Source organism: Haplochromis burtoni, unplaced genomic scaffold (assembly GCF_018398535.1).
Source record: "Haplochromis burtoni strain Fernald_Lab_line unplaced genomic scaffold, NCSU_Asbu1 Contig_129, whole genome shotgun sequence".
Classification (NCBI taxonomy): domain Eukaryota; kingdom Metazoa; phylum Chordata; class Actinopteri; order Cichliformes; family Cichlidae; genus Haplochromis; species Haplochromis burtoni.
The window spans coordinates 1,301,327-1,373,415 of record NW_024582490.1 but is presented as its reverse complement, the minus strand read 5'-3'; the positions used below and the strand labels follow the sequence as shown (position 1 = coordinate 1,373,415).

General features: G+C 39.6%; 2 protein-coding genes across 4 annotated transcripts; one reads left to right on the top strand and one right to left on the bottom strand.

Annotated features, from left to right (window-relative positions):
- The first annotated feature begins 17,201 nt into the window (after positions 1-17,201).
- On the top strand, positions 17,202-60,539 carry coro2ba (coronin, actin binding protein, 2Ba). Of its 2 annotated transcripts, none has more exons than XM_005930434.3 (12): positions 17,202-17,519; positions 46,849-47,049; positions 52,275-52,391; positions 53,131-53,280; positions 53,404-53,568; positions 53,732-53,848; positions 53,949-54,053; positions 54,372-54,468; positions 54,841-54,953; positions 55,349-55,439; positions 57,567-57,706; positions 58,315-60,539. In XM_005930434.3, exons 1-12 carry the CDS (start codon positions 17,505-17,507, stop codon positions 58,447-58,449), a joined length of 1,446 nt encoding a protein of 481 aa, XP_005930496.1. In that variant the 5' UTR covers positions 17,202-17,504; the 3' UTR covers positions 58,450-60,539. The 2 variants fall into 2 exon arrangements, with proteins under 2 accessions (XP_005930496.1, XP_005930497.1); XM_005930435.3 differs by lacking the exon at positions 17,202-17,519 and adding an exon at positions 43,673-44,258.
- On the bottom strand, positions 60,340-65,669 carry anp32a (acidic (leucine-rich) nuclear phosphoprotein 32 family, member A). Of its 2 annotated transcripts, none has more exons than XM_005930437.3 (7): positions 65,477-65,669; positions 63,406-63,555; positions 63,198-63,320; positions 62,898-63,096; positions 62,698-62,813; positions 62,478-62,532; positions 60,340-61,639 (listed from the first exon to the last, which is right to left on the bottom strand). In XM_005930437.3, exons 1-7 carry the CDS (start codon positions 65,528-65,530, stop codon positions 61,575-61,577), a joined length of 762 nt encoding a protein of 253 aa, XP_005930499.1. In that variant the 5' UTR covers positions 65,531-65,669; the 3' UTR covers positions 60,340-61,574. The 2 variants fall into 2 exon arrangements, with proteins under 2 accessions (XP_005930499.1, XP_005930498.1); XM_005930436.3 differs by having other exon boundaries at positions 60,340-61,642; positions 65,477-65,668.
- Positions 65,670-72,089: the final 6,420 nt, after the last annotated feature.

Genomic DNA, 72,089 nt, shown 5'->3' with positions numbered 1-72,089 from the left:
GAGCACACGCTCCTGTTTCATTGTGTTAGGATTTACGTTCATTGTGACACAGATGGAAAAATCGAACCAGGCTTTTTTTTTCTCCTCTTGGATCTCGATGGAAAACCAGACTGTCTACAATTTTCTGCTTGTAATTATTAGGTTTCACGAAGCTTATGTGCAATTATCTGTTGCAGGTCTACCACTCAAACACCAAGTTAAGCCCTTCTCACAGAAATTTTCAATGCAATCCTTATGACAACACATTAACGGTTAATGCAACACATCTTGTGGCATAGCGTTTCCAAAGGGGAAAGTCTATGTGTGATGTTATTTTCTGTTGTTTTACACCCTGGCAGCTACTGTTCCAATGAGAGACTGAACCTTCTGTTTATTATTTGACCACACTTAGCAGTTTCTTTGCTCATGAGAAGACAGATTCTGTTTCCCAAACTATGTTTGTATTTTTTAAAGAAGAGTTGAATTTGATATTGCTTAAGGTGTCTGCCGTAAAAAGGCTGTAATTCAGTTAAACGTTGTGCTATACATTGTGTTTATAAAAAATCTGCAGACATTTTTGACGTGCAATTTTATTGCTTACCCAGAGATTTTTTTAAAAAGAAAGAAAACATTATCTTATATTAAATTGTGCCTGATTCAGGTAGAAACATAAGCTAAAGTCTCTGAGATACAAGAATCTAAATGGCTCAAACAATATCCACGTCATATATTCATGAGTAGTTAGTTTTAGTTTAGTGGCTTAAACATCTCATATATGTTCATGTTTTGCAGTTCTCTATACACAGACTCAGTGGGCACTTAATTAGGTATACCTTATAAGTACCAGGTTGGGCCACCTTTTGCCTTCAGAATGCCTTAATTGTTGACGAGTGACTGAGACTGATGTATTTACATCCTGAAACGCAATACTAAGTGGCTAAATACACAGTGTTGTAGATTCATGTTTTTCTTAGTTTTGTTTTGTGTATTGTGTCAACAGTATGAGCACAATGCTGCCATTTTGGTTTGGCAGCTATAAGCATTTAATTTGAAACAGAGATCAAAACTAAACGGTGGGTTCTTAATCTGGTTTTCATGCTTCTTGAACCAATCCCAGGGGTTCTCTCCACTCTATGAAAATATTCCTAATGTTTGAATAAGTGGGATACTGATATATAAAACTATAACTCACTAGACATTTCATTAGGTACAATCTACTAGTATTGTGTTGGGTGACTGCGGCTCAGGGGGTTGGGACATGCATCTGTAACCGGAAGGTTGCCGGTTCGATCCCTGGGCTCTCTGTCCTGGTCGTTGTGTCCTTGGGCAAGACACTTTACCCTACCGCCTACTGGTGAGGGGCTGATGGCGCGATATGGCAGCCTCGCTTCTGTTAGTCTGCCCCAGGGCAGCTGTGGCTACAACCGTAGCTTGCCTCCACCAGTGAGTGAATGAATAGTGGCATTGTAAAGCGCTTTGGGTGCCTTGAAAAGCGCTATATAAATCCAATCCATTATTATTACTTCTTGGCACAAATCTGAAAACACTGGTCAGAGATTCTGGTACATGTTGACATGATAGCATCACACAATTGCGGCAGGTCTGGTTTGAGCTCTGGTGGAGGCCATTTGAGTACAGTCAAGTCATTATCACAAGCAGCAAACCAGTTTGGGATGATTTGAGCTTTGTGACACTGGAAGCAGCCATCAGAAGGTGCGTACACTCTCATATTGTTTACACCAAATCTTGACCCTACAGTCAACGTGTCAAAGCAGAAACAGGCAACGTTTTTTCAATCATCTACTGTCTGATTTCGGTGTGCCCATGCAAATTCTAGCCTTTTCTTAGCTGACAAGGGTGGTTTTCTGCTGATATAAGCCAATTGCTTAAAGGTTTGACAAATTGTGTGTTCACAGATGCTCTTCTGCATACTTTGCTTATAACCACTGGTTATTTAAGTTAGTTTTGCCTTCCTGTCAGCACAAAGGACTCTGCCTATACTGAAATATAAAGGTAATAATCAAAAGTGGTAATCAACTGCCAATTATATCTTGGACCCAAAAGGATTAAGTTAATTTAAAAAGATTTACTTTTAGTTATAATGCTAGTTAGTATCTGGACTACTGTATATCAAATGTATTATGCTCAGTACACACAAATACATCCCAGCCTTGCCTATTATAACCGACATGTTACATTAAATATAGAGTATCCTGAGACGGGAGCTCTGGAACATCAACCTAGAAGAGCTAAGTACAAAAATACAATCTAAGCACAGATATTCTAACTGCAAATGAGATGTTTACCTGGAAATACCAACTCAGACTTTTACATTTTTTGAACAAACCCTGATTTACTGTAAAGGGACAACATGATTCCTGGAGCAGGGTCCAGAGCCGCACAGAGTTCATGCGTGCTGAGTGTTGTTGCTCTGCCAGGCGCAGGTAATTATGCTCCCCGTGGATGTTTGAACTCCCTGTACAGCCATGCATTTTATGACCATTCTGTACCTCAAGACTTCAGGTTACAAACATGTCTGCAGTTTTATAAACTGTTCCTGCTGCTTTTGTATTGATGGCCACATGCCTTTGGATGTCTCTAGAACAATGCTTTGATCAGCCTCTCGGCCCGTCTGATCAGAGAAATCCAACCAGAAACACACGTATTTAGAAAATTAGTTTGTTTCTGGTATTCAACACAGAAAAATATGGAGGCCTTTCATTTAATTAGTGTGGTTATATTATTTCTCACAGCTTCAAACATTTGTTCCTAACACCAGCTGTTAATACACAGATGTGACTATGTACATGCGCTATTAGCAGCCACATGATGAAACAGAATGATCTCATGCTTTGGTCCGAAGGCTTTTATTTATTTATTTATTTATTTATTTATTTTTAGCAATGATTAGTTTCACAGCTCTTCATAACTGTTCCCATTGTTTTTCTACTATGATGAGCTTCAGCTTAATATCTGACTTCTGTTTCTTGTGCTTCTCAAGTGTTTATGGAGTTTTGATCCCCAAGCAAAACATGACTTAGTATTTGGTGGAAAAACCCTTTCACAATGATAGATGTCTTTTGTAATTGGTCACCAGATTTGCCCACATCTCAGGAGGGATTTTGGCCCACCGGTCTTTACAGGACAGGGGTCAGGAGAGCTTTGGTTTCATCTGACCACAGCACATTCTCCCAAGTCTTCCCTGAATCATTTAAATGTTAAGTGGAAACTTAGAACAGGCCTGTACACGTGCCTTCTTGAGCAGAGGAACCTTGTGGGTGGTGCAGGCTTTCAATTCATTAAAGCATACTGGTGTTCTTGGTGACTGTGGTCCCAACTGTCTTCAGATAATTAACAAGCTCCTCCCATGTAGCTTTGGACTGACCCACCACCTTTCTTATGATGATCCCTCACCCCATGAGCTCATTTAATATTTCATCCACTTCTGAACAATCGCACCAACAGTTGCCACGTCCTCACCAAGTTTCTTGCTTCTTCTCTTTCATTTTGCCATGAAGGTGGAAATGTTGGAATGGAAGAAATTCTGTGGACAGCTGTGTTTTATCCACATAATGAGTTGAGATCATGACATCTATAACTGACTGTTTGCCACATGGGTGCACAGCCAGTCTGCGGAAGCCAGAATACTGGCTGGTTTGTAGGCGATCAAATACTTATTTTATTCAGTTACAGGCAAATCAATTTATGACTTTTATTAAATGTGTTTTTCTAGATATTTCACTGATGTCTCGCACCATTAAAGTGAAACTACCTGTTTGCTGTTACTGTTAGGATGCCTGGGTCGTTGACCCAAGGTTTTTGAGTTTATTATTTATTATTTCCAGTCTTTGGTTTTTTTTTAGTTCTGTCTTATGGTTTATGTCTCTGTCTTCTCTAGTTGCTCTGTCTCCCCTGTCAGCTGTATCCCCTTGTCTAGTTCGCGTCTCTGTGTATCCTTAGTTGCTATATCCCCGTGGCCAGTCAGTGTCTGTGTCTGCCCTGGTCCCACGTCTCTGTTCCCTCTGTTGTAGTGCCTGCATGTGAGTCTGTCTTTTGGTCAGTCTGTGTTATGGGTTTCCTGTTTTACTTTGAAAGTCCATGTCTGATGTTAATGTGTCTGGTTTTGCTTCCCCTTGTCTCGTTAGGCCTGATTTGCCCCAGCTGTGTTTCCCTCCTGTTACCCATTTCCTGATTGCTCCCTCTGTGTATTTGAGCCCTGTGTTTCTTTGTGTCTGTGTTGTGATCTACCATTTACCTAGCTGTGTGTTCTGTCAGTCCTCCGGTTTAAGTTTATTTTGATTTTTTCCAGTTATATTTTGAGTTTTACATTAAAGCTGTTTTGAGTTACGACTGTCTCCGGAGTCTGCACCTTGGGTCCTATTCCTGTCTGCACACAGCCACTCATAACAGGTACCAGCTTGCGTTGTAAATGAGCAAACTTACAAATTCAGCAGGGGGATCAAATAATTATTTCACATCACTGTATCACCGTGTCTTCCTATCTGTGCTGCCTTTCTCTCTTCAGGTTTAGTGTGAGAGTTCGATATCTGCATGTAGCACTAGTCTTTTGGATATTTCATGTTTTGCTACCTTATGATCTTCAGCCCTTTATCCTTTGTGATTTTTGGACTTTGGGTTTTCTTCGGATTTGGAATTCACCTTTAAAGCTCGTCTTTTGCTTCATAATTTGTATCTCTTGTATGCTGTGTTGTCCTCTACAACAGTGGTCCCCAACCTTTTTTGCTCCACGGACTGGTTTATGTCCAACAATATTTTCACGGACCAGCCTTTAATGTGTTGCAGATAAATACAGCAAAATAAAACCAGTATCAGTACCAAGAAAAAGAAGATTTATTCATAACACACGGGAAAAGACCCAGGGAAACCAAGTTAACGATAAAAACGCTAAAAAAAAAAACCCACGCTAAAAACCCTGAAAGCCATGAATTTCACACCGAAGCCTCAACTCCTGCGGCCCGGTACCAAACGACTCACGGACCGGTACCAGTCCGTGGCCCGGGGGTTGGGGACCGCTGCTCTACAACAGTCTTCACGGCCACCACACTGTGACATAGAGATCCCAGGATTCTTTCCCAGCCTAACTGCTATAGAATATTTTGCTTTTATGTTTCATAGAATAGATGTGTGTCAGCGAAGTTATTAAAGTAATTAAATGATTTTGGTGACACTACACTGCCTGAATTATATTAAGTTTTTCATCTTTTTCCAAATTTTGATGAACATGTTTGTAACTCACTATGATCTAAAACATTGATTTGTCATTCATTGTCTTCTTTGCTTTAAGAGAGGTCTATATTTCCTCTAAAGATAAAGCAGTTTGGAGGTAGGCTGTCCAACATACTCTAAAAATCATTTACACCAACTTCCCATTTGTCATTTCAGAGCAAGCAAAGAATATTTCAGGTATCTGAATGGTTCAAATTTGAAATGACCTGAAAAAACAAAACTGCACATCAGAGGCGGAGCCAGACATTTGAAACACCCGGGGCTTAGCCCAAAACGGTAGTATGCATGTGGGATTTTTTTTTTTCCCCTTGGGGGGTGGGGTAAGAAATGACTGAAAGATTGATAGGCTCTGTTTTGAGTTTTGTTCAAAAAGGAATGACTTCATATAGGGAAAAATATATATCACATGTGCAGGACACCTTAAACTAGTTTTTTAATTAAGCAGCAAGGCAGAACAAAGTCGGGGCTGTATCAAGACACAGGGACTAAACCCCAATTCAACCAGACCCAAAACTGATCTGGAATTAAAACAGGACTACAACAGTAACCAAGACAGAACCAGAATCAGAACTAGATGATAGTAGCACTAAAAATCATCATAGACCTGCACTACACTTATTTTTTAATTCTACCAAAGTACAATATTTAGATTGAGAAAAGTTTATATAATTATTTAGCCTTGTTGTGCAAACAAGCCTGCATAACTTAATAAATATAGAATTTGAAAAATAACAAACCTAAAAAGAAACACTAGGTAGAGATACATGAGTACCTATGATACGGTGATACTTTTGGTAAACAACCATTTGACTAACATGTGTGTCTCACCTGCTCTTGTTCATCTCTGTTCTGTCCTCATTCTCTCTCATCTCCCTCTCTGTTCCTCTCTCTCTCTTTGTGCTGACAATCATCAAATATACAGATATTTACAAACTCTTCAGATAAAAACACAAACACTTTTTTAATTGTAACATCAAATCAGACTAAATGTTTATTTTTTTTAGATTGATAAATATAAAAAACATATTTGTTAACTTTAAGAGTAAAGAGAGAAACTGTCTGTATTTCTTAATTGCAAATGGCACCAAATTGTATTCAAACTTGAGCCACACTTATGGAGCTCCACAGTTCTTTTCCTGGTGTTTTGGTTGACATCTCTTGATGTTCCCATGTCACAGAAACAGGCTCTGTGTTTTGCCTTATATGCATCCACAGCTGTGCCACCAGTTTACTCACATGGACTCTACTAACCTATCAGAAGCTTCTTCAGCTCAGAATGGAATCGTCTGGAGTTTCTTATTAATTAACAATAAACTTAGTGTACATGTACTCCTAAATTTGATGAAAGTGATAAAAAACAGACAGCTCTGTCTCTCTTTATTCTGACATTTAACTAATTCAAAAGATATTTCAATATTTATCTAAAACAAAAGTTTACTCTAAATTGATGTTGTACAGTAAAAATGTTTTATGTTTTCTCCCTAAAGTGTAAATATCTGGTTACAAATGTGAATATCCTGCTGTGTACTGAAATCCCTCTTGTTTTGCATAGAAATATACTGAACAACATACAAAGCATAATATATAAAATAACATTTACCTGAGTTTTTTCTTTGAAAGAACCCTCTAATGTCCATTCTTATATTTCAGTACATAACTGAAACCGATTTAGTCGGGGAGGGTAAGAACTGAAAATATGAAATAAACACACGTAAGCTAAGACTCTCTAAAAAAAATAGCATTTGTTCGGCTTTTCATTTCGCCATTTGTTGATTCACTTGAAGAGCAAGTAACGTAATATTGGTCAAGTGATCAGTTTGATATCAATCTTTCGTGATGCACCGTCATATTTACATTATTTGTACGGTACGAATGATTTGCTTTGGTACCTGGTCAAACTTAAGCTCTCCTTAGTATGGCTGGCTCCGTTTCTCCAACAGCGCACTCACAGGCAGCAGCTGCCCCGCCCCCTCGCTCAGTCGCTTAGTGCCTGAGCTCGGATCATACCAATATCAGGGGGGATTCACGCACAGTCGTAAATTCCCACAGTGTGCACTATGTGCTTCGAATATTGTGTGTACTTTTTGTTTTATACAGTTGTCAGCCAGGCATCTAACTATGAAAAAATTACACTCCAAAATACCCCGGGCTTCTGACAAAACAACCCGGGCTTAAGCCCAGTAAGCCACCCCCACGCTCCGCCCCTGCTGCACATAAAAATGCATTCAACTATTCAGTAAGGTTTTGACATGTTTCTAATATGATCCAATACCTCGCTTGTATGTAAATTGCATCTAATTTGCTTTTTGTCATATTGAATCAAGGCAAATGCCCACACTGACCAGCACTGTCATTTGTTCCATGCGGTTGAAATATGCTACCAGTTCCAGGCGGCTGGCACTAATCAGACTTTGCATGCGTTCCAACTTTGATTACCAGCTCAATCAAACACAATCAAGAGGAGGGTTGGGATGTAATTTATGCCTTGCAGATAGGTTTGAACTCTGCAAGAAATAAACAATGCAACAGCAGACAAGAAAAAAAGTTTACAAAACAGTAGTAAATGCCCAGGTTTTAGAGATCACAAAAAGATCCATCCCCTGGTGCTTCAAGAACCACCCAGTAGGTCTGAGTCTGGCAGATTTTTTGAGATTTTTGTAAGTCACCCCTGTTTTTGACCTTCAAGCATGAGTCAATATTCAGTTTTCACTTTTGGCAACACACCAGATGAAATACAGGCTTCTGTAGAAGGTTCAATAGCATTCCAGTGCTTTTATAATAAGCTGTAGTGCTAAGACTGAAATCTTTAGGCTGGCCAACAAGCTGTGTAAGCAATGGTGAGAGCTGCGCTAATTGAAGAAAGAGCACCAGGCTTAGTACTGGACTTATAGGCCTGTCTGTCTGTCTTTGCTGCTGCTTCGTCTGCGGCATGAAGGCCACACAAGGCCATATCTACACACTATAACCATTATTTTGTATCCTTACACGGATGGAGCACAGAAAAAAAGGCAGATTTAAATGGGAATGTGGTCATTTTTGATAGATGTTTTCTCTCATAAACGATGGTAATGTGTTTTTTCCACCACACAAAAGGCTAATTTACACCACTGCTGACTTATTGATTTGTGGTTATTATTAAAAATACGTTTTTGTCTAAAAATACATTTTTTAAATTATTGTTTTTACAAGATGTGTCCAATACTGTATTATCTGTGGTGTGTATATATATGTATATATATCACTATCACTGAAAAGCAACTTTATGGCACTGCAAAGATACAAAGAAAAAGCTCAGAAAAAGTGTGAGTGTGGTTCCTCCATTGTAGACCCAAATGGAAACCAAATGAGCATAAAGCACATTTCAAATTCATCGGTGGGGCCGGAGCAGACCAGAGGAATATTTAAATATATGATGTCTGCCAAACTGACTCACTTCACTCAGTTCATTGAGTGATCTGTGGGGACTTGTAAATTTTGAAAGTGTTTATCCCTACTTATTGAATTTTATGAGAACAAAATATATAGCCTTTGTCCATTGTAAGAATAAAATTAGTGAACTAGAGTAACAATTCCTACTTTTATTTGCCTTATTAATGTCAATTAGTGAAAGAAAATTTATTTCAGAACCAGATAAAGTGGGGGAAAGGTATTTCTTCTGCCTGCTGTATTTGTATTTGATAATATGTTGTGTGGTGTTTCCAGTCTTTTTCTCTGTATTTTATGTCTACTGGATTTGAAAGGTCTGCTTAAGTGCTACCACATGTTAAGACTTTATACTGCTGTCACTAACTTAATGTGAGTGTGTTGTTTTCCAGACTCTGTGTGTGGTGAATGTGTATGTGAGAGGAGACAGATGCAAAATGACACAGACAGAAAAATAGGGGCTAGATGTATACAGTATATGCATTTGGTTACTCGGATCGGGTCTTTTTCCATGTGGGAACAATCTAAACTGTAAATCACAACTATATCACACTTGAAAACATCCCAATTGATTCATCATTTAACCTTCATAGACCCATCTCTAAATCAGCAATGGGGTTAACTTATTTAGGAAGGCAGGGAGAGAGGTTAGGCATTTTTTTTCAATGTAATATTATAGTTCAGAAGCATCTTTTTTTTTTTGACAGTGGAATTAATCAGGATCTGGGAAGGACTAGGCGAATAGGGGCTTTTTTTCCACCAGACGACTCTGTAAATCTGCCCCAATGACCGGCAGGTGAAAAAATAGTGCAAATGAGAGGCTCAGCGGAGTGAGATGTAGCAGGAGAGGAGACCTGGATGAATTAAAAACTGGTGGAAAGTAATTTCAAGAGCAGGAGAGAATGGAGTGATTCATGTGTTGAGTGAATAAACGGTGGAAATGTCTAATCGTGGCTGAGTTATGCATCAGCTGCTCATATCGGCACACGGTGGTGAGAAAACTGGACTGTGTGCGTGTATCATATTTCTCTCTAATATTGTAGGGTCTTTACCTTACACTAGAAAGTGCTTTAAGGCAGCTGCTGTTAATTGGCGCTACATAAAATGAACTGAATCTAACTCATGCTTGCTTCAGTCTTCACAGGTTTTTATTTTCATGCCTGCTTCCTTATCCCTATTTTTCTTCTTTACATTTCTTCACTCATCCCACTTCATCCACACACAGACCCCTACAGTAATCGTTATGCTAACTAAAGCTTAGTTTTGTCCTCATTCCTCCCATGACGTGGAACTATTTCCCAATCGGTTATCATGAGGGGCCTTCAGTTTCTTAATTGCAACTTGAGGAGATAAGGAATAAGGTCAGAAGAGGCTTTTGGAGAAGCTAGAAAATAAAGGCTTCATCTTTAAGATTTCCTACACTGAAATCTAGAGCTGCAGCATGTCTGTGAGGTATGCTTATTGTCACATTTACAGTTGTGGTCAGAGGTTTGCATGCACTGATCATGGGAATGGATGCCATAGTAATTTGGGGCTTTTAATGATTTCTTTGAACTTTTCTTTTTCCAGAGTGGAATGATTGTTCAGCATAGACCTTTAATGACTTTAAAAAAGCAATAATTAAATCTACAAGTTTGAATTTATTTTGCATTTTTTTCTAATTCACACAGAGTCAGAAGTATACGTACACTCCACTAATATTCGGTAAAATGTCGCTTAGCAGACTGCACCTTGACCAGACACTTACAGTAGCCATCAGCAAGCTTCGGGCATAATTCTAGCTGAATATTTGACCACTGTTCTTGGTAGAGTTGGCATTTAAGTTCATTTTAATTGGTTGGTTTCCTGCCAAGGACCTGGCTTTCAAACATAACCTACAAATTTTCAATAGGGTTGAAGTCAAAGTTTTGGGAACACCATTCCAGAAGGTTAATGTTTTGATGCGTCTCTGGATCATTGTACTGTTTGAACGCCCAAGTTATCAAGCTGTTGATTAGATGTGAAGTTGAAGAATTTGGAGCTAGTTCCTCTTCATTACTCCATCTAGTTTGTGCAGTGTACCAGTACCACTGGCAGCTAACCAGCCCCAGCGCATGGCACTAGCACCACTATGCTTGACAGCTGGTTCAGTGTTCTTAGGTTTGAAAGCCTTACCTTTACTCCGCCAAACATATCTCTTGTCATTATAGCCACAAAGTTCAATAATTCTCGCGTCTTATCATAAAACTTGGCATTTAGCGCAGGTCGCTGTAAATTTCAATTGAGCGACAAGGTGTTGGTTTTGGAGCATGGGCTTTGTTCTTGATCGGCACCCTTTCAGGCCAAAGCGATGTAAGACTTGCTTCACTGAGGACAGCAACCCTGGGGTTTCAGGAGTTCCCTTGTTGGTTACAGTGGTTGTTCCTGAACATCCTAACCAATTTCCTTTCATCTGAGGGTGACAGGTTGGATCTTCTACAGTACATCCCTGTACAACAGCACATCCCCAGCAGGTCCCTGAGGTCATGTGATCAGGGCTTGCTGGTCGTCCAACATACGAAGCTGAAAACAAAAGGCCCCCAGACTCTGGAACTCCCTTCCTTTGAGCCGGAGATCTGTGGACTCAGTAGTTTCATTTAAAAAACGGCTAAAAACTCATCTCTTTAAACTTGCTTTTGGTTGATTTCTGTTTTTATGTTTCAGCTTTTCTGTGAAGCACTTTGTGATTTTTATCTTGAAAGGTGCTATACAAATAAAATTTTACTTACTTACTTACTTACTTACTTACTTACTTACTTACTTACTTCCTTCCTTCCTTCCTTCCTTCCTTCCTTCCTTCCTTCCTTCCTTCCTTCTAGATCTTGGTGAAGTGGTGGCACATTTGAATAACTTCTACTTACATACAGTTTTTTGAACTGATGATCTTGGAATCTTGAGTTGTTTAGAAATGGCTCCAAAGACTTTCACAGTTTGTGTAAATCTACAATTCTCCTTAGATCTTCCTGAGTTCCTTGGACTTCTGATTATCAATCAGTCCAATGTCAAAGAAATCCTTTGTATGTTTGTAAAGACAAATAGATGTAATAAACCATTTTCACTGACAAGAAGTTAATAGACCAAAGTCTATTAAGCGTATGTATTTTGACCCTGTGTGGATTAGAGAAAAATAAGAATTGTGCCATTTTTTTCTTGGTTTTGTTTTTTTAATTTTACAATTGGCATGCACATATTCTTTGACAGCTGTGTAAAGTCTTGTTGTTAGTTTAATATAAGTAACAAAAGCCAAAACAAATGTACTAATCTATACATGAATTAGAAGTTTTTAAAGTAATATAAAGAGATGATTTTAAGTATTACTTCTCTATAAGAGTCTTTAAGACAGCAGAATGGTGCAATATATATAACTTCTGATGAAATTAGTTACCAACACGCAACAGTCTGAGAGTTGAAAGAGCTGTGCATCTATCATACACTAGCTGATGTTGCTTACAACTGAAATTACGGAAACAAGGATTTCTCATCTTGCAGCATCAGCTCTCTCTCTCTCTCTTTCTTTCTCCCTTTCAAGGAAGCAGTGTAAAGATGCAAGTGGCAGAAACAGGGAAACACTTCTTTTCCAGATCCTCACAATCCTACTCGCCTTCTTCTTCTTCTGCACTTTCCTCAGATGGAGGAAGTGGTTTGTGAGCAGACTGTGGCTGACTGGAACACTGTGCTGTGCACTGGGGAAGCCGAAATCTGAGCTTCTGTGGATTAAATGTTCCACTAGAGCAACAATTTCTGTGAGGGGGGAATCATGGAGCGGGCTAGGAACCGAAGAGGGGGCTCACTCATGGTACAAACGAAGACAGAAAATGCAATGTAATGCAATGAAGGGAATTTCTCACAATTTGAAATTAAAAGTTGGCCACATTGTCAGTTCATTCATTTTCAGTGCTAGCCATATTATCTACGTTTGGGTAAAAACCTAGCCACTTACCTTTTTTGTATATCACTCTCTTTCTCTGCATCATTCTTATCTCTCTCTCACCCTCTGCTGTCAGCTGGCCAGCAAAGCATCTACGACAGATCAAGTGCAAGAGAAATCAGGTGACAGTAAATTAATTACGTTCCATCTCAGATAAACTGTGACAGTGAAGGTGATTTAGTAGGTGCAGGTAAAACGTTGCTGATCTCTACACACATTATAGCAATTATGATATATGTCCCTTTCAGTGTGACCTGCGTTACCATAGGGATGAGGAAACTTTGCTGTAAGTGTGCGAATGTGGAGTGTATTTGTTTCATTTTTGTGATGGTTGAGGCTAGTGTCAGTCTGGCCATGATAGGAGAGAGCTGAAAATTCATACCACAAGCCACTGAAGATGTTCCAAACCAGCATTGTGTGACTATAATACATGTCAGCTCCCATAATAGCAATGTTATCAGTGAACGGTCTGGGGTTCATCTGAGTTTCTTCCATCATAATTCTAAAACTCCATAACACTATAACTCTCTATTATTGAATCCTGTTCAGGGGTTATTTTCTGAATGGAGCTAGAAAGCATATTATTGTCAGTTACAAAATATGATATCTCTGTTTGCTGCAATAAATGTAATGGCATGACAGCAGAAGGGAACAGGAGAAGACTGCAGATTGCAAGCCTTTCTTTTGTTACTAAAGCGGGCTATTGCACACAGTAGGACAATGTTTCTGGTTTTTACAGGCTACGTGTTTGTTTGTGCAGTTTTGTGTAGATTTGATGTTTTGTGACCCTGTCATCACATGTAAATCTAAGTTGTCTTTTGTTTTTCTTTACAAATTGTGTAAAACGTTTTGCTCTTGTAATCAGCTTCTGAACAGTCTTCAGTAAGACAGTTATTTTTTTCAGAAATAGTCAAAATAGTTTTCTGGTATAATGCAGCAGGAATTTATTCGTCAATGAGAAACATTTGAAGACAACACTTCTCACATGAACTGTCATTCTGATGGTATATTAATAAAAAGCTTGATTTTACATCATGTCGGAGGCACAGTTTACCTGTTAACCTGCAGTGTGTGGATGCTCATTTGAACTGTTCTGGGAAATGCTTCTTCAGTGCTTCTCAAATACTTTGAGAAATATACCAGAACAAGAGAAACTATTGGCTGCTAATGGTACAAGTTAGTTTGTGAGATGGGAGAAACTGTATCAGCTGCACATCAAGCATGAAATAGTTTTTCACTGCAATTTTAGTCTGCTTGCATTGGCAAGATTAGTCGTCCCATTAACTGTTAATACAGCGTGGTTTCTGAACAGTGAGTCAGCTGAGACCTTATGAACAGTGGTCCTTTCTTGTGGTTTACACACTCCTTAATATTTTTCTGTGATGGATGAGTCTATTATTAGCTTGAACCAGCAGCACAGAAGTTGGTTACATCATATTATTGTGTTTTGTAACAATAATCTGCTGAGTAGATTAAATAATGGCTACCAAATAATCCTGCTATACGCTTCAATTACAGTGAAGGCCAATCATGTTTTACTCTGAGCACAGATGTGCGTCAACAGCAAATGACGATCGCGTACCAACACAGTCTGAGGTCTGCACGCAGAGGTTTAGGCTTCAATTAATCTAACAAGAGAGCTAATTGCTGCCAAATACTGTCAAAAATGCAGAATTTGTGAGGTTCATCCTCCTTGGAAAGCTCAAAAGCTTTTACCAACTCAAAAGCAGAATGATAGAAAATAGATAGTTTAAAAATGCTTTTTTCAAGTCCACAATGTTTTGATATGCAATTTCAAATACTATAACTTTTGGTCATTTAACTTAAAAATGTGCAAAAATAATTTATTAGGAAACCAGGTTATTTAATCAATTAAAAAAGAGGAATAACCCTATTAGCAAAATCCTGTTTTATTATATTTCAGTATCTTAATACTTTGGTTTTTGATCCTTCCTGCTAATAGATGCAATTTGAGGCAAACCTATGGGTAATGTTTTAGCTAACATTGAAGTAAGTAGTAGCTTCTGCACGTTACATGTAAAAGGCCTACTACTGATAAAAGAAAACATTCGTCAACATTAGCTTGTGCTTCTTTTTTATTTATTTTTTTGACACATTATTTATTATCCTTTTTGAGGTTTGAACTAGATGATGCTCAGCTAAAGAGAGAAAGCCACGTACATATTTAACTCAGTTAACCAGTTATCACTTCCTTAAACATCCCAACCAAAAACATCACTGTATAACCTCCATAACTACTTACACTTCTACACTTTTTGTCCTCACCACCAGTATATCATGTATACCCTCTATGAGCTATGAAGTTTCAAGGTTTAAGCTAAGCTAACATTAACTGTTAGCTTAGAAACGTGGTGTTAAACTTGTAGGCCTAAATGCACCACTTTTGTTAATTTGATTAAATTTGAATAGTTTCTATGGCACAAGTAAAAAGTATTTTTGCTGGAGAAGCTACTGCATATGTAAGCAAGGCTTTCCCAGTTTCCTATTAAAAACAGAAGGAATGATAACATAGCAATGCTTATATCCAGTACACTTCCACTGCTTATAAAGCGAGAAATTTATTTGAAAATCATCCACTGATAAAGATCCTTAAAACCTCTGTGTAAAGTTGATGAAAACTTAAAACAAATGCCATGTTTAGTAGGACAAGACTATTACCTGGAGGTAATGATATTGTTTCACCACAAGGTGGAAGCAAAACATCAAATATGGGATTCCTCGAAAAGCCTTCAGAGGGTTAGACTGTTAAACAATAAGGAAATGAAGCTCCTAATGCATAACAGACCTGGTAAAATACATCCTCTTCCTCTTTGGAGAGCATAGCTAGGCCAGATCAACTGACTGCTGTTGTTTATTATTGCATTTTTCAAACCTAATGTTGTTCACATCCGTGCATGTTAGCTGTCACCGTTAATGAAGACAAGTTCTTTCCACTTCTGTTTCTTTGAGTAGAAGCATGTAGACATATGGTGGAACATATGAGCCACGGTGGCACCTTCAGATTTAATGGTCACAGGATTTGCCACCTCCACCCTGTGGATGATGTCTTTTCCTCCCACACATTTTATATGGTGTAAAGTGGAAAATTTACTTACCTCCAAAAGCCTGAATTAAGAAGTGGCAAGAGATGCAAGTTTCGCACTGTGTTACAGAAATGACCATGGGCTAAAATCCCAAATTTTCTCAAATTTCATCATTTGTCTCAGAAATGCTAATTAGTTATGATGTGTGATCATAAACTGAGTAAATCCTGATATAAATAAAATCATCATGTTTAAAATCATGCTGATTTCAACTCCCATCCCCCAGATATTTTCTTCTATATTTGAAAGACCCTCTCCTCCACCCAAAGTATGCAAACAGACACAGGAAATACTATTGTTCCAGACAGGAAATGCTGAGAGTGGGGCCATAGATGACACTCCTAAAACTCTGAGAATTAGGAGCAAAGTGACGCAGATATATGAGTGACATAAAAAAACAGACTGAGAAAGAAAACTGCGTTCACTCGGGACTCTCTTTGTCTCAGTAACCTTAACTCCAGCATGTACAGACACTTACAGTACACACACGCACGCACATAAACGCAAGTTGTTACACATAAATGGGCAAAACAAAGACTGTGTTGTGGCTCGCAGCCACTAGAGAAGAGTCTCACTCAGCTATTCGGGAATCTAAGCCATGGTAACTGAGCTGGAATCTTGGCCTGTCTCTAGCATCCCTCTATTCAGCCAGTTAGTATGACAAAGATCTGTTATTCTGTGAGTGTGGGTGGATGCCTTTGTGCTACTACACTGAGACACTCAGGGTGAGAAATGCTAAGAAACGTACTCCAACGTGAAGACGTCATAGACTCTCAAATTTCTTTGAGAAAATCAATCAAAGTTAAAGTAATTGGAGTAATAAGGCAGTGAGGTGTTGTTAGCATTAGGGCCAAATCTGACTGATGATCACTTATGTTCCTCATCAAATGTTTTTCTTGGTTTGTAACGCATTCATTTACAACAGCATAATTTGGCAAAACCAGATGACGATATCCACTGAAAGCTAAGTTCTGCCACGGTTCACCATTAGGTTATAGTATGCATGAATATTAGATTAGTTGGTGTCCTCCAAGGTGGAGCTTCTACAACTTTTACCTGTGTGTCCATTTGTATCTGCCAAGGACTCCTTTATGGTTTTATATGTAGAATTAACATCCCTTCAGTGTAGTCTGAACTTGGTGCAAATATCTAACAGACTCTTGTCTCCCCTCATTATTTCCTGTGTCGTTCACACACTTAGGCACACACACGCACACGGCAGATGACGTGCAGCCGGCTCCATGCCTGAGTAGCAGACTGCGACACAGCATCTGACTCCCCTCCCTCCCTCCGTCTCTATTTCTGCAGTCCTCTCCTATCCCGGGGTCTCTGCTCCCGCCTCCTCCCGCAGCCTTGCCTCACTGCTAATAATCAGTAATCTGTATTAGCCCATCACTAATCATATTGTGATAGACAGTGAGAGAGAGTAGTGCAGTCAGGCTTTGAGCACATCATCCGCATGTGCGTGTGTTTGTGTGTGCGTGCGGGCAGCTGGGGAGGGAGGAGGGAGGGGTGTATCTTAGCAGGGAGCTTTTCCCTGTTGTAGTAACCAACCACACGTCGACTGCCAGCCATTACTTCACTGCAGCAGCAATCAGCCCTTCCGTACTTAGTGAGCCAGACACACTAACCTGTCTGTCCCCTCCTCTTTCCTCTCTCTCTCTCTCTCTGTCTCTCTCCCTCCCTCTCCTTGTGTGCATATTCAGCAGAGCTGCCCTCCTCTCCTCCTCATCACTTTGCCACTCCTGCGGCATTGCTCTTTGCTTGAAGGGGACACCGGCCTGCTCCTCACCCACTGATTCTGCATGACTGTCACAAAGGTAAGACCGCTTCGGATCTGGAACAACTTTTAGGATCTCCACACAATTTGGCTCAGGGATGCGCTGAGGAGACCGAAAGCATTATTTTTTTCTCATGCATGTGTGTTTTTGAGTAGTGTTGGAGTTCCTGTATAGAAGCTGGTTGTCAGGATGTTGCTGCCTGAGGATGTATGTCATGTATGGTTTTAATAAGACTACAATAATTGACATTCTCTTACCCTAACTGCATTACATTACGGGTCAGCAACAGTTCATTCTGGGATGAGAAGTCATTCTTTTATCTGCATAGAAACTATTTAAAGTTCATTCAAAAAGTCGAAGATGCAATCCAGTTGGAGGCCTGGCGTCTAGTAACAAAGCGGATGCTTTGCAAGCTGTTATCATGCATGTTGGACTGATGTGGTGCTAATAATGGGCTGTTAACATGTTTGGCATGTTTCTTTCATTATAAAACATGAGAATCAAATCATGAGGTTGAAAGCAATTTGTGTTGTTTGCTAGCAACTGTGGGAATAAAGCATGTTTGAAAGCTCTGTGGTTGCTTTCACGAATAATCACATGTAACACTAATATGCAGAAACATTACTTTTAGCAAATTATAGCTTACATGGATGCTTAGTCCATGTCCTTCACATGTAAACACATCTCAACTGTTAGTGGCATCAGTGTGACTTCACCCTGATCTGATGTGCCTTGGATTATATTTACGTTTTTCCAGTGATTGGAGTGAAATAATCTGCCTAATGAACAAGTGTAAAAGTAAAATGCAAAAAATATTGTTCAGACATCAGGGGAACTCTAGCCTTATTAAGGATTAGACAAATCTGAAAATAAAGACTTTTTGGTTAAAGTTAGGTGAAGGGGTGGGGTTAGGCAAACAGAAATATGGTGGGAATAATGGTGCATCCTCTGGGGATATACATTTTGGGGCATTATGCTGTTCTCTCAACTGACAACAAATGTGTTTGTGTGTATTAGCAGCCTAAAGCTAATCTTAAAGTAGGGTAAGAGTTCATGTGCACCTAAGTGTGTGGTGGTGGTCGTAGTTTGTGTTGACGTTCATCGGCGACTCGAATCCTCTTAATCAATTTAGCACACAAACACATGCAGAGAGAGAGACAGACAGACAGAGAGAGGAAATTAGCACACCTTCTCCCATGTAGAGAATTAACCTGGACTGAAATAGATGACCTACTGTAGACATGGGATAATGGCCTATTTACACACACTTGTGGTCACACACCTCCATGTTCCACCAAAAAGTGTTGGTAATAGAAAATGAAGAGGTCTGCATTTCCAGGATGCAATCTCCAACACAAACCTGCACAGATTCACAGACAGTTGCTCTCAAAGCACAATTTTGCTGCCAGTGTGTGTGTGTATGTGTGTGTGTGTATGTGTGTGAGTGTTTGTGTGTGAGAGAGAGTTTGTGTGGGAGGTGTGTGTGTGTGTGTGCTGCTGCGTAGGTGGACGTTCTCCACTATGAGAACTGAAAGAGGAAAAGGTCAGGTGCTCATGTGTTGGCACTTAGCCATAACCAAAATCTGACTGTAGACAAGACGCAAAGCACTGAAAAGAAATGTAATGAATATGACGCTTTTTTCTTACCTGTAATTATGGAAATGATGTGAGGAGGAGGAAGTGAGAGAAAAAAATTGAAAAAAAAAACCTTGTTTTGCCTTTTTTTTTAAAAAAAAAAAAGGTATGAAAGCGTTTTACCCGGTGGTATCTAAACGCTGATGGGTGTGTGGGAGAAGAAGGGAGAGAAAGAGAAGAGAGAGGGAGAGTCTTGGGAGCTGTGTTCATGGCTCTGCCTGCCAACAGCAGAGAAGTCACCTTGGGAAGGATACAGGACAAGGGCCTCTATGCTGACGGGGCTAAACACCCTTCTTCCCCTCAGCGCATAGATGCAGACTGACAATATTGTGGACAGGAAAGCCTTGAGATTCCTCTTTAGTATCAGACCAAGATCTGCATTGCCTTTCCTCGCTGTTTATTTAAAAAGTGTGGAGCTGAAATAAGAGTGTAGCTATTTACACAGTTGCAGTAATGCTCTCTTTAAACAGCAGTGAAGCACAGCTCACTTATGCTGCCTCCTGAGCACCAGTATGTCAAAAACACAACAGAATGTGGATCATTTCTAAACATCAAAGAGCACATCTGCATATTTGATTATTAAAAATATTAATCAACACGGCAAGGGCTGTTAAAATCTATTTTCTCTATTTTAGTACATTATAAACATTTTAATCCTTATCCTATTAAGTAGGACAAAAGAAGAAATACAGTGGTAATATATGACTTTAGATTTATCTAACAACCAAAAATAGCTATACTTGTTATTGTTCATTCCATAAAAAGTATGTATTTGATTTGAGGGTAATGAAAGTTGTCGGAACTACAGGAACTCCTGGATGTAATTGAGAAACAGCGGTTGCTATGAAGAAGGTCCACCAACCAGAAAATGATCATTGTAAAGGTCAAAGAAGTGCGTTGCTTTCACATTGAGCTGACAGAGTGAGAAGCTACCGTTCAGTCTTTTAAAATGCTGACAGAGAAAATAGGTCATTGCACGTTTAAATCCACAGCCTTTGCTTTCAAACATGGCCTCACTGGACTGAGTTCTCTGTGAGACAGAGCCATAAGCTCTTAAGCTTTCAAAGACTGACACTTTAGAATAATTTCTTTGGGCCAAATGCTACCAGCTATTATGCTACCAAATAGCATAATACCTCAGATTGATATGATTTGTAAATACCTGAGGGCATCTCTAAACTGTATAACTTTATTATGCTGTTGGTTTACGAGCAGAATTAATGCCCTGTGTGCAACTATTCTACAGCAATATTTTTACGCTACAGAGTTGCTAAGGAGCAAGTGATCTACAACTTAGTAGAGTTATTTCTCAAAATGCAAAAGAATTATTTTAGAAATATCTACTCGTCTCGCCTTCATGTTTGTTTTCATTTGAAATCGATCCATCCCTGAGTTTTTAAGAGGTATGTACACACTGGAAGCAACTTGCAGCAATGTGGAGACTAAAGACCATAGATAGTGAAGATTTTCAGAAACTTCAAGCAAATAAACGCTGACAAAATTAAGTGGGTGGGACCCAACATAAACTTTTTTAATCAATTTAATTTTATTTATATAGCTCCAAATCACAGCAACTGTCACTCAAGGTGCTTTATATTTTGAGGTAAAGCTCTTACAGTAATACAGAGAAAACACTCAGATGATCTTCTATGAGCAAGCACTTGGAGACAGTAGGAAGGAAAAACTCCCTTTTAACAGGAAGAACTCTCCAGCAGATCCGGGCTCAGGAAGAGGAAACCATCTGTTAAGTCTGCTTAACATGTCATTTCTGTGGAGAGGTGAATTGAATTGCTAAAGGGGTGAATCAGAATTAAATAAGAACATTTCAGTTTTGCGAGCACACAAAATGTGTAGAGAAATGTTGAGTTTGTCAAAATCGCCAAATGTAGGTTTCACTCACTCCATTTGAAAGCTCTGTTGAAACCACCAGTTAAAATCGATCTTCGACTCAGTGTTCCATTAAATCAATCTCAACCTGTACTCTATTGTAACAGACACAAAATTTATTTTTCCTGCCTCAATGCTTTACTTTTATCAATGTTATAAAAATGCTAAGTGTAGCAGCTGTTATACAGACATACCATGCAGCACTGCGAAATTAATTATATTAATTTTTTGACAGTCAATATTAAAACATACCGTTTAAAAATAACAGATATTTTTTAACATATTTAAAATGAATTAAACAGTAAAAGGCAAACATTAGGTTTGTGAAGTCCCTTTTTAAAAACTCGATTTTTATGGCCGTTGCTATTTTATTGTTCTGGCTGCAAAACTGTATGCTCAACTTGTTAATCATCAGTCATTAGCCAATAATATCCCAGATAATCCTCCTTTCTGAAACATATGTACAACATTTGCAAAATGGACTCAAATTTTTATTCAATATAACCTAAAATAAGTGACTGAGGCCATGCCGTCAATAATAGTGTTTTCAGAGGTCCAATAGACTTTTATAGGTATGGAAGTACTTTTGCAACCACATGTAAGTGAGTCAGAAGACTCAGAAGCTGAGTCTAAAAATCAGTGCTGTGAAAATAAACACATACAACAAGTAAGTATGTACAGTACTGTGCAAAAATCTTGAGTCAAACGTCATTCCTTTATGTTTTGAAACCAAGGATCAAGACATATGAAAAATACCCACATGTGACCAGCTGTCATCTTCAAAGCAATACAACAAGCAAATTGCTTCCAGTGTGAAGCAGTTTTAGTCATCCTCGCAACTTTGGTTGTATTCAGACCACATTGCGTGAGTTGCAGTGCTCACTGTAGACATGTGACCACTCTGTTGCAGGTCAAGCACACAGAGACTGACCATTCACTATTGACCAGGCTAATTTAGAATCACAGATTAATCTATCATGTTTGCATCTATGGGCTTTTGGAGTAAAAGGAAGGACTGGGAGAAAACCCAAACAAGTACAGGGAAAACATGCAAAATCCACACAGAAAAGCCTCATTGTTATGAAACACTTTCTGATGGATCCCTAACAGGAAACTAGTGTTTTAGTGTGTTTTACCCCCAAAAAAAGAGAAAAAGAAAGAATAAATAAGTAAAGCAAAACATGTGCTTCTCACAGAGTAATTAATACACTTACAATTATACAGCATTCAATTATAGAAGTTTATTCAGTTTAGGAGTTGTATCTTTTATCTTCCACCAGAAATCACCTTAAAGATATTTTGTGGGTAATCCATTAGAGGTCAGCATACCAAATCATAAATGCTGTGATGAGTTATTTCACATTTTATCCACAGATTAGAAAATACATAAAAAATTAAAACAATGCTTTTCTTGAGCGAGCTGCTTCGTTCTGCACACAGCATGCTGCTCTCAGCAGGCAGCGCAGAAAGCATACTTGCGCTTGCTACCACATCAGGGAACAGCTTGAAATTATCATTACTATATCTGGACACTATGTTCTCATTTGCTGTGTGATTACGTGTCCGTCTGTGTGTGTGATGAGCCCGTGGACATAGATGGGATGGCACAAATGTGAACTGGCAGACGTGTTATGCGTAGGCTGATGGGAAACACAAATTACTATCAGATGAGCATAGAATATTAGAGATCTGGTAATACCAGCAAATGGGAAAAAAACCTAAACAGTTTACCTGCTGTGTTTTTACCTCAAAATTAAGGCTTTAGCCAAAAAAAACCCTGTGGCTCACAGCTACTCCGTGCTCAGACAGTGAAACCACTCTGCCTTTGGTTTGCTTCATAAAAGACCTCTTCAGAGTCCTCCAGCAATGCAGGGGGCAACAGACGCTCGCTTCAGCATTGATCGTTGCCCAGAGTTACCTTCCTGTCAGTTTTAGTTTTACTCTCTGTCCATAGGACACATGGGAGAGTCATATTAGCCACAACGGGAATTCTCTGTGAAAGAAACAAACCTCTTCAGAATACTGAGGTCACCCAGCCCTTGATCTGCCAAATGACCTCCAGCCAGAGACGCTGGGCAGTAAAAGCACAGATGGAAAGAATTCTATTTCAAATTTTAAGCAATTTCTGAGCATTTATCAGACTATCCAAATGTGCCACAGTGCATTAAAGAAAGGTACCACTTTAGAAATTTTTTCCACAGACCATTAGCACTGTTCTCTTGAATACCCACTTGATTAAAAAGCTGAAATCCCTTAAATGGTCCACTTGTTTTTGGTAAGTTACCACAGAAAGGGCAGTCTGCCAGGACTGGTGAGGGGGCAGGAAGAAGGACAGAGGGACGCTGAGGGAAGAGATGAGTGACCAAGATAGGGAGGGGCAAGAGCGGCCCCTGGTGTACCCCCTGTTTTGTTTTTTGGTTCCTTTACAGACCAGTAAAAATGATCCTCAGCTAACACCATGTGGTGATAAATGATGTCTGGCCCAACAGGGCACACAAATACGCTTACATCTAAATCTCAGTCCTCATAAAGTACGCGAGCGCACGCATATAAATGCACTTTAGTCTCAAGCGAAGGCTTTACATCTAACTTCCTGACACGAATCGAATATAATTCAAAGCAGCATTCCAGCTGTGTTGAGTGTGTTTGCAATTACATATCTGCAAACACCCCAATTATGAAGGAGGCCCACGCTGCTCTAATGTCAAGCACACATGTGGTGGGAAAGACGTCTGAAAGCCATTTTCAGAGTGTTTATGGTACAGCTTCTGCTGTTAACTGTACGGCAGTTAAGTCTCTTATAGCAGAAAGCAATTCCAGATCTATTTCAAGGTATGGAAGCTAGATATTTTTTTTCTCAGTAGACATGCTGATAATAGGGACTTAACATGTCCAAGTGAAAGAGAAAATAAACACTTGCTGCAGAGAAGGCTGACACACGCGCACACACAGAAATCCACACTCAAACTGCCTAAATTCTTACGTAGCGGCACCTCGCCCACCATAAATCTTAATTGAGTCTGATTTAGACCACTGGCCATTTGTCAGGGGTAATGTTTACCCTGCATGCTCACTAACTAACACACACACACCTTGACACACAGACTGGAACATTAAACTAAATGCTAAATCACTAACCTAGCAACACCAAAACCTGCTTTTCCTGAAGCAGGAAAAATACACAACAGCTTAGTGGATTAAGAATGCTAAATCCAGAATTAGGCTTTTTTCTTTAAATATTCACTCTAAATGGAGCAGATAAAAGAATTAACATAGGGGAGTAAGTTGCATGAGGAGCAGGAGCTGACAAAAAAAGTGTGAGAAAATAGAGGAAAATAGGGGAATAGTTGTGAGAAAGCCACAGAAAAGCATTCACCACAGGAAGACATTCAGATCTCATGAGCTCATTGCCTGTCAGAAAGCTTCCTTACGCTGCTCTGTGTGTACGTGTCGGTACGTGCAAGTGTCTGTGAAATCTGTGCTTTTCAATTCTGTGTGAAAAACCTGAAGTAGATTTCCAAAAGTTGGGAAACTCTTCTTTCCTTGTGTCACTGCATAAATCATTCCTCAACTGCAAACGCTTTCACACAGCGCAGGCTCCTTTATAGCAGATGACCTTCTTCTCAAAATATGACTTGAATACATTGGGCAAAGTGTGCAGGAGAAAGCTTTGGTGTGGCTAAGTTGGATATGAGTGTTCATTTTTAGATTCCCCTTTGGGAAGCTGCTGAAATGAAAAAAGCCAAAATCATGTGAAATTATTTGTGAACATCGTCCGGAGGGAGATAAAAACAGAGTAGAGGCTGACCATTATGAGCATTCCTATTCCACAGCAGCTGAGATTGAATGTACATCCCGTGTGTGTTTGTGTAGTCTGTAGAATCAACACATAGGATGTGCTTCCTGTTTGTAGGCCTGCGGACAAAGAAATAAGTAACTCCAGAGAGAAGGGGGCTTTACTTTGTAAGTGCAAGTGTGTATTGTCGAGTGTAAGTGGGAGATTGGTAGCAAAAACTATTCTCAACACTGTCCAGTGTGTGCAGCCTTTTTGTCAGATGTAAGATGAAATATTTCAGTTTCAAAGTAAAATGTTTAGCATTTATGGTGTATGTTTTTATTTATTTTTTGCGTGCATGGAGAAACTGATAGTAAGTGTTTTGAGCAAAGTATAAACATGGCCACTTTATGGGCAGCTTTATTGGGCCAACTGCTCATTAACGCACATATACAATCATCCAATTACATACTGTAGCTGCAACCCAGTGCATTTAGGCGTGTCAGTATGGTCATGTTAAGGTTCTGAGCAGAAAGGAGATTTAAGTGACTGAAGGTGGCATGGTTCCTGGTCTCAGATTGGCTCGTCTGATTATTTCAGAAACTGCTGATCTACTGGAATTTTCCCACACAGCCATTTCTAGGGTTTACACATGATTTGGGCTTGTTTTTCACCCTGCAATACTGGATTCTGACTTGATGACTTAGGAGATGCTGTCAGGCATTCATATGAAGATAGATTTTGGCTTTATAAAATAAAATAACTGGTTTGTGGTTTGAAGGCTTGACTTTGGCATTTTGACCATTGGTGGCTTTGTGCTTTGAAGAATAACTCACTTTTCTCTGATGCATCACTGTGATTGCACCTGCAGCAGTGCATGCATGCCCATGCAGGGCTTTGCAGTGGCACTGCAGACTCAGGGTGGTCCATTTTCTTGCAAAAACAGCAGCTGCCTTGAGACCAAGCTGTCATGGAAGTATCATGGAAACATTTTGCACAATGCTATCACATTCTTAGGTGTGAGGCTGACAATATCTGCGCTGTGTTATTCTTTCTAGCATGCTTGTGCAGGGACAACACACAATGCAGATGCATAATGTTTTGTGATTCAGGTATGATGCACTGGGACTGTCTTGTGTATGTTACATTTAAACATGCACATTATGCATTCCTGCAAACATGCTTCATACTTCAGGTATTCTATGCTGAATATGGCGGCACTAAAAAGCTGAGTGAACATAAGAGAGCAGTGAGTGAGGAGTAGGGCAGCTAGGGAGAGCACATCCATGGAGGATGATACTTCCACCCACACTCGCGCTCACACACACACAAACACTCAGACATTCCCCATTAGAGTTCATCGGGGTCAAATTCAGCTCTGTATTTTGCCCATGGGCACTAATCACAGTGTAAATATAGAGATTCGTTTCTGAAACAAAGAAAACGTTAGTTCTTTTTTTTGTGCCAGTTTCTTACCACATGTTTCTACTATTCCCACTCGTTTTCCTCTCATAACAATCTGTGTCACAGTCTGCTCAGTGCTGTTACAAATAAGACACATCGAAAGTATTCAAATGGATTTTAGTTAGGTCTGTACAAACTGATGAGCGAGCGCATCGATCTCAGAGTGTCAAATACTGCTGTCACATACTTGCGTCCCTGCCTGATGTGCTGGGTTTAGAGAACACTGAGATAGATCTGTGCCTTCCAGCTCATCTCACATGGACTATTTTAGTATCCAGCATATTTTGACCCAAACTACTACCTTCTTCTAAAAGTAACACGGTAGTTTTTACCGCTCAACCCTGAAGAGTGACTCAAAACGTAACAAATCAAAGCCCAAAATATCCTACTGCTGACTTTTTGATCCTTGAATGAAAACCATTAAGACACAAAATCCAATATTGCTAGAGCCTCAGCCAACCGGTGCCAAAAGGAACCATTATTGAATGACAGTCTTTCACCCCCCTGGGTTAAGAATGTGGTACAGCCTGCTCTCATGAAAATGGGATGAGAGGGATGAGAATAGTTGCAGCTTCCTATAAGCTCCTTATAAAGGCTGCAATTCATGATGAAAGCGTCAACTTTAAGGCACACGTAAAGCCTTGTGTGTCAGCAGTTTGTTACATGAGTTTAGCCAAAGCAACACATTTTAATAGTAGGGCTTGTTAGAGCTCAGTTGTAATTTAGAAAGATCAGGAATCAGGAGGTGGAGGAGAAAGAAAACAGCGTAGCAGAAACCTGAGTTCAATTTCAGCAGTCTCTCTGACTATGGAGTGGTAGTGTTGCTTTTTTGGTCACATTTGTGTCATTTGAAACATGAGGTAAAAGTTGTTGGGTTTTTTATGCTATACAAGTGACTTTTTGTGGTTGGTGTTGTATTTAGACAAATACAACCCCCGTTCAAAGTAAAAATCTACAATGAGGCAGGTAAACTCAGTGCCTAGATTCTTCTCCTACAAAGCCATGTTATTGTAATAGATGCAGTATGTTTTAACAGTGTCTTGCTAAAATACGAAAGACCGTCCCTGAAAAAGTTGTTGCCTGGATGGGAGGGTGTACTTATCTAAGACTTCTATATATCGTTCAGCATAGATGGTCCTTTTCCAGATGTTCAAACTGCCCATTTCATAGGCAAAGTTCATTCATTTTAAATTAGCTTTAGGCCAGAGAAGAACGTGCCATTTTTAGATCACGTTCACATACAGCTTCTTTCGGTGACAGAACTTTAACCTGCATTTGTGGATGGCAAGCTGTGTTGATGGACAGTGATTGCACACGTGCAGTGATTTCCATGACAGAATTTTTACATCTTTTTAATGCAGGGCCTGAAGATCACCAGTATCCAGTCTACCTTGTCCTGTGCACATAGAGATTTCTTCAGATTCCTGGACTCTTGCATGATTTTGTGTACTGCAGATGATGACATAATGAGATGAAGTCTTTATAGTTCCAGGTTTTCTGTTTATGAAAATCAGCTGTGTTTGTACCTAAATTTGGTGTCCCTTTTTGGAATTGGTGTTTTAGGTTTACAGACAGGTGGTTTAAACAGAGTATTATCTTCTGAAAGGTTGGCAGGTATAAAAATATGAAAATAAGAATCATATGGATGATTACACCCTGCAACAGGCGGCCAGAGAAGTTAGTAGCTCCTCCGTATAAAAATCAAGGAAATACATTTATAAAAAATCATTAATTTTATGTTTTAATGATCTCAAAAAACCACTAGTTGGTGCACTAGGTTAAGTTTTTTTTCCCTTCTGAGTAATATATTTGTGGTCCGCAACATGACACTGTACCACTGGTTTGATTTATAGTAGAGATGGCACGATACCACTTTCTTATGTCCGATACCGATACCGATATCATAAATTTGGATATCTGCCGATACCGATATGAATCCGATATAGTGTTTTTTAATCAACAAAACTGTTTTTTTAAAATATCTTGCTGCATTTTGCAAGTCTGCAAGTTCATACTCAAGTTTAAAACAACAACTACACTAAAGCTATTCTGTTATACCTGTATGCAAAAAAAAAAATTTCATAGTTCAGCAATACTGATCAATCTAATAAACTTAAACCTACACCATCCTCCCTATTCTGGTATTTTAAAGAGTACTTAGCGTAAATATTAAGCAACCTAACTAATAGGGTTCCAACTCCCAGCAACAACAAAAATAAATAAATAAAAAATAGGGAACCACCCCTCACGCCCACCTCATGATGCTTAATCGACGTAATCAACCTTAATTTGATGCAGTGTGAAAAAAAATGCACAGAAATCAATTATTTTTCAAGAAATTTTAAATAGATTCAACATCTTTCTTCAACAAAATTGCAGACTGCACAGATGGTACCTTCCCAAAGAAAAAGTACTATAGCTTACTAGGGTATATATATTAGACTTAATAGTCACTATATACAGTAATTGACTTCTATTCATTTTGCATCAAATTAAAACTTTGGGTGTCAGATAATTATTTATTAAAAGCTCAGACATTTTAAATGAGAATAAGAAAGAAAAGTATGTCTTGTGGCCCTGTTCAGTGTAAAAGGGCACATCGGCCCCCCTGGCTAAACTTTGCTAGATCCGCCCCTGCACAGTTACCAGCCGTCAGCTACGTAGAAAAAGATCCTGGTGTAGAAAGTAATATTAAATAAATTCTAACAACAGCTTATCAAGCTTAAACGTGCTGCTGTTGTTCAGCCGCTGGTTTGCTCTTTCTGGTGCGAAGTGGGCCAAAAACAAAGACGGACTCGCGACAGAAAAGCTGATCAGCTGATCATTTAAGCAGTTTCACGATTGAAGTACCAGCCGGAGAGCGAGAGGCAGTCGCTCGTTAAGCTTAGCGTGGGAATGCTTTACAAACATTCAGAGATGGACTTACACGCTTGCTTTACTTCTCTCGGGGATAACTTTGTCGGAGATGAAATGCAGCGGAGATTGCATTGTAGCGAAGCTCCAATGCTATCCAGACCACGACAGGTCCCGCATGCCACAGCCGCTCTATCACGTGATGCAACTGCTCCAGACGTGCTAACGTTCTGCAGGTGAGTTACGGCGTGTTGCAAGTTTTGTGAGGTGCTTTCGTGATATTTAATGGATCGGATTACATTTTTTATTTTTCTCCGATATCCGATCCAGTCATTTAGGTCAGTATCGGACCGATACCGATACGTAATATCGGATCGGTCCATCTCTAATTTATAGCCTACTGGGATTTGTTTCACAGAAGATCATCCCAGATTTTTTTTTTTTTTGCCAGATATTTTTGGTCACAGCTGAGAAACGTTGGTATTAATGTCAATTGGCTCTTATGTTTGGAAAAATGGTTATTAACTCCAAGTGTCTGGGTTTCACTTGCTGTCACTATAGCAACTCAGTGGGCATGCCAGTCTAAAAAGGAACAGTACAACAATTGAGGCGGGAAACAAAGAGCTTTTGGAAACGATTGGGCTTTAGAATTCATAGTTACGTCAAATATGAACTGCTGCAATCGTTGATAGCTCTTTAATCATTATCATTTATGATTACTGTAACACGTTAGACACATTTTTCTGGCAATCAACATATTTTTAAGAAGTTATTATCTTTATGCAGTTTCTACAGAAAGCCCAACATTGATCTTAATTTAAAGTTTTAAGGAACGAAAAATCTTTTTTGCTAGACACATTTATAATGTTGTTCTCACTTTTTAATAATAAGATCTATATACTTTGCACTAGACGACACATAGACTGTAGCTAACAGAATTCCTATGGGCACCATATGTTGACTTACTGTATGAATTTTCCTTGTCTCTTATTGTTTATCAGATGGATTCGCCAGCTGAGAGCCAGCTGTGTCTGCATTTCAGCTGCTAGTTTTTTTCTCCGTGGGTGGTGACTGCAGCTGGGAGGATTCACTGGGTCTGTGCTGATGCCATTTATTTATGTAGTTGGTTCGTGGAGAGAGATGAAGTAGAGCGTAGGAGAGAAACAAAAGAAAAAAAATGGCTACTTAAAGTTTCACTTGCTGGGCCCACGTCCTCATTTGAGGCTTGAGACTTGAATTGAGCTGCAGTTTGGGGAAGGCCGGAAGACCTGGCAGATCCCCATGTACTAAATAGAAGTGAAGAAGTTAAAGAATTAAAAAGAGGAGGGAGCACGGTGGGGCACGAAAACGAGAATGAACAGCTTGTAGAACTGGGGGAACATATATAGATGAGAACCGGAAGGAGTGTGTTTGGAGGTGTGGTCCCGCTCCTGAAATTCAGATACTTTATCTCCAATTATGTTTGTAGTTTCTTTATTTTGATACATGGTTCATACATTGACGCGTCATTACCTTTGAGTCTGGGAACCTATTAAACAGAAATCTGTGGATTTGTTTTGGTTATTTTGCATTTTCTGAAAAATATACATAAATTATTCTTTAGTGAATTAAACCTAAAATAATAAAAGAACCAGTTTTATTGTTTTAGGTTTATTATTGATTATTTCCCTTTAACTCAGGATTAAACCTCTTCTGGGACACCAGAAATCCCCACCGATAGCCATGGTTAACATAGATAATCCCCAAGTTAAAAGAATGACGCATGGTTAACATACTGTCTCGTTACATTTGAATTAAACCTGCAATTGTAATTCTATTAAGCCATTAAGAGCACCACCACACCTATGTTTTTGGCTGTAAAAATTTATATTTTACAATATAACAACCTTTCCAATGCCCCTGACAATGAAAAGTGGGATTAATGAATAGCAATGAAGCAATGATTCCACAGCCTTCACAGCATATAGGAAACAGAACATAATAGAATTATAAGCCTTGAAGTTTATCTTAATTTAGGATATCACATATAGCTCAATTAACCCTCATCCCTACAGCCTTATTTCTCTGCTACCACAGGAAAAAGTAAGGTATTTGCTGGTTGAAGTTCCCATCTATCAATCAATAAAATCACATCACTGCAAAACTCTTAATGGTTTGGCAATAGAAGCTACTGTGCCCTTACACAATTGAAACCATAGCAGATAACATCAACATTTAAATGACACAACTTGGAGGGACAGAGAGCTTACCAGGACTGCTGCTGATATCAGCTGCCTTGCTCTTGTGCTGACAAATTAGGTGCAGTATTTTGGCTTCGGTTATTTTGGTGCAAAACAGGTGCACAAAATGAGAAAGAAAAATAACTCAGGCCTAACTACTACAGGCAATGCCTGGCAATGATTTTTGACCTAAATGTACTTTCTATCTACTGCAGAAGTTTTTCAGGCACATTTTTCAGTCTAATTTTAGTATTACAAGCATAAACTAATGTGCATTTCTATGCAAGAACACTGAAGTTTATTATTTTGAACTTCCGTGGAAGATGGACTCACTTTCTAATTCATGGTGAGTTCTTGAATGAGGTTGGTGTCAGACATATACAACCTCATCATTGTGTAAATAGATTAAGATATGTGGAAATTAAAAGGGGATAAACTTGGCTAAAGTATGACTTGGGAAGCAACCAAATTAGCATGTTGCTAATAGAGACTTCCTTATGGATTAACATCTAAAATTAAATATTATTCTCCATAGAGCATGGTGAAATTAGGTCTGTGCTTTACATATGGCCTTTAAACTGGGACACATACTGTAGCGTAGAAACCTAATTAACAGACTGGCAATAGAAGGATCGATGAAACAGACTGGAAATATGTGCATGAGTGACTGAGCTTTTAATGGATAGCTAACACAGTCCGTGGTCTTACATAAACCTCATAATAAAATTCGTCAGCACGGGAAAACATGTATTGGACATATGGAGGTTTGCTTATGCAGAATGACAGCAGCATGAGTGCTATAACCCTGTGGTTGGTTTTCTGTTGGTGATCTCTTCAGCACAGTGGAGGCTCAGAATTAGGTCAAATTCACAACACATTAACCTTCACCCTCATATGGGGATACTGTCGTTTCAATGTAGCTTATGAAGCTCACACATAGATCCAAAGGCGATTACTGATGGCTGTTTCTGCATGAGCGTGGTCTTTTTTTTTGTAAGAAAAGGTCACTTGGCTCATTTTCCTTTATTTCTGTCTTTCTTTCTTCTTTTTCTCCTTTTGTTAAAACCTAAAACTGAAGAAGACATTATTTTGGAGGCAATGGAGAAATGATCCCGGATATGCAGAAGTACATACAGGTTGAGATTCTGTATGTGAGAGTCAGAAAACTGAGGAGATGGAGCAGTACGCAATAATCTACGTTGGCTTGATTTGTATCCTTGTCTATTTGGACTGGGGATATGACTTTGAGTCAGCTATATTTCAACATGCTCACTGTAGTAGAAAAACTCATTAGACGTCCTTCCTCATGACTGCTGCCCTGGATAAGTCGTAACATCTGGAACTTCCCTTCCCCCACATTGGTGCCAGAATTGCTGAAATCTGTCTGTCTCTTTGCAGCTTGCAACTTCTTTGTATGCTGCTTAACAGACTGTTGAATTCCTAATTTGAATTTATTTTAAAGTTCCATAAAAGAAAATCCTCTATATTGATATGCTCTCGTTTATTACTGTTCTCTTCTGAAGTGACTCGGTTCAATTTCTCCAGCACTGGCAAACCACAGCTCACCTTTTCCTGGCGATAGTTTAAAAGGAAAGACAGTAATTTTTTTGGTCCTGAACTAAATTTCTTTTTATATTCATATCCTTTCCTAGTTTCCTAGTAGCTGTCATTAATTTGTGGACCTGCTCTCCCTGTGTATTAACTATTTTATTCAATTTGATGTAACCAGTGCTTAATATGCAAATTTAGCCATCCACTGAAGGTGCTGTTCAAGCACAGCCGGAAACAGAGGAAGTCATGAAACACATCAAAAAGTGACTGAAACACATTACACAGCATCCCTGTAAACAAAAACAAAACAAACAGTTATTCAAATTTAATGATCACAGAATTCTGATATGAACTTAAGATCAGCAGGTGGAGAAAAAAAACAAAACAATGTCTTGCATGAACTGCTTCATTAGAGGTAAATGGAATTGGGGCCAAAAGTTGACTTTGCATTCATATAGGAAAAGAAACCAAACTACACCAACCAGACATGAAGACCACCTGCCTTAACTGTTGGCCTGCTGGTCCCCCTTTTGCTGCAAAAACAGCCCTGACCTGCTGAGGTATGGACTGCACTAGACCCCTGAAGGTGTGCTATGGTGTCTAGTCCCAAGATATTATCAACTGATCCTTTAATTCCTATAAACTGCATGGCACCCATGGACTGGATGGTTTTTTTTTCAGCACATCCCACAGATGCTTGATTGGATTGAGATCTGGGGAGGACAGGTTAAGACCGCTAACTCATTGCTGTCCTCCTCAAACCATCCTGAACTCTTTTTGCTTTGTGGCAGGTAGCATTGTCTGGCTGAAAAAGGTACAGTCTTTTCCTAGGGAATACCATTTCTATGAAAGGTTGTACACAGTCTACAGCAATGCTTAGGTAGGTGGTACGTGTCAAAGTAACATCAGGCAGGACCCAAGGTTTCCTAGCAGAACTTTGCCCTTAGCAGAACATCAGACATTTGAGCCAGCACTGTGCGATCTGAAAAACTGACGTCTATCTTTGTCAACATCAGGCTTCTAATATATCGAGAATAGGGAAACAAGCGATTTACAGTTAACTTCAATTTCAAACAAAAGCATGGAGGCGCTTTTCTTTCCAAGCTCCTTAGACTACGATGACCTGGATGACTGAGAACCTTCACAGACCAAAGCATGGATGGATAACATTAAATATTACAGACGTTATTGATAGTGATGACGGAGGTACGTGGTGCACTCTGGGAGGATCTGCATCCTGTCTCAACAGGATGCAGAACAAATTAAACCCTGGAAGTAGCCATAAACTGATTAAGAAGAATCAACATGATGAACTACTATGCGAGAGGCTCCTGTACAAGGACAATGTTATCTCATTGCTCTGGATAACTATATCACACAAATAGCAGCATTAGCTTCTGGTATCTGTACTGTCACTAATACAGAGTTAGTGTCGCCATCACTCTGATCTAAAGCAAGATATCTCAACAACTGCCATACAGAGTGGAAAGGAAATGTTGAGGTAATTCAAGGTGACCTCATGATTCCTCAGATATTTAGCACTTACCTGTCTTCTTGTGTAGCCATCATTAGATGGGAATATTCACTTTTACAGAAGATAAACAAATCAAAAGCAATTATCATTTTTTATGAATTGTGATTCAATGTAGGACATAACCGCACGTCAGCACAGGGAGATAAACACATTTTTTGCCTAAAGGCCGACCATGTAATTAACATGTGATTGCCTAAGTGTTAAATATACATTGCAGCTTTGTGGGTGCTCCTTTATTTAATAACCTAAATGTGACCTTTCAATTTGCAGTGTGATTGGCTTATCTGTTAATGGACAAAGTACTGACTGACATTCAAACATTAAGATGACTTATTTGTTATTGGGTCTGATGGATATTAGAGCTTTCTCACTCTTTCCCTTCTTGCATTCATTATCTTTAGCATTATCTTCAGTATTCCTACAGCGTGAACTAGTCTCGCCAAGGTTCAGACAGTCACTGTCTGCAATGGAGAAGTCCTTGGCTCGGCAGATGGTCTGGCACTTCTCTGTCTAGGTTTGCTTTTTCACGCTGTTCATCTCTCCAATCCTGTGAAGAGAGACGGAGTGAGAGAACGAGCTAGTGAAAGGACATAGGAGAGAAAAGAGAGAGCGAGACAGACAGGGAAAGATCGAGGAGGCAGTAATACCAAAAGGGTGTTGAGTCCGTCCTGTGCTGGGTGCTGACACAGTCGGGCAGGAGTGGCGAGCATACTAAAGCTCTGCACTTCTGAACCTCAAAGCTGAGCGCTTCATCCAATTTGGAGTGAGTAGCTTTTCTCAGACATGTGAAAAAAATAATAAATACACTGTAGGCCTTGTGTGAGAAGGAAAAATCAGACGAAGCAGTTGATGGATTGATGTTTTTATGGAAACTGGTGGCTGGCCATCTGTTTCAGTCTGCCCATGTTGTAGCATCTGGTTATTTTTGCCTTCTGTTTTTTATATTTGCTTAAGAAATGTTGCAATGCACAATAATAGGCCAGGTTAGGCCTTTCTTCACTGGAGACTTTTTGGCTTGACATTCTAATAAAGCACATGTTTTACTCATAATATTCACGCCCTTTTTTGTCTCTGTAATTTGTAATTCTAAAACTGAAGCAGCTTCTATTAATTCACATCATTAACGCTGGTTTCTCATGCCAACATGTCGAAATGTCTCCTATGGCAAATCCTGGTTATAGAGTTGTTTTCTGCCAAGTTTTGACTACGACTTATTTAAACTGATAGGAAACCAGACAAGCTCTTCTTTGTGTTTCTTCAGTGGGTAATCCAGAAATGTCTATGGGTGGTGTGCAACTAATTTTCTTCAATCCCCCAGTGTGAAAATGCTTTGTTTTGCACTCCACAACTAGCAAAGAAACAGAACACCAACAAAACAGCTCATCCACCTACAGTCTCTTAACTCTTTAGCATCAGACAGAACTGCTGTTTGTATCTGACTCAGAGGAGGGTGGCTCTGTGATTAGCACCGCTGCCTCACAGCGATGGGTTCACTGTGGAATTTAAATGCTCTCCACTAAACACAACTTTTCTGCAGGAGCTCCAGCTTCTCCCACCACCCCAAAAAACCTAGGTTACATCTCCAAAAGACCTAGGTGGCTGCCTGCACAGTGGCTGCCCACTGCTCCTAATGAATATGATGGATTTAACGCAGAGAAAAACATTTCACTGTAGCAAATCTAGGCATGAATAGCAACTTTCATCTTCCCTTGATTGTGGTGTCAGGTTCTTGGCACTCTCCAAGCGCTGGCATAAATGCCTGGTGATCCAAACCTTCTGCAAGTCAATATTCCCCATCAGCATTCACCAAAAGCAATACCTTAACAGATCTGAAATCATAACTCACTCACTGATTAATCACTCCACAGAGCTGTTCCTGTGCTCTTGCTTCAGCGATGGATTTCAATAATCTGATGAAAGTGTTCCTTCATCTTCTGTCTCAGACTCTGTGCCATTTTTATTTTTTCCTCCCCGTTTTGTATCGCTGCCAGACGGCTTTCATTTCAGAGCTGATGCGATTCGTGCAGCGTGACATAAAATAACTTTTGCCCATACTGCTTCTGTCAAAGTTCTTTAAACACACAGGATGAATTGGTTTATCTGTTAGCTTTACACAAACAGATGTTCACCATGTATGAGATAACTCTTTATTGTCATTGCACAGTCATACATAGTACAATAGTACAATGAAATTGGAAAACTGTCCCAAGTCAGCACTACGTACAACAACACGACACGGTAACTTAACTTATTAATAAATTGAAGAATAAGTGTACGTGTATTGCACACTGTTATTATAGCACATTCAGTATTATTACACCTTCTTATAAATATAAATATTATTATTGTTATTGGTGCCCTGTTGAGGCAGCGCGTGCTGTACAGGTTCTTCTGGGAGAGAAGAGGATGTCCAATGATTCTTTGGGCCATATTAATGATAAAGGATGGAAACTGTGTATGTATTCAAACAGACTGTATATAGGCTGGGAGTAGTCGCTGTAATTTCAGCCATTGGTTTGTTAAGTCCTGTTATGAAGCACTGACCTGAGACTTTTTCCATCCATCCATCAATTTTCTTTATATGGTGGTTATATGGTTTATATGGTATATTTCTTTTAACAAATCAGTAACCAAAGGAGTCGCCCCCTGCTGGCCATTAGAAAGAATACAGGATTAAAGCACTTTTGCACTGACCTAAAATGTTTTATGGATTTATTAGGTTAGTATTACTAGACATTTGTCCTTTTGCTGGATTGCTGTCAGGATGTTGTTCATTAAATAATGAAGCTTAAGTGCTTTTTTGGTGATAATATTTTAATCATTTGATGGTACAATAGAGAGGTTTGAATACAGAAAATCACGCTCGCTGTGTATGCGCATGTGCTGCAGAGCAGGCAGGTGGTCTGACAGAGGGGAGTTAATCTCTGTCTGGTAAGAGCCTCCTCTGCTCCTCCTCTCTGTCTGCTTTTTCTTTGTTTCTTTAAATATTTCATCAGTCTCTGTCGCCCAGCCTGCCCTTTTCTTTCTCTTTATTCTCTCCTTTTCTGGTCTTCCCTTTCACCTCAAATACCTTATTCTCTCTCTTTTAGTTAGCTTTTATCTCTATTTGCCTTTCCCCTCTGGACCTCCAGTGTCATCTTCTGGTTCTCTCTCTAGACTTTTCCTTCACCTTAAATCTGCAGCCCCCTTCTGTTATTCAGGGTGTGAGGCCCAGATCGCATCATTATGCTCCAAAAAGCATGTGGCAGAAACTCCTGGGGGAAAAAGAAAGGCAAGCACAGAGGGAGATTATTAATTTAGACCTTTCTTCTTGGTTTTGGATGACTGACCTTATAAGTGGTGCAGGGTAAAATGTGTCTCTGGTTTGTGTTTGTATGGAAAATATGGCATGTGTTAGTAAGAAGGATAAGCAAAAAGGCTCAGAACTTGTATCTGAAACTATATCAGAATATCTAAGAAATAATATAGAGTGTATCCATAGTAATTACATTACCTGGACGATAGCGCTACTGCTGATAACAACCTCCTTTTACCCTCCGGAGGGATAGATGGATTCCGGGACACCCACTTCTCCGTGTACTTGTGCTCTGATAAGTGCCCTTGAGCTGTGTTTCAGTGTTTCCTGTCCATGGGCAGCGTGCTCTTTGCATTACAGCTGCTTAATGGGCCTGGCTAAGAGCAACCATTATCTGGGCTTCTGCATCTCCTGTCATTATTCTGAGTGATCCCCTATCATCAAGAAAGCACACTCCAAGAGTCACACAACACTTGTTGTTACTGAGGCATTGACAGAGATGGATTCAGTGAGTTTCATGATCTGGTTACTATATGCCAAGACTAAAGAAACTGCGAGGTGTTCATCCTTGGGTATTGGCCGTGTAGGAGCCATATGAGTTGTTCCTTTTTTGACTAAGTGGGTTGGTTTAAATGGACTCACTGTATTGGTGCACGGGTGTGGGGCGTGTCTCATGGGTGTGGTAGATGATAAATGTGGTTGCACTCACCTGTTCACGGCGCCTGATGTTGATGAGCAGAAAGGTAGGGTGAGCATGAGGCAAAACTTTCTGTTGACCGCAGCTTGAGCGCAGCTTGAATGATTTTGATGTATTTTAACTAGAACTTAATGGTTTTTGTATATTTATGCACTAATTGATGCCATAGACCAAATTGTAAGTTGGCATAGTAGTTAGGGCAGTTCTTTGTGAGTTGCAGTTATTTGTTTGTGCAATTTGTTTAATAGTTAATCCCATGTGCTGATTTATATATTGGACAGTTGCATGTGGAATAAAAGGAGCAAATGATACAGAAGTGTATTTTATGCGTTTATTGTTGCGCGTCATCTGTGTCCTCATGTTTAGCCTGCCGCGGCCGTTGGTTGAGCCGCAACAGGCCGAACTTTTAAACGAATGTGCCTGATTTATTCGGTCCTGTCTGATTAGTTACAACAAATATTTCCACAGATATGTTTTTCTCTCTACCGTGGCTTTTTAAGATGCCGTATGTCCACTTTAAAGGCTTTTGAAAGCTGGGGTCTACTGTAGCTTTATATGGTACACACGTGGAGTTTATGTAACAACACCCCACCTCATGGATACACCAGCTACTATTGGCTGAAATGCTGACATGAAAAATGGGAATATTTTGCCCCTTTGCCCAAACCTCGAGTCTTGCTGATGCTTTAATCTGTATTCTTCACTTTCTGAGAAACTCCAGAAATGATATAATAGAAATTAATGAGCAAGATAAATGGGAGCCAGTGAGTTCCAACAGCTCCTGTGACCCTTCTTTTTAACTGATTGAAATTAATGCAGGCTCAAATAAAAGATTAGCTTTCCAACATTCCTGAACAGGCCATCTGGAAAATCTGACAAAAACTCCAGATGGGCCGATTCACTTTAGGCTGCTGGAGCAGGTGTGTTAAATCTATTCTGTTCTGTTTTATTTTATTCCATTTGCCGCTCGCTCACAGCTGCTGTCCTGTGCTGCCTCTGCCCTTCCTTTACTTCTGTAAGTGTTAGGCTTCAAATTAACTTTGCATTCATGACTTCTGTGAAAACAATCAGAGTGCTTGCAGCGCTTTTTCTGGCTGCATCATATATTATACTTCAGTTTTGAGGTCATTTGGCGTGTCAGTGTGCTTATAGTATCTTGCAAGTCCATAAAGGAATGACGGGCTAACCTCTCATTTCTTGACAGCACATATTTTCATTTGGGATTTTGATTCAACTGCTTACTTTGGATCTGTATAGATAATAAAATGCATGTAAAAGTGATGAAGAAGTCCTGCACTCATCTTCGGTGACTGTCTTATCGTAGCTCTTGTTGCCATCTGCTCAACAGCTATGCTTGCTACCAGGCAAGACAGGCAACTGCTTGTGTGGGGCCCCGAGGGCTGTCAAACTTTAAAGTACAGCACTGGAAATGTGCGAAATTTGAAGTGACGTTAGACAAGAGCTGACTTCCCTAAGGGGGACCCACTATTCATTGTAAGTGGCACGCATGATTTTATTTAAACAAACCTAATAACAACAATGAAAGCCATCCAAACAAAATGAAGAGGCGTTATCCTTATGGGAGGGGAAAAAAGAAAGAAAAGACACGAAAAGGAAAAAAAGCAAGACAGTGGCAAATAGAGCAGATAATAAGGGTTAAATATGATGCTAACTAATTGCTGCTACTTTAGCCTTAAATGTGGGGGAGAGACACTTGAATAACATAACAATACACTAGCATCACATTATTTCATTTATTTACTTTGATGTTTAACATTAGTTAACTTAGCAGAGCTAAGCTAGAGTCTAGTGTGTCTGAGCTCTGCTGGCTGATGTGACCGATCTGTGAATCTAGAAGTGAGTAGTTACAATATTAACGCTTCATAACCACTCAGCTCACCCTGGGGCATTGTTACTAAAATACCTGTCATCTCTGCAATTTCTAGTTTTACCTGTCATTTTATAGGACTGTGTTTGACCTTGTTGCTGTCAGATTATTCATCAAATATTTGCGATGAAAGCTGGTTAGAGGGGTGCTTGTGAATTTTTGCATAGGCCTCCAACAGACACCAGAATTCTCGCTGCATTGTGTTTGATCAGATCTCTGAAGATGGCTGTTTGGCACTAGCTGCTGTTCTAAGCTGCTGTTTGTGGGGAAAAGGGAAAAATGATGTCCTTTTGCATTTAGGTCATTAGATTTTAGGGCTGTGCGATATGACCAAAATCTCATATCCTGATATAAAACGTCTATCATCCCGATAACGATATAAATCACAAAAAAATTAATATTTTCTGTAAATTCTGTGAATCTCGGGTAGGTGAAGTGTTTCCAGCTGGGCGTCGTGTACCTGCAGTCGAGTGTTTACTTTTTCACGTGATTCCGTTTATTTTGAAAATTCTTAACAGGATCTTGAGCTTTATTGTGAAAGGTTTATGTGGAAAATAAACAAGCGGACGTACGATGGTGTTACCGTCGCTGTTGGACAACCCATAAAAACAGGCGCTTGTCTGTCCATAGTGTGGTTATATTAAATATAAGAGAAAGGGAGAACTTTAAGAAATTAATTTAGCCACTACAGTGACCATCAAAAAGATGAAAAAAAATATTGCCGTAAACAGTTTATTTTGCGACACCACAAAACAAACAATAGCGTAAAATGAAACTATAGACGTTTTTATATCGTCATCTGATATATATCGTTATATCGAACAGCCCTATTAAATTTACATGGTAGTATATTTATTCTTTATTCTTCAGTTAATAAAAAGATGTAGTCCACCCATCTGAACTGGACTAAATAAATTTGGGACAGTTTATTGTGATTCAGGTGTTTATATGGAGGACTTTTATCCAGTTTTGGCTTTTAAAACAGCGATAATTAGTATTATTATTGCAATGCTAAGCTTTAAGGAAATGTAGCCATTGTTTTCAGCTTGATTTACTTGATGCCCTTCCTTATCTAGAGCCTCTGCAACCAGGCTAATCCCACTTCCTTTGACTCAATGCAATGCAAGTCCAGCAAAATAATCAGAATTAACTCTATGCTGGAAGAAGTATTCATAAAAACTGTTTACTGATCCCAAAATAATTCTGTTAGACCAGAATGTGGGAGAGGATGTGCGTTTGTACTCAAACGTATTATTTTACTTACGCAACTAGCTTAGCTTCAGTCGTAAACATGTAAGAAAATCTGCATGAGGCAATGTTAGGATCAGCACTGCTGCTGTAAAGAAGATTAACATCAACCAATGATGCGGACTTTCAGCTGATAGCGTGTAAAATGGAGATACTTTGCTTCAATAATCTGCAGCTTCACAGCACACAAAGGCCTTTTTATAACCTCAACTGTCCCATCAGGCATCGCCATAGCACTGTAGAAAATATTTTAGCACTTTCAGCCAAGCTGTGATACTTCCTGTGTGACTCAGAAATAGAGAGCCCACTTCACGCTGAGACACATTTTGGCTGAAATAACCAATAGTAAAGCTCTCTTTTTGTGGAGTTTGCTCCTCGCAGAGATGGGAAATCATCATAAATGACTGTACAGTGTCAGTGCCAAGGGAAAGGAAGAAAAGACCAAACATGACACGGTGGCTTGACAGGGCTTCAGTGTGTCTGAGTGACAGGACATGCAATCTCCCCGTGGATTTCCCTTTTGTGTCTCCTGAATGGGAACGCAGATGGTTCTACTTCCTTATTTGGCACCAACGCTGATAAAATCCTGATTGGAATATTTGAACCCTATCATTTGATTTGGTGTTGTATGGATTCCTTTTTAGGGTTTATTAGGAGTCAAAGAGCTGCTCGTTTCACTACTGCTGAGGCCAAAATGAATATTCAAAAGAGTTTTTATGTAGCAGTTAGACAAGTAGTTTCAGATTTTGGCAGCTATTTAACTGAGAAACAAAAATCTGCTATTGCATATGAGGGGGAAAAAAAACCCTCAGAAAGACAAGAGGGGTCTGGTGCACACAAAGAGCAGCAGCATTGTCTTGAGGCAACATGTAAAAAGCTCAATAAACACACTCTTCTCTCTGGAGTGCTCTGCCTTGCAGCTATGAACACTATACTGAATGTATACTGGTACAAATAGACAACAAATGGTCAGGCATGGATGCAGGTGCAGAAACCAGCACAACATGCTCACACGAACACGCACCAAACTAAGAAGCCTCTGGATGTCTCTTTCACACTGAGCCCGAAGGGGCCCGTCCACATTTCAAATACACAGACAATCATCGAGGGAGGCAATTTTCACTACAACACCTGCTTCAGTATCGAACTGACCTTTTAGAGGGTGTATGTAGTGAAAGAGTGGAAGCTTGCACAGTTATCTCTATTTCCATTAAATCCTTAAATATTCTGTAGGTTGCAGACATTTTTTTGAGTTTACCAGTGTTGTTAAAACAAAACCCTTGAAGAAAAAAATGTAATTTTAAATGTAATCATCTCTCCTGCTAGAGTCGACTTAAATGGGCCATAATCTTTCTACTTTCAGTTACTAATTAATTTAACAGGTTTTCATTTTGTATATCAACTGTTCTTCTTCTTTGCCTTCGCCGCCGCCTATCCATAATCTTTGTCCAACAACAACATTTTATCTAACTCTACCACCCAGTAATCCATTCATGGCACTTTATAATACGTTTTTTTTTAAAGTTTGTTACAGGAAATTTAAAAAAGAATTATAATATAAGTACATTAAGTAACCCAGCAGAAAAACAAAGTATGAAAAAAAAAAAAAAAAAAATTAAGATTAATCCACGCCATAATACAGCCCGCACCCCAAAAAGTACAGCTGCTCGTTATGTAAGGTGGGAAAGTGCTGTTTGTTTTTCTGCAAAGTTACCAGTTATGTGCTGACATGGCATATTTAGAAAGTAAATCTGGTTTGTTGCAGCCAAAAACCAAACAAAACAATATTACATTCAATCACAATCAGTTTTTTGTAGTCAGATGCCCACTTAACCATGTGACATTAACGTGTTGGCCATTTTGGACATGTGACACGGTAGGTTCAAGGAAATAAGCAGTCACACAGCCCAAGATATTGGATTTGGGAAAAATAAGTATTTCGTGACTGGATGTTGATTGGCTGCCAGAAGCTGATGAGCAAGCACTTGGTGACAGTGGGAAGGAAAAACTCCCCTCTGCACAAACAGGCTCGGGGAGGGGCGGCGATCTGCTGTGGCAGAAAAAAGGCATGCTGTGGAAGAGAGCTAGAGCTTAAATATCTAGATAAGCTGGATGTAACTGTTTAATTGAAGACTTGTTTAATTGTGGTGTCTTCATTTCTTGTCTGTGAATATTTCAAGTTTTACGCAAAATTCCTGATTGAATTTTACTGTTTCTGTTAGCTACAAAGTCCACAGTTGGGAGAAACGAGATTAAAAGGAAAAAGATATAAGGGCTGAAAAACTGTAAGCGTTGCTGGGAATCCGCCAGAAAGGCCTTCTGATTCCAAACAAGCAGTGGGTGGGAAAGGAAAGAGGATGAATGGGTACTTCTCTGCTAGTCTGCCTGAGCTGGAGTTTCAACTGTAGTGGACACAGAAAGAGATGCAGAGGGCTGACTGAGTGGCAGGATGGAAGAGAAGGGTAAGAGGAAGAGGAGGGGGGTGCTGGCCCCTCAGCTATCAGTGCTCGTAGGAGGAGAAGAGGGTGGGAAGAGTGAATTTTAAAGGGGAGGGCTGAGAAAAACATGAGAGAAGGAGGTAGAGTAGACACAGGCCGCCAGCTTACATTCGGAAGGGAAGGAAGGAAGAGAGAAGGTCCTGCGGCTTGTGTAGATAGGAGGGTGGATGTTTGCAATCTCAGAAAGCAGCAGGAACACTGTGACTGGAGTGTCATTATAAGGACACTTGTAAGGTAAGGCGACATTTTCAGGTGTGGAATTAAAATATGTGATGTTAATGAAATATGAAAGTGGTGAGAGTGAAGTTTATATGATTCAAACTTGGCACAAAAACCTTCATATCGTGAAAATCTGCAAGTCTGCAAAGTCCTGAAGGATTCACAGTGCGTACCGCGAGAAGAACTCATGCTCACAACCCACAAGTCTTGTGATATGATGGATACCAAATCATTTCTTGACTTGCTGTCTTTTTGTGTATGTGCATGCTCTGCTCATGATCTGCGTGTGAGCTGGTGTGCCGCAAACCCTCGTGAGATAAGAAAGACACAAACACGCTCAGACAGACATCCTCTCTGTGCCATACGCCGGGGACCGATGAATGAGCATCCTTGTAAAGAGAGCTCAAAGCGGACGACTCTCCTCTAACTGTCCCTTAGGCCAGTTTCTGCTGCTCTTCTGTTCCACATTAATTCTTTAACAAGCAGCTACTATTGAGCTTACACAGACCTAATATTGTCGGATCTTTACTTAACAATGTAAAGTTCTTGGAGACAACTGCTTTTTTGAGCTGGAATTAAAAGGATTTGAATGTTCGTGTGCAACATACAAGTCTTCAAAATGTTAAATAAAGAATAAATGTTTTAGTTTTCATACTCCTGAATATGATAGGAGCAAAAGTCATGCCTGCACTTTAGAGTTTTCTTTATATTCTGTTTCTTTAGACCGTACATGTGGTTCAGCTTGCTCTGTGATTAAAGGTGTTGTTTTAAACCTGTGGCTCGTTCCCCACGACAGCCACAGTCCTGCAGTGTCTGCCAATGACAAGCCAGCACTTTGCATGGCAGCACAGCCTCCACTGAAGCGTGAGAAACACCTGCTTTACATTTACCATTACCATTTGGGTTTTTGGGTCTGTTTGTATTGCCGGTACAGATTCACATAGCTAATCTAGCATCAATAAACACCTCGGACGGTTTATGGTTTTAGAGAAGATTAAGCATTTTTTCTTTGTCTTATATTTGCTCGCCTCAGACAGCTAAATCACAGTAACCCACAGAAAAACTAGTAATATAAAATAAACGTATTTTCCTGCATACGTTTGATTTATACGGGGTATAATTCATGCACTATCTTGAGTGTTGAAGTGAGGAGATGGAGGTCAGCCACACTGTAGCCTCCTGGATGCTACTTCTGCTGTCCAGTGAGAAACAGGAAAAGACAACGGTAGCAGCATGGTCAGGGCATGTTTCTATTTACATGCATACACCCCTCCCACCAGTTCCCCTCCTTATCCGCAGAACAATGCTGAATAGAGGATTGCCTGATGTCATCCAGAATTGCAGCCACTGATCTGACAGCGGTCATAAATTCTCTTCCTCCAGTCCCCATCGCAAACTGATATAGTCTGGATTAAGTGTCACTAAAAATATGTCTTTGAACAGATCTCCCTTCAGAGAATTTTTTTTAGAAGAAATTCTATAGCCACATTCATTCACCACAACTTCTGTCCCGTTGGGTCAAAGGTCATTTAACATCCTTGTCCTGTGGCTGAGTCAACTGTTAAATCCCTATGCAGAGCCAGACCATAGCAAAAATCAAGCACTCCACCAGTGCATTCTTGTGGTGAAGTGGCAAACAAAAGAAGCATCTTGAGTCAAGACCAACCACTTCTCTTTTGTTTTGAGCAGCAGCTGCAAACAATGGTTGCTATTCTGTTGTACAAGATCCATCTGAACCAAAAATAGAGTGACAAACAATAGAATATGGTGTGTTTGTCAGAAATGAATGATTTTTGTTCTTGATTGAGATTCAGTTTGGTTTTGTTTTGTTCCACGCGTTAATCACTGACTCTGTGGCAGCGTGGAGTAGCATGAAAACATTTTCACCCAGTTTTCACCCTTCAAATGTCTCACACCCATGACCAGTTTGGATGATTTCCCACAACTGTATGTGTGACTCTTATCATGTGTGCACAGATGGGACAGCCCACCCTGCAACTGTGCTTGGAAGATGGGAATTTTAACACAATCACAATCATAATTATGCGTGCATGTTTTCTAGCTTCTAATCACCAAAATAAGACATTTTTTTCCATTTTCTATTTACATTTGTCTTCTTCTCTTTTTATATAGACTGTATATAAACAATGTCATCATCCTGATTAACTAGCTTTTAAGCTGTCCTTTTTGAAGCCTCTCCATCTATCATTATGGTCAATACCTTTTTCTTTTCTTTTCTTTTCTTTTTTTTCTTTTTTTTTTTTTAGCTAGAAGTGATCATATTCTACAAATGCTAGGTTTTCAACTAATGCTAGCCAACTTCGTCAGAGAACTGCATCCATAAACAAACACAGATGCATCCCAATTATTAATTTACAAACCAGTACTAGTATTTCACGCAACAAAACTCCAGTGTAGACATCAGACAATCGTTTAGTATAATTAGTCGCAAAACAGATCATGTTATTTATCAGATTACTGCTTTCACTAGAACTAGTTTCCTGAAATGTGAGGCTTTTTTTTCCTCCCCTGTTTTATATCATTGCGTTTTATAACATCTTTGATTTTTCAGATTGTTTATCTGTGACACATCTCTCTTTTTCAGATGTCATGGCGTCCGACGTACCGAAGCTCCAAGTTTCGAAATGTCTATGGAAAAGTAGCCAACCGGGAGCACTGCTTCGACGGTATCCCCATCACCAAGAATGTCCATGACAACCACTTCTGTGCCGTCAACTCCAAGTTCCTGGCAGTCGTCACAGAGAGTGCGGGCGGAGGCTCTTTCATTGTTATACCTGTATCCCAGGTAACACTGAATTAGCTCTTTGCTCCTATATCCTTCAGAATAAGAAAAATGAGTAAAGTTTACAAAGTAAAACACAAATAATAGCGTGAGTAACTCATAATTAAAGAAAAATTCTTGCAGGATAAATCTGCATTCGTATGCATTTTTTCTCTTGCTCTGTAAAATTTCTGTTACTTTAATCTTCTTTGACTGCACAGTGAAATCTGCAAGTTGCAGAGCTCTTTCCACACAAATGAAGCACAGAGTTTAACTGCCACTGCAAAGCACGCCGGCCTTAAATATTCAAGCCAGAATCTAAGGCCAGCATTGTAACTGGGTTGTGCTGCCAGTAGCACAATATAAAGGCATAGTGATATTGCCTATAAACACTACAAAAGGTTTCTGTTTGCTGGAAAGTTCAAAATTCCTTTTCTTATTATGGGAAAGGGGATTGTGCCTGTTCTCAATGATATTTCATTTCACACTTAGCAAACAGACCGTGCATCACTGCTTTTTGTAGGATATACAGGATACAAAACTAGTCCTGATTTGAGTAGCAACGGTAAATAGCAGCAGTAAGAAAGTGAAAAAGTTAGTTAAGAACATGTTTTCATGTAAATTTGACTGAAAGTTGTTCCCACATATTATGTGTGTTGGTTATTTTGGGTTTGATAAAAAGTTTCTGATGATCATTTTGGGGTCTTCAGTCACATCCCAATTGTTTCCAGCTTTATATCAATTGATAGTGTATTTGTGTGAGTTCAGTGTAACTTTTCAATAAGGAGATGTTTTAGTTTGAATGTCATTCCCATTTTTAGATGGCTTTGTGGGCCTTACAGAGTGCTTTGCCTCTTTAAGAGAGACCATGCCAAGGTGCTTGCAAAGCTCTTGGCTGCCAAGCAGGGTCAAGTCTGGTTGTTATCAGGCAGTAGAAGCATTCAGTAAGCTGAACAGTTTTGCTGTCCGAAGCAGAGAGACTTCAGCTAGATTTTACGTCACATCATCGTGAGCTAACATGTTCAGTCATGGAAAAAGACCGTCTGTGTGTGCATGTGGGCGTTTTCTGTTTAGCTTATTAGATACTTGGTGTGAGTCTCTCAGATGATGTCATGCTTTTTTGCATACTCACCCGTCACAGCACTGGCCAGAGGTAATTATGCTTTCTGAGCTGCCGGTTTTGTGAAGGTCACATCTCAGGGGCAACTCGGTTTAATAATGCACTGATAATGTTTTATACAAAATAGGTCAAAGGTTGATTTTTCTGGTGATTATTCGGTGCCTTAACACAGGAAGAGAAGGGGATGTTGTGATCAAGTTTCGCACGAATCTTGGGTGTCCACCTTGAAAATTAAAGAAGTCAGTGGTGTAGTTTATTTATTTGAAACATTGTTTTAATGACTGTCAAGGCTCCAACTTTGTTTCCTATTAGAATCTTCTTTTCTGGTCATAAATAAAGCATAAATGCACGTAACACCTGTCATTAAATGTATTTAAGTAGATCTATTATATGAGCCTGGATATGTGTGAATGTAAAGTGCAGCTGAACTGGTAGACAGAGCCACAGAGTGGTATTTCTAAATAAATCAAGTCCATTGATCGTCAGGTTTGGAAAGTCCAAAGTTGATGATGGCGTTATCACAGAAAACTGGAGCGATCCACTGTTGCCAGGATGCATAACTTTATATACAGATGTATCGAGTACATAATGTGCACATACACTTAACAAGGCGTTTCATGAGTTTTGTCCAGTAAAGTTCTGCAGATCTGCTGTTATATAAATAGATAAACTCAAAAATATGGGTCATATACACCATATATATACGTAATATGTTTATATACACTTTTTGTTTTAGGTACACTGTGAAATGTTACATTTAATGGAATCTTTGGTAATCAGTTTACACCAAGCACATTTTCCATAATGTTTAATTATTTGAACAAATAAACCTTTGACTGTATATAATTCAGCTGCTTTTTACTCCAAATAATTGCTTCATTTTTATGAGTGCAGAGAATCATTTTTCAAGTGATTGGTTTTGTCTGTTAATAGAAGTATTTTATTTCCAATAAATTTAATTAGGACAAGATGTTATCATTTTGTTTATCCATGCTGCTTCAGGTAGATTCATTAGAGTCTTTAAAACTGGTGAAGCTGTAGATAACAGTCAGGGGTGTCTTAGAAGTCTGTGCAGCACTGTTTATTTAGGCTTTTCAAGGAAGGATTCAGTGAAACAATAACACAAAAATAAAATGAAAAGAAAGAAAGAAAAAAGGTTGCTTCCACACATGGAAAGAGAAAGTCTGACAGATTTCAGTGACTAAAAGAAAGAGCTGAATGTTTTTCAGTCCAGCCAGTCAGTCAGTCCAAGAGGAAGTCTCGTGAGTCAGAAAATTCACACACAGTGAGCATCAAAATGAAATGATTATGGCAGCAGTTTTATAGAAACTGTATTTTGTGACAGGAAAGAAATGTTTTTAATTATTAACCTGGGGGAAAATTGCAATAATCTAAATCTTTTGAATCTGAATCTCCAGTAACGAATAAAATCAAACAACCCAAAACTTGTATTTCCCCACTGTACTTTTGCTGCTGTGTGTAAAAACCCAGCCAACAGCTAGAACTTAATAGATTTCTTCCTACAATGAAAGTACTGGACTTGAGCGTTTGCTCAGGTTTCCGCTGAGTGGATAAATTCACAAGTGGCATTTATCATATTCAGCAACAGCACAGCTTCTGTGTGATGGAGGCTGCTGTTTAATGCAGGAAGGCAGACATGAAGTTTATTTTGTGTTTTCAATCTTACTTTACAGGCTTCACCTAAAATAAGGCAGCATATGATGGCACGTGCTGTTGTTTGTATGAAAGGGGCCATTACATGGTTACCACAGGAAAAATAAACTTTTTATTTATTTTTTACTTCTTTACAAAAGGCACCCACGCTATTTCAAAATGAAGCTCTGGCTCCTCTGTTAGATAAACAGACCAATCTGTAGGGGTTTGGCTAATGGTGAGGTATGAGCATGGCAGACATATTATGATGACAGCTGGCGAGACAGCCATATGTTTGCCCCTCAGACAGAGTCGCTAGAAAGTGGACGGACTACTGCTGGCACCACCTGGCACACAGCCTGGCTCTGAAAATGACACACAAGGTCACAAACACCTCTTCATCACCTCAGACAAAGAGGCAATTGCAGTGGGTGTGGTGCGTTGTGAATCACCATACTATTATTCCTACTACTACTGCTTTACTCTGTATGATGCAGCGTGTGGAGGATTTTAATTGGTTGGAATTCATTTCTCTGATAAAGTCATTGAGCTAATATTTTACCAGCAGATATATGCGTAATAGTGATGCATAGATTTATAGATGGATGGATAGATACCACACCTAAGTTAAGCGTGACTCGGCGGGTTCACTTCAGCTGGCTGAGGTGTCATAAGGCACATGGGAGATGTGCCACAGAGTATACATAAAAATATCAGGTTTATAGAACAGTGTCACCATGGCTGAGTTCGTCCCGTTCTGTTACTGAAACATAATTCCTCGTTCTCATCGGGGGAACCATATTACATTTTGGAAACATGACTCTGTTCGATGTCAGCTGTTAGTATTGCTGCAGTGACAGAGCAGCAGTGGTAAGTCGCATTAGTAAAGATTTATTGGGAATAACAGTTCGATAAATGTCTGCAGCAACCGCAGCGTGGTGCCGCTGGCGTATTGGAGATGCTGGTACCTGGCCAGCACATCTGCTCTTCTCAGAAAGTGCTCATATGTGCCACAGCCTCGGGAAATGACTAAAGACCATCAGGCCTAACGCTTTCCTGTCCGATAAAGTCTAGCGGGTGGTTGCAGCTAACGAGGCTATTTTATAATGTTATATTAAATTTCATGCGTGGTAGAAAGATAAAAATTGAGGGTGAAATCCAAGCTGTGAAAAGTCTGTTTTATTCATTTTATGTCCTATTATAAATGTAATTCCTTATAATACCCCTTAGAGCCTCTGAACCCTCTCATTCCCAACGGATGTTATGTTCTGTGCAGGTAATTAGTTCCACCCAAATAAGGAGTCCCTCAGATCCTGTTTCATTAATGATGAAAGTTCCCTAATAATAATGTGTCATCAGAACTTATATTGGCACAGCTTGTCATTGTTCTTTGGGGGTTTTTTTTCAAGGGGAGATTTTATTACCCCAGTGCTCTACATTAATTATAAACTCCTGATGTGCCTGAGTTAGCTGTGTTTATTAAATCGAGTTGCCTTGCTTAGTCATTTCTTCTCATGCTCATGCTGACTGATTGGATGTTCAGCTTCACGGTGGCTGTGTTCTGCCGGAGACTGATTTTGGCTCTTGTTCTTTGATTTGTTTGCAAAGCCCTCACTGTATTGGCAGTGTTACCTTGAAACTTACCTTTATTTCCCGGGTTGACTTCCTGCTTTGCTCTTTTTGAGCTGGTTGACTACAGCTAACCAAATTTGGCATTCACACAGACAAAGAATTCTTTAAATCTAAGCTTCACCGTGAATCTTAAAATTTTTTTTTCAATATTTTATCTCCTGTTGTAACAAAATTACATTTGTTTTCATTTTGGTGGGAAAGATTTGCAAGGAAATAGCTTGAAATTTCAATTTAATGCATTCTCAAAGATATTTATTATGCAAATTTTGCTAAAGCTTGGCAATGCCTCCAAAATAAGGGTTCAGCAAGGACCGTGCATGCAGACGCACATGGGATTTCACAGGTGCATGACCCAGTGCTCTTAAGCAAATCTCTAAGGAAATCTGAAAAGAGGTCAGTGGATTGAGTGGACATCAAACATTCAAGACATCATGACCGATATGAAGAGCTTCCTGTCATCTGCTGTTATGAGCCAGTGCCCCTCTGTGGACTCTGTAGGTTATTGCAGTAATAATAATAATGTGCCTCGGTTGTCCCTGTACAATAACCGGGTTTGCTTTGCTTTGTTCAGAAGTGATAGAGACATCTCACTGATATGAGTCTTTCATGTTCACATCAAAAGGAGCAAAGATGAGTTCTGCTCAGTAACATTCTCTAAAAATTAATGCTATTCTTTAATATTGTCTTTAAAATGTCTTTTGTTTCGACTAAAGTTTTGTGATGATTTTGATTCTGAATCTTCCCAGTAATATTACTTTATAGCGATGTGATTGCAAACAATACCTCTTCATTTATGCAGTGACATACTGTATGCGTTTCATCTGCATGTTGTACGTGCTTTCAGTCTGGCCGCCTGGACTCTCATTACCCGAAAGTGTGCGGCCACAATGGCAACGTGCTGGATATCAAGTGGAACCCTTTCTGTGAAAACATCATAGCGTCCTGCTCCGAGGACACTTCAGTAAGTGATCCACTTTATTCTTTTTAACTCCCATTTTTATGAGTTGATGACTTTTAAGATTAAAAAAAAATTCTCTTGTATGTGCTTAAATGCTGAGGTTGACAGCCACTAGTCCAGAAGGTGAATGGGTCGTCAGTTTAATATGGTCAGAGGTTACTGATTCATACGGTTTGTACTGGACACGAGCTTCTGATCCGATCCTACGGTGTGCTGTTGTTGCTGCTGTGAGGTTTGAAAACGACAAATAGGCAAACATCAGTTAGCTTTTCAGCAGCTTGCTATATTAATGACATTAGGCACAAAATAAAATGGCAATCACTGTTACCCTATACAAGCTGTTTTTTCGTGATACATGTACCTGTTACATTACTCTAGTGAATACTGCACAGCATTGGTAGCACTGTGCTCTGTGTAGTACTTTCACATGTTCAAAGATAATCTGATCTGGTCTGACACAGAGCCTCTATCCATAGCAGTAATCCTGTCTAATCCTAATGCAATGGGCTACATTGATAGCTTGTGCTATTTCTGATCAGACGATTTCTAGCTGTGTCCTCCTGATTGTGGTTTAGAGTTCATACTAATGTGTTGTGAAAGCACGCAGTAGTCCTGATAATTTGCTAACAAAAACAGAATAATAAAAATGTCACTTGTTATCATGTTTTGTGAGAATGAGCAAACCTGTAGGTATATTTGTGTATCCAGTAACAACCTCGGTGTGCGTTGGTAAATGTTGCAGGTGCGAGTATGGGAGATCCCAGAGGGTGGCCTGAGGCGCAACATGATGGAAGCAGTGCTGGAGTTGTACGGTCACAGCAGACGGGTGGGTCTGATCGAGTGGCACCCCACCAGCAGCGGCATCCTCTTCAGTGCAGGCTACGACTACAAGGTACAAAAACAACACAGCCACGCCCCCAACAAACACAGTTATATCTCTATTTATGATCACTTTAATTGAAGTACAGCAGCCCTCTAACAGCTCCAACAAAACAATTTTTCCCGACTGAGTTAGATCCTCATCTGGAACCTGGAGATAGGCGAGCCGGTGAAAATGATCGACTGCCACACTGACGTCATCCTCAGCATGTCTTTCAATACAGACGGCAGTCTGCTGGCCACCAGCTGCAAAGACAAGAAGCTGCGTGTCATTGAGCCACGCTCCGGGAGAGTCCTTCAGGTGAGGCGGACCTGGCTGATTATGATAAACTGACATGTTTTAGTGGTTTCTGAAAAAAGCTCTGCTTTCTACTGTCACAAGAATATTCTGTTAACATATTAGAGTGTTAACTTCCTTGCAAGTGTATGTTGCCTCACTCTCTCTATGCGTGCTGCTCCATCAGCAAGCCAGCTGCAAGAACCACCGCGTAAACAGAGTTGTGTTCTTGGGCAATATGAAGCGGCTGCTCACCACAGGGGTTTCTCGCTGGAACACTCGGCAGATCGCTCTCTGGGATCAGGTCAGACAACACTTCTCCATACATGCATACAGTGCCACAGCAGGTAGGTCAAGTGTGCATGTGTGTTAAAAACAATGTTTGTATACATTGTTATTCCTAGGAGGATTTGTCCATGCCAATCGTGGAGGAGGACATAGACGGGCTCTCAGGACTGTTGTTTCCCTTCTATGATGCTGACACACACATGTTGTATCTGGCAGGCAAGGTCAGCCCCGATGTCCCTACAGTTGTACAAAAGTAGTCTAAAAACTGAACTGTGTTTACCATTCATTTATTGCATATCTAATACATTTTGGATGACTGTGATTGGAATTGATGATTTATTTTTAGTGTGTGTGTGTGTGTGTGTTCGTGTTCGTGTGTGTGTTCGTGTGTGTTCGTGTGTGTGTTCAATTTAACTTGAGTAATAAAGGGAAGTCAAAGTCTGAGAAGCATTGCTTGTTCTGGAAATCTGAGCACAGCAGCAAAAAAGATGTAGCTTCAATTGCTCAGAGGTAATGACCATGTTCTGTTGCTCTGGCAGGGGGACGGCAACATCCGTTACTTTGAAATCACCACAGAGAAGCCGTACATCCAGTACCTAATGGAGTTCCGATCCCCTGCCCCACAGAAAGGACTAGGTAAGCCAGTTGCTGAACAGCAGTATCTGATCTATCCTGCCAGAGGAGAAAGAGAAATGGTAACCCAGTCATTAACTGTCTTTAGAAACGGAGAGGTGGAATGAATCACTGTGAAAATGAGCTCAGCCCTCAACACTCCTCTAAAAACGGTGTTGCGTAGCTGAAAGGACCGTATTTACTGAAGAAAATAAAAATGAGGTGTCCGAATTGGAAATTTGCTCAAAAAAAGCTTAAAGAGCTTTACTAACTTGTCCATCAATGTCACGCTGCAGCAGGTTGTTTTTGTATCTTGTTGATGAGACAAACAATGAATTCTAGGAAAGGGATGTTGGCAAAACAGCCGTCACCACATGCCTCTTTTCCTGTCTGCAGGTGTGATGCCAAAGCACGGGATGGATGTGGCAGCTTGCGAGGTGTACCGCTTCTACAAACTGGTCACCCTCAAGGGTTTGATTGAGCCCATTTCCATGATTGTGCCAAGAAGGGTGAGTGGGAATGAAATTAGACTCCATTCTGTTATTATCAGTCTCATCTTCAGCAGATGATAACCAGCATTTATTAAGTCAAAAAAGCTGTTAGATTTTAGCCAACACCTCTTGGGAACACTGGACTTATAATACCTTGGTTTGTGATGAATACAAAATCAGAGCAAGAAGAAACAAGAACAGGAATAATTAATCTAATACCATTTATTTGACCTAAGACGTGTGTTTAAAAGCAGACTGGTGAATGAGCATCTCAAAGTCAAAAGCTGGAAAATTATCGAAACTGTATGTAATTCTTTGAGATAAAAACTCTTTACCAAAGACATCCGAACGTTGAGATAATCAGCAGTGCTGAGCAAATGGTTGCTGAGACATCTGAAAATGTTTGTTTACAGTCAGACACGTACCAGGAGGACATCTACCCCATGACGGCAGGAACAGAACCGGCCCTGTCGGCCAGCGAGTGGCTGAGCGGAATTGATAGAGGTAAGCAACCCGTCAGAGACGCACTTGTCTGGCTTGTTAAGCAGCATTTTAATAGGGGAGCGGCATCTTATTCATTTGTTGCAACTGATTTCCATGATGACTTGCATGCAAGGTTGCCTCTAACAAGTAAACAAAGCTAATGTAGATTAATTTACAGCAAACTTCAGTCACTGAGTGTTTTTGTTTTGCTGAATCATGCACTGACAACATGTAGCTTGTGTTATCACCAGCATGGTTAAAAAAAATCCCCACAGTTGATTTATTTTAATTGATGCAATCCAGTCCAGTTCATTAACATTCAACTTTACTATATTGCCAGCACTACTTCACAGCAATAGTCATCTCAAGCTTCTACAGTTATTAGAGAGAAAATCCTCAATAACCCTCTAACTAACAACAGCAGGGAGGTAGAACTCCATTTTATCAGGAAGAAACTTTAGCTGGTCTCAGCTATCAGCTGGGGTGGGGGAAATGAAAGGAGAGAAATGTGGAAAGATGGTAAACAAAAACAAGATAAAGCACAAACTATAGGACAGAGATGACAAAGTAAATGTTGTGCTTAACAGTGGCATAAAAATGCATTGGGAGTAAGAGAGAAGGGAGTGATGGAGAAGTGATCAGTGCTTCATGGGCAGTCCCCAAAGAACCCGGGCCTATAGCAGCATGGCTAATGGACTGGGTCATCTGATCTGATAACAGTAAAGAGAGTGTCTGCCCTGAACCCAAGCTGGCTCGACAGGAGAGTAGTCAGATAGATGAAGGTGCTACCCCCCATTTTAACTGTTACAACATCTAAGCTCTTCATGTTCATGTTTCATGAAGCCTTAAAATAAGAACTCAAACCAAGTGAACAATAATGCAGTTCACTTCAATTTACATTTTTTTTCATATACTGCCAAATCACCTCAAGGTGCTTTATACTCTAAAGCAGCAATAACACAGAATAACACACACACACACACACACACACACACACACACACACACTAAAGCATGAGCAAGTACTTGGCGACAGTGGGAAGGAAAAACTCCCTTTTAACAGGAAGAAGCCTCCGGCAGAACCAGGCTCAGGGAGGGGCGGGGCCATCTGCTGCAACCAGTTAGAGGTGAGAGGAGGAATACAGGACAAAAGACAAAAGTGAAGTGAAGGCTCTGCTTCTCATTTTACTTTTAAATATCCGTGGAAGCACAAGCAAGCCGGCAGTCTGGGGGTAAAGTGCACTATTGGGGTGGTATGCTACTTGAGAGGTATAAAAGATAATAATCTGATCTGGTCTGATTATTCAAGTGAAGAGAAATGAAATTCAGGATGTTAAAAGTATGTTTTGAAAGTCCCGTTCTTTCCTTCTCACATTGTGTTTGCTCTCAGTGGGCCTTGTTCACTGTGCAGAAATATTCTTACCCTGCACAAAAAATATGTGCATTTGCAAAAATTACCATCCAATTCACAAAACCCACACGCCTGCCAATTTTGTTCTTACAACCACGCGTATTTCACTGAATCAGAATCAATGTAAATCAACAGGGGTTTTTGTTTTTGTTTTTTTCACGAGTGTGATTTTAATATGCTCGGCAATTAAAACTATAGTATGGTCACTATGTTGTAAAGGAAATTTTTTAAATAGGAGATGCTTTCCAGTCAGTATTTTGTATTATTGACATTTACATTTAGTTTTTTAGTTTCGTGAAGATTTTTTGGTTCATGGGCTTTTTGGAAGATCAAATAATGACCTACAGGAGTTATAACGAATATTGTTTAGTTTATACTATTTAAATTGTATTTGAAGAAAGTTGTGTCTTCATTATTTGTGTGTAGATGTGGGCTGAGATGGTACTATTTTTTTAATTTTTTTTTTTTAAGAGAACAAATGAACCCAATGCTGATACTGATTAAGTCTGGATAACAAAAGCTTAGTAACTTTAGAAATTGCTTTAGGCACTGAATCCATATCCTAATCATGTTGTAGAATAACTAAACACTTGAATATGTGGATGTCCTGAAGAGCTGAAGACGTGCATGGATAAACGGTAGATTCCCTGGTGTTGATCTGTGGACGGCCGAAGCCTCTTGCTGCTTTGTGTTGGTTTTCACAGGGAAAAGTTCATTTTCTCCCTGCTTTTCAAACAGACCCAGTTTTGATGTCCCTGAAGGATGGTTACCACCGGCCAAACCAGGTGGTGTTCAAGGTCCCGGTGAAGGAAAAGAAGAGCGTGGTAGTGAATGGGATCGACCTGCTGGAGAACGTACCACCCAGGACAGAGAACGAGGTGTGTGAAGGATGACAAGTATAATATAAAATAATTGCAGCCTTTAATGGAGTGTAATAACGCTGTAACTGAACCGCAACTTGTTTTTGTTGTACAACTGATTCACTTAAAGTGGATCTCTATGCATTTCTTTCCTTTTCTTCTGTATAATACTAAATTCAAAGTCATCTTTATTACATTATGCATGCATTAACCGAAAAAATGTGAAACGTGCTATTTTAGCGCTCGCCCTTTGAGTCAGCTTTCTTCTGATTGGCTGCCCTTTGTAAGACTGAAAAGCCTTTGGTGACCATTTTTTGGATATCCACTGTCATACAGTTTGAAGAGAAAAAAAATAAAAAATCAGAAACTAAGCTTTTAGAGCAGTCTGACCTTTTGGCTCATGGGGTCCATGTAGTAGCTGTTCCACAGCTTTCGATCATAAGAGTAGAGCATAATGTACTGGTGTAAATGATTTCAGAAAAAAGCTGAGAATGAACCCAGCCTTACACAACTTGCTATTAAAACCAAATGTTTCGTCCTTCATCCTGCCAATGTCCTCTTTCCTTGTTTTGAGAGCTGCCGTTGCGCTCATGTTCTTCCACGTGTTTCCCACCTTTTCCACACAGCTCCTGCGGATGTTCTTCCGGCAGCAGGATGAGCTGCGGCGGCTGAAGGAGGAACTGACCACCAAGGACGTCCGAATACGCCAGCTGGAACTCGAGCTCAACAACCTGAAGAACGTTAGCCCCAACAACGCCTGACCTCTTAGACTCCTGGACTGGCAAAGCCTCGCTTCCTTTGCCCCCCCCACTTCTGACCTCCAACAACCTTCTGAGCCCTTCGCCCTGCTTTTTTGATATATTTCATTATATCATAACTTCATTCTTCCTGCTGTTCCACGTAGTGCACACAATAACATGGTAACCATTGGATAATGTTAACTGATCCAAATACTGCAATATTGTAGTAGTGACAAATACAAGTAATGAGGCATGACAGATCAGGGATTGCTACTTAAGCATTAAATCGCTGATATAGAATGCAGAGAATTTTGGTATTTTCAGTTTTTATAAATGTAAATGATCGATCTAGCAGTGTTATTCCACGCCGCCTAGGTATTCGTCTCACTTTGCCTACCCTCTTGTCCATGTGGCAATGCCTTGATCACCATGCAAAAAAAAAAAAAGTCCAGTACTGACCAAACCACCTCCGAATTGTAATTTTTATGTTGAGGTTAAAACTGGAGAAGACTATTACTGCTCCTATTTTTCTTCCCCAACGCCTTAGACCCTGCTGCAGACCCAGTTTGCAGCGAGCTGCAACATTATCTCAAAATGGTGGACGAGGAGAGCTTTGCAGACATGGACCATGTTTTTCCCACCGGGCTGCTTATCCCATTACCTACAAACAGTGGCTAGAGATTTACTTTGTCACACTGACACTTAGCTACTCCAGACAGTCTTTCCCCAAGGACAGCACATAGTTCACTTTGTTCAGGTATCTCTTTATTTAAACAATGGGGACGCAGCTGAGGAGACATGGATCCGAGGGAAGCTTTGCTGGCTGTTATTGGTTTTTAGGGCTAATTTTGATGATGGGGTAATGTATATTTGCTTTTTATTTATTATTTGTCACATCTTACCTTTTTAGCTAATAACATGTATATTTCTTAATCCCTTTGTTTTTGTATGACACACTGCGCAAGTAATGATTGTGATGCTTGATAGATTTTGCTGAATGCTTCCAGTGGAAATGGTGCAAGACTTGTGTGAAACAGCACCTTAAAAAGGTATTTCTTCTTAGCTCTTTGTCTCCAACAACGTAACTTCAGATAAGTTATGAAGCTATATAATTTCCTACTTTTAAAAGTGCAAACTGGAATAATAACCAACCATTTGACATTTAAACCAAGTATATTACTATTACTGAGAAATGTTTGTCTGTAGCTGTGTAATTTTGCTTTCAAGACGTCAGGTGACGTGCCTCTCCTCCACCCGTACCGACAACACATACAGGAGAAATTTGCGCTGCCTCGGTTTTACCCTCAGACCTTGTTTTCATTCAGCTTTACATTTGAGAGCATTCGAATTTAATTGGCACTATTTTAAGAGCCGAGCTCGAGAAATTCCACTGCATGCATGACAAGGATGGAAATGGTAAGTTAACAGCGAGTTACGGACTAAAGGTCACAAGTCTTTCCTCATAACATCATCGCAGGCACATAAAGGGTCAAAGCTTCATAGCTTTAGCTAGAGAAGATGAGCCCTTACAATGAAGACTTGAACAATGGTAAATATCTGTTAAATAAAAGGCTACAGTGAAAGTAGACAGATCGATGAGCTGCAGTGACAGACAGGAGACAGGTCGAGTAACTGTTTAGTCATGACATTTTTGACCAAACGGTTACTGCTGCAGACTCAAAAGTAAACCCCAACTTAGATTTGCTTAGTGTGGTAGCAGTGTACTGTAGGCGTATACATAAGAGTTCAGTATTGTGAAAAGAAAAAGGCATTCTGTAAATTCTTCTTGATTTTCCATGTAGACGATCAAAAATGACAACTGTCATCACTCCCTGGAATTCTGTATACATTTTTTTTTTTTTTTTTTTATATAAACTGTGTTGTACAAGGACCACAAACGTCAAACACATATATATAAAAGGGATTTATTGAAGTGAATGGAAGGGGAAAAGAAAGAAATCAGCTGATGACAGTGGATTTAACATGTAGTGAAAAAAAATCACTGAGGTAGGCCAATTTGACCATTGCGTATACTGGAGGAAAACAAAGTCCAAACAGCTGACCGTTTTCCAGAGTTTACATTTTGCAACAATAAATTTTCGATGCACATACGTTGTGGCTGTAACCTCCATTTAAATCAAGCACTCCTCTACACCACCAGCACAAAATTCAAACATTGCCATCTGTGTGTGTCACAGAAAAGAACGTGGGGGGGAGCAAAGAAAGCAATGAGCTCTGATGTTTTGTCCGTATGGAAAGATGATGCATACAAAGTTATGTTCAAATTCAAGAAATTTCACACTGCGTATTCTTAGATAAAGCAGCATACATATTTAATATCTTATTACAATTCATAGTTTCACCTCAGTTGTCTGTTCAATGTCTGCCGTCATCAAAGAGAATACAAAAAAATAGATTTGGTCATTATTTACAAGAACACGTAATTTCCGAACTATCAAAGCTGAGGGTTTAAGAGGAGGAGGAGCAGCTTTGACAAGGGCAGACATTTTTTTGCTAGGATTTAAAAATATGTCCCGTGAGGGTCACACTGCGCATGTTCAGACAGAAGTTTCACACCAGGACAGCAGAGAGTATTGGCATACTGGTGACACTACAAACACATAACTTACATTAAAAAGAAAAAAAAAAGAAAAGAAATACAATTAAAAAAAAATAATAACAATAAGTTTAAGACGAGGAGAGGACAGCCATACATGAATCCAGTAGTTGACTTTAAAATGTATTAGACATGCACTCTTTTTTTTTTTTTTTGGATTTTATCTTTTTTTTCCCCACTTTTTGGGGCGGTCTTAAAATACATCAGAAATTGGTCTTACACAAACAGTGAGGAAACAAAAACATCTCTCAAAAAGGTTTATATTTGCTATTATTTGATATTACAAAACTGGTGTCCACGAAGCAGTTAAAAGTGGACAGTAAAGACTGGAACACGGGGGCGTCAAAGGTACACAAATGTAACCTTTTCTTTCCCTTCAGGAAAACCCGTCTACCTAACTGGCCAATAACAAAAGAAACCCACTCCTACTGCAATATGAAACTGAGGGGGAAAAATACATGGGGGCTGTTGGGAAGTGACTGGGAGATACAAGTTAAAAACAGTTCACAACTTAGCTTAAAGAAGACTCTCAATCGTCATCATCTTCCTCCCCTTCTTCATCCAGGTCCCTTTTTCTCTTCTGACCTCGCTCTTCTTCTGAGAAATAAGTAAGAAATAAAAGTCACATTTATAAGACAAATACAGCATTACAGATGAAGAAAGCTCCACGTGACCAAAACACATTATCCTTGTCCCACACTTGTCTCCCTGTTTTGTTTGTATCACGCACACATAAGCTCCCTCTGAGGCTCAATATGAAGCCAGCACACAGGGGTGAAAACTGCAAATCATTTGAATGCCCACTAGAGGCTAACTCCCAAAGGATTCACTCCCTATATTTATTTTATTTAACCTTTATTTCTACATTTACAAGAGAGACCCGTTTCCGACAGTATAATGAAATTACAATTAAAGAAAGTAATAATAAAATAGCTTTTGGGGGACAGCTCCATATTTATTTGTACATTACTTTCCATTAACTATAAAATACCTCTGTTTGTGCACAGATAACAATACACTCTGAAATGCACCTTGCTAACAAAGCGTGCTAGCCATAGTGGCTAAGTTTAAGCATTTTTAGCATTAACTTAGCATTCTACAGTCCCAAGGCACAGTCATTTCTGGCTCTCCAAAAGACAAGCTTGCAAAAACCATAATACTGAAGATCAAGGCTTCAAAACATGAGTTTACGACCTACATGGTGCTGTCACTGTGCCTACTCCCATCCTTTATGTACCGTCTATGGTTTATACATGGTGTATATATAGTGGACACAGAAACTGTAGCATCTCTCAATGTTAACGCCATGTGTAAAATATCCAAAGGGCATATTTAAATTTGCTAATTCATAAAGGTTAAGAAAAACAAAAGCAGTGCACTATAAAGAATAGCATCAAGCGTGTGCACTTATGTATTTGGAGAAGTTGCTCACCTTCGTCATCTTCATCGTCAACCTCTCTGTCATTCAAATCATCCTCCTCTTCCTCCTTTGTTAAAAGACAAGGCAAAGTTAGTGAGATGATTCACTTCCGGGTCTCGCGGAGTTGAAGCCAGAGGACGAGAGGCGGGATTCACCATGGCAACCAGTCTACTAACAACAGCATTTTTACATAACTATTAGAAAAAGCATATCTCATTTACTCTCATCTCACCTCTCCACTGAGGTCTTCCTCTTCTTCTTCTTCATTCTCCTCTTCTTCATCCTCTCCTTCCTCCTCCTCCTCATCTCCCGGTGCTGCATCTTCATCATACTCCTCATCATCTACATCTGGGTGAAAGTGGTCAGTTAATATAAACGCCAGCATTAGCGTCGCAAAGACATACATGAGACCCGACGTAGTCTTGGACATACCATCTTCATCTTCCTCATCATCATCCAAGCCCTCTGCATAGACCTCAGCATCAGAATCGGGTGCTTCTTTGTCATCTTTGTCGTACCCATCCAGGTACGTGAGCTGGGGTAATAGCTTGAACACGTTGTCTCTGTATTCGTTCAGGTTTGTCACTTCACAGTTAAACAGATCTAGGCTTTTCAGGGTCCCCAGTTCTTTCTATCAGAACAAAAAACAAACAAAAACAATCCAGTTTGATAAACAACAATGAGCTGTTTTGCATGTTATGCTTTTTCCCCCCTCATATTTCTGGGACTCACCAGTGGTTCTATTGTGCTGAGGTCTTTAATCTTGTTGCCACTGAGGTTTAGATGTGTGAGATTGGGGCACTTCTCCGCCAGAACTTCCAACCCTCCTGAGATCCTGTTATCGCTGAGTTCAAGCTGTTGGTCAATTAAATAATCAAAACCTTGCAAAACTTTACAGTCTGAAGCTACAGAGATTTGTCACGTGATGAAAAGCACCCACCTTTTTGAGTTTATTTAGCTTCGGCAAGTGGGCAACTGTCGTCAGACCAACATTGATTGTGCTTAGAAACTCCAGCTCCTCAAACTCGTCTGTTAGACCCTCGATCTTGCCTTCATTTGAGCGACAGTTGTCTAGCACTAGTTCTTTGACCTGAAGCGTAATCAAAAAATTAAAATGGTTAGAATTTGTCAAACTGCAAACATCATATTCATTAATCCCAATCAACGCATTACATTGTTGCTTTGTTACAGCAGTCAGCAATGACAGGAAAAAATGCTAACGAAAAGCAAGCACATACCAAACAACAATCCATACATTTCTGTAAATTCAAGACACATTTTATTTTCATTACTACATTCGTCTTTGACAGTTTAGTTAAATTGTATCAACAATATTTGGAATCAGCTCTTAATTGTAAAAATATATATACACATATAAACATTTAAATTGATTTCATTTTACCATTTTTAAGAAAATAAATAAATAAATCTGAAGAAAATAAACAAACGTCCTCCTACAGATAAACCAGCTCAACACTGGGCGGATGCCACACTTCAGTGTAGCAGCAGCAACAGCGTTAATTTTGGCCCTGCGCACTGATATTTAAATAGTGTGATATGCGGTCACAGGTGGGCTGTTATCGGATATTTCACCTCGGCCTTGAACGTGACTCAGCCAATCAGCAGTGAGGACCAGAACTATAAAATAAAAAAAAAAAAAAAACAACCAAAAAACCCCCCACTGTCCATCAGCGGTCATTGTACCGCTGTAAATATCGCGATGCGTCGACTCTCTTTCCATTACGTAAATATGACATTTATCTCGCTTTTTTGACACATTAGTAAGAAAGCGATAAAGTACGGCTGCCGTGTTTAAAGCGCAATAAGAGACGTGCGCGTGAGCTATGAGCGACGCAGATGCACATTAGTCAAAACAAGCCGGAGCCAAACAGACCTACGAGTCGTGCACAGGGTCATTTGTGAGTAGGAGGGGCCGCTAAAGCCGATTAGATAGCTGCCAGGCAAACGTTTTCATTGTTGCTCGCGCTAAACACTTCCCGATTGGACTGATGGTGTGTATAGACCTCTATTAACACGAAGGTATGATGACTGGTTCGTCGTTTGTGTCGAATGAACGGGATTTCGGTGTATTTCGAATAGCCTTTGTTTCTCGGTAAAATGGCGGCTTGTCCTAGTTCTGGAAAACTAGAGCAACAGCGCGGCTCGACGATTTCCCCCCCTGTTTTCACCGGGGGAGCTGGGACGCCTAAGCTTCGAGAAATCCCGATGAAAACGAGTGAATAGCCACACGACAGTTGATAATGAGTCGGGCGTAGCTCGTTTTTGATCTCTGCGTGGGGTTTTTTCGCGCAGCTTGGTGGCCGCTAACGGTCCACGGTAACGGCACTTTTATTTCGGCCATCTGTGCGCACAGTGACTCCGGATGGAGGTTTGCAGGCTCCCCCAGCGTAAAAAGCTGCTCCCTGCAGACATAAACGACTTGAACCGGACGGTTTGTGCAACTATAGCAGCGGTCTGCAGTTGTAAGGCGATAATGCGAGGCTGTGATCTTTATGCATCACTGATAATGTTCACGACTTTGAGTGCTCGCATCCTCAACGCGCCAAGTGCACGGCTTAAACTGTTTTGTTTTTTTTTGTTTTTTTTTAGGTGAACGTATTTCCCAGTCCAAGCATGCACACTGAGCCTCAGACAACGACTAAAAACAAGAATCCCGACAACGCGGGGTTCGTGGATCAAAAGTTACAAATATGGCTTCTCACACTGCTTGCCTTGTTTATACCGCTGGCATTAAAAAAGAAGCTGTGGTGCATTCTCAAACTGCACATTAAAACGTGAAGCTGGAGCCGCACTAAAAAGTTCAAGCAGCGGACCCGCGGAGCACCTGCCCGCTGTAAACACGACGGCAAAAGCAACAATGTGACCCGACGTCCCCCATCATCTTTTTAACTTGGAAGAAACTTTGTATCCCCACGCCAAGGCATCACGCGAAATATTCTCCATTAGCCGAGAGTGAAGCGTTATTACAGCGAGCCGCGAGGCCAACTTACGTCTGACGGAGTGCGGTTCCGCAACTCTAGGTGAATTCTTTTCTTCATGTCCATCCTCGAAAGGCTCACCCCGTGATACGATACACACTTTTAATAATTACTGCAAATGCAACTACCACCTCCAGAGCAGGCTGCTGCTGTTCATTCAAACTTGATCCGCTCGGTGGGCGGGAGCACGTTTCAGGATTGTCGTCACCGCCGACCAATGGCACGCGCCAAATAAAGAGGGAACGGATTTACAGACGCGCGGGCCAATGAAGGCGCCCTTATCAAACTGGGTGGGGTTTTGTTGTCTAAGTTTGGTTGTTTGTTAACTTAAGTTTACATGGAAATAGTAATACTGTAATGTTTTTCACTGAATACATGCAGTCGATGCACAACCACTACCCTTAAACCTCCACCTACATCGAAGCCCAGTCCCATACGTTTTGAGGTTTTTTGAAGCTTAATTAATTTTACATTTAATTTATTGTTAAATTTAACTGACATATTAATTGTACAGCTTTTTAATTTTTATCATTTAAAAATGCACACTGTTCCATCCTGCCTCTGTCCAAAACAAAAAATATAAATTATTTTAAAAAGTATAGAATAATGACACACTAAAACAATTTTTTTTTCCTCCATAAAATGTCTAACAACTATAAAACAACAACAGCTATTGCATGTAATGTTAGAAAATTTGCCAAAAAAAAGTTGACATTGTTATTGTATGCTATGCAAAAACAACTTTAATGACCCATAATATATAAAGAATAACATTTTGATATTAGAACTTACCATTTTTCAAATATTACTGATCCAGAGTCGGATCTCCACTTACGCTACAAACATTTACGAGTGGAGAAGCAAGAATAGATAACCTAATAGTAAAATAACACCAACCGGGTTGAAAGACCTGATTTTTCTAAGTCGCATGTGATAACTGGCATTACTCATGTCTTTTAATAATGCTAAGAGCTCCTTGTGTGGCTTTGAGGTACAGTGGGTCATTCACTAATAACAGGTTGGCCAGCACGTAGACTGATGCCATGAATGCTTTGGAATAAAGGGCTCGATTAATTTAACTATTCTTCTCCAAACAAATAAAATAGCACAGTGCTGAGTTTTTTGGGCAGTCTGAGATCCACTAGGGGTCTTCTTCACAGTTTCATTCAAGTGCTGGCAGGTCATGAGTGCTCTGCGTGTTGCTGTGTGCACCTTTTCCACAAGGGGGAAGCAAAGCCTCAACTGTATATCCAGTGACCACCAGGAGGGTGTTTAAAAAATTTCAGTTAAACTCAATTCAAATTTTTCTTTGTGTTTTTTTAGCAGAAGTAATGGGTAGAACGGATCCTAGCACAATGTGGTGAAAAGTAGTGGCTATTAATATACCACAAACTTCCTGTTAGTTAATTTAACTGTAATTTGAACAGAAAATGATGAAATATATCAGCACAAAGAATGCTTTGTTTCTGCCAAATAAATACATGTCACTGGTTATCAATAAGGAGGAGTGTCCGTCTCTCTTTGCGCCACTGTCTCACTCCATATCCATGAAACTTGTCTGTGATAAATAACCTGCATGCTCATGATAAGGGGAAATGAGAGTAACCGCCAATAACGGAACTGCTGCCTTTTCATTGCCCACGGCACTCTCAGCAGCCCCTAAAACCATCGTCTTTCTCTTCTCTGTTTCGCTCCATTAATGGTGAACAGGTTGCTGTCTAACAGGAATGCTCCTGGTTAACGGAGCTAACCTTAACTACAGGGGACACCAGCCCGCTTTCTATTATAAAGTTGTGAAATTTTGTGACTCACATGTACCCTACAGTTTAATAACAAGATACAGGATGAGATAGTCAATTAAAGCCATTACCAAGTAAAATCATATAGTACAGCTACCTTCTTATATTTGCTCAGTGTTGGGGGGGCTAGCATACAACCACAAAGAGGCACAAAATAACAAACTATTATGCAGCATTAACCCAAAGAGACAGGAAAACACAAGTTTTGTGATGCAAGTAAACACAAAAGAGATTAAAATGCGGCAACAACTGAAACTGTCACAAACAGAGCTGCATTTTTGTGTGTGTTGGGTGTACTCTGGGTAAGTGTTGGCCTTTGATTTTTGAATTGTGCATCAGTTTTTTCCAGATGAAATATAATTCATTATTCCCTCATCAAAATGTTTTTGATTAGCCTCTTTGGAAAAGTTGGCACCTTTACAAAGGTTTATAATGGTTCTGTGTGACAGTGAGCCCAAGTCTAAGAATTAGCTGGGAGAGGATTGAGGAGATGAATGTAAGAACTCTGCTACTAGAGGGCGACTCTGTGCTTTTTCTCCTGGCACTTTAAACTCTGTGCACATCATATAAACAATCTGTTTACCACCTTTAGGTGTCACATTGAAGTCAAATAGGTGAAAATGGTTTATAAATGAAACAAAAACCATAAAAAGGATGTATTTACAAAAGTATATAAGAGCTTAACAACAACAGATCCTGTCACATACTGCAGAATATTCAAATGAATTTATTAGGCAAATCTGTTCAACTAGTTTTTTGCATTTGGCCTGGTTTTCCATGCCAGGCAAGTTTTTCAAAAACTGCAAAGTTGAATGTTGAATGTTGAATGTCCACCTTTCATAGTTGTTTGCCTATCCAGCTCAATGGTTTACTGCCAACCCTGGATGGTAGGGTCAGTATGGGTCCGTCCTTCCTTGTATCAATGTTTCAGGATAGTGATAGTGATGAAACGGTGTGGAGAATCTTGGCACACTTTTGGCCCCTTTAGTCTCAATTGAGCAACATTTAAACCACACAGCCTATTTGAGTATTGTTTCTGAGCATGTCAATCTCACTGATGGCTACTTTCAGAGGAAAATGCACCACATCACAAATGTCATATATTCCCAAACTGGTTTCTTCAGCATGACAGTGAGTTGTGGCCATCACAGTAATCAGATCACAATCTAATAGAGCATGTAGAGCATAGGTGTCAAACTCTGGCCCGCGGGCCAAATTTGGCCCGCAGCCTAATTACATTTGGCCCGTGAAGCCATACCAAATTACTATTAGAGCTGGCCTACTGGTATTATACAGCTAATATATATATTGTTTAGTATTAAGCTTTGCTTGTTCCATATTCAGTTTTTCAGCAAAACGTGTTTCAGTCCATAAGATTCATTCTTATATCTGGAGGAATAAATATATTTCAATAAATATTCACGTTAGCCCGCGACTTTGTTTCAGTTTTGAATTTTGGCCCACTGTGTATTTGAGTTTGACACCCCTGATGTAGAGGAACGGGAGATTCACATCATGAATGCACAGCTGAAAAATCTGTAGAAACTGTGTGACGCCGTCATATAAATATGGAGCAAAATCTCTGAGGAATGTTTCCGGCATCTCGTTGAATCAATGCCACAACTAATTAGCACAGTTCTGTAGGCAAAAGAGGGTCCCAGAGTCACTACTAGCAAGGTGTTCCCAATGAAGTGTCTGGTGAGTGTGTGTTATTAATACATAGTGAAATCAACCAAATTAAGACACAAAGGCAGAAATAATTCTCAAAAATGATCTTGAATAACACTTACACCTAATGAACATTAAATGCTAAGTATTCCCTATGAATGACATTTTCAAAATCTGGTCAAAATTCACCAATGGTCATATGGTGCTGCAGTAGTGTGGAACAATGCAGCTGGTAAACAAACAAACAAGCAAAAGTAATGGTATCTTGTGCTGAAAATAGTTGTGACTAAAAATCTTGATAGATTTTGAATGACTGATTATTCATGATGCTGTGAAAGGAACATTTTAGTGCTGTTTTACCCAAAATAAAAATGGTTTAAGAGTTTTTAATGGTGGTTTCCAGAATGTACAACAACAGACAATGTTCAAGGCCAGTTTTCCAGAGATCAGGTCAGCATTCAGGTGAGTATTTCCATTTATCCAACACAGGGTTAATGCATCTAGTTTTTCCAAGAGCGGTAAATCTCTGAAAGAGACAGAACAAGACTGGCTCAGGCAGGCACATCAACAGGTTTTCTGCAAGGAGGAAAAAGACAAACACATAAGTATAAAGTACATGGACATCAGGATAATGGGTGAATTTAAGCAGAGTAGAACCTAATACTGTTTATCTCTGTAGGCTTGTTCCAGCAGAGATATCCTGCTGGAGTTTCTCCATTCCCCTGGCTGATGGACACAAGATGTTTTACATCTTGGTCAACTTACCAGAAAAATCACAACATGATATCAATGACAGCTCTCTTCATCAAGTTATCAAGCATAAGAGATTATAAGGACACATATTAAAGTACCTTGGCTTCAACTAAAACATTAGAAATACTCTTTGCTTTCACTTTATTACTCCTGAGTATCTGATATTGGTTTATTTGTAATATCAGCTTGCTCACCAGCATCAGTGGTATTTCAGAAATTGCATTTGTGAAGTCATTTCTAAAATGTTTTTTTCTAAGGCTGAGGCTTTTCAGTTCTTTTTTAGATTGTTAATAAAAATGTATGGCTCATCCAAGTAATACCAAATGTAGTTAAATCTATAATTTTCTGTCTATAATCAAATTTTAGTGCTTGAACAATCTAACAGCTTCAACTGCACTAAAGAGTAAAACAGTAACATGTGGATTATTAAACATTTGTCTCTCTCTTCTAACTCTCTGTTAGTAAACAATTTAATTCAACAAATTAATTTACTCTGCCTTACAGAAAAATGGTTACAGCGGGATAATTATATTTAATTTAAATTAATTAACACCCTCAAGTTGTACTAGGCGTCAGAATCCTTGAAGCACAGGTCAAGGAGGTGGAGTAGCAGCAATCTTCTCCTCCACCTTATTAATCAACCATAGATCCAGACAGAGGTTTAACTAATTTGAAGGCCTGACTCTTAGCCTTTTCCACCCTATCTGGAAAACTCAAAAACCTGTTTAATTTGTTGATATCTATTGTCCACCCGGCCCTTACTAAAAGTTTCTATTTCAGGCTTTTTTATCTGATTTAGTGCTCAGTTCAGATAAAATAATTATAGGGGGAGCTTTTAACAGCCATGTAGATGCTGAAAATGACAGCCTCAACACAGCATTTAATCTATTATTTGATTCAATTTTCTTCTCTTAAAATGTAAAAGAGCCCACCCACCTCTTGAATCACACTCTGAATCTTGTTCTGACATACGGGATAGAAAGTGAACAGCATTCTCTGAATGTTGCTTTTGTCTGATCGTTTCTTAATAAGATGTATATTTACAATAATGGATTACACATTAGTGAGGAACACATTTCACTACAGTAAATATCTTTTTGAAAGTGCTCTAACTCATTTTTAGGATATAATTCATTCACTGTTATCGCCAATGCCATGTACCAACACGGTGCAGAGCAGCTACTTGAACTTTACTCCCACAGAGGTCGATTATCTTGTTAATAGTTTTACATCTTCACTCTGCACGACTCTGGATACTGTAGCTCTTCTGGAATAGAAAACCTCAAATCAGAAGTACTTGACTTGATAGTTTCAAGTCTCAAATGTGCACCTTAAAGTAGATCATTCGTAAGTTGGAGAGGAAAATGTCATATCACTGATTTACAAAATGATCATTTAACCTGGAAAAAACCCTCCATAATTAATCACTGATTGAAGAAAACTGAAGCCAGGCTGACAAAGAGTCAATGTTCTGTAGAGCCAAGCATGTCTTTAAGCTTAACTAGTAATGGCTTCAGCAGTTTCTTCACAAATAAAATTTAAACCTCTACAGAGAAAAATACTCGAAACCACCTCACAGACATAACATTACGCACAGCTACTTTCAATAACATTGATATTTATTTACAGTTTCTCGCTGATTCGTTTTTTGGAGTTAACTTCAATAGTTACTTCTGCCAAACCATCAACATGTCTTTTAGATAATAATAATAATACATTAGATTTCTATAGCACCTTTCAAGAAACCCAACATCCCATTCCTACAAGATTGCTCCACAAAGTCCTACCATCAACTAACATTTTCAACCTTAAATATGATCAATCTATTAATAGGGTACCACACGCCTTTAAGGTTGCAGTAATTAAAACATTACTTAAAATGCCTTCATTGACACTTATAACTATCTAGCATTTAGCTAATTGAAGTAATTTTTACCCGGGATATGTCCTTCAATGTGCAAATAAACAAATACAGGACTGTTCTTGCATATACACAATATCACTAAAGTTACAAAGATCCTGTCTCAGAGTGATACTAAAAACTAGTTTAAGCATTTATTATCTGTTGGACTATTGTAATTCATTATTATGAGGTTGTCCTAAAAGCTCCCTGAAAAGTTTTCAGCTGATCCAGTGCTGACGGGGACTAAAGACAGAATATATTTCTCTTGGCTTGGCTTCTCTTCATTGGCTCCCTCTTAAATCCAGAATCAGTGGAACCAGCTCCCAAATTAGATTTGGGAGACAGACATCCTTTCTCACCTCTTTTCACTCGCCATGCATTTATACACCACTCTGCATTTAATCATATTATTATTATTATTCCCTGTCTAAATATATTATTAATTTCCGGCTCTCTTCCACACTGTGTCTTTTGTCCTGTCATCCTCCCCTTACTGTGAAGA

Bases quoted from the DNA above. Each gene is read 5' to 3' on its own strand.
- coro2ba (XM_005930434.3), top strand. The intron at 47,050-52,274 runs GTAACACTGAAT...ACGTGCTTTCAG, and splicing joins TTGTTATACCTGTATCCCAG to TCTGGCCGCCTGGACTCTCA. The intron at 52,392-53,130 runs GTAAGTGATCCA...TAAATGTTGCAG, and splicing joins CCTGCTCCGAGGACACTTCA to GTGCGAGTATGGGAGATCCC.
- anp32a (XM_005930436.3), bottom strand. From the start codon at position 65,530: ATGGACATGAAGAAAAGAATTCACCTAGAGTTGCGGAACCGCACTCCG. The intron at 63,097-63,197 runs GTGAGTCCCAGA...TTGTTCTGATAG, and splicing joins TCAGCACAATAGAACCACTG to AAAGAACTGGGGACCCTGAA. The intron at 62,814-62,897 runs GTATGTCCAAGA...ACTTTCACCCAG, and splicing joins TGATGAGGAAGATGAAGATG to ATGTAGATGATGAGGAGTAT.